Source organism: Mytilus edulis, chromosome 4 (genome assembly GCF_963676685.1).
Source record: "Mytilus edulis chromosome 4, xbMytEdul2.2, whole genome shotgun sequence".
NCBI lineage: Eukaryota > Metazoa > Mollusca > Bivalvia > Mytilida > Mytilidae > Mytilus > Mytilus edulis.
Genome location: NC_092347.1, coordinates 79,772,786 through 79,844,874, shown reverse-complemented (window position 1 = coordinate 79,844,874; position 72,089 = coordinate 79,772,786). Strand labels below are relative to the sequence as shown.

At 31.9% G+C, this 72,089-nt stretch overlaps 5 protein-coding genes across 5 annotated transcripts; 2 read left to right on the top strand and 3 right to left on the bottom strand.

Annotated features, from left to right (window-relative positions):
• Nucleotides 1–14,866: 14,866 nt before the first annotated feature.
• LOC139520660 (uncharacterized) lies at nt 14,867–24,927 on the top strand. The gene is made up of 3 exons (XM_071313515.1): nt 14,867–14,995; nt 23,100–23,581; nt 24,841–24,927. The coding sequence occupies exons 2-3, from the start codon at nt 23,101–23,103 to the stop codon at nt 24,846–24,848; spliced, it is 489 nt and encodes a 162-aa protein (XP_071169616.1). The 5' UTR covers nt 14,867–14,995; nt 23,100; the 3' UTR covers nt 24,849–24,927.
• A 4,878-nt stretch (nt 24,928–29,805) lies between these two features.
• LOC139520669 (sideroflexin-5-like) lies at nt 29,806–50,145 on the bottom strand. The gene is made up of 12 exons (XM_071313523.1): nt 49,933–50,145; nt 47,985–48,053; nt 47,427–47,528; nt 40,855–40,909; nt 39,805–39,830; nt 35,786–35,896; nt 34,985–35,050; nt 34,592–34,682; nt 33,443–33,558; nt 32,157–32,242; nt 31,518–31,635; nt 29,806–31,154 (listed from the first exon to the last, which is right to left on the bottom strand). The coding sequence occupies exons 1-12, from the start codon at nt 50,044–50,046 to the stop codon at nt 31,077–31,079; spliced, it is 1,032 nt and encodes a 343-aa protein (XP_071169624.1). The 5' UTR covers nt 50,047–50,145; the 3' UTR covers nt 29,806–31,076.
• A 2,734-nt stretch (nt 50,146–52,879) lies between these two features.
• Nucleotides 52,880–56,782, top strand: LOC139521559 (uncharacterized). Its single transcript, XM_071315034.1, has one exon. It carries the CDS (start codon nt 52,880–52,882, stop codon nt 56,780–56,782), a length of 3,903 nt encoding a protein of 1,300 aa, XP_071171135.1.
• A 385-nt stretch (nt 56,783–57,167) lies between these two features.
• Nucleotides 57,168–58,481, bottom strand: LOC139521558 (uncharacterized protein F54H12.2-like). The gene has a single exon (XM_071315033.1). It carries the CDS (start codon nt 58,479–58,481, stop codon nt 57,168–57,170), a length of 1,314 nt encoding a protein of 437 aa, XP_071171134.1.
• Nucleotides 58,482–59,314: 833 nt separating this feature from the next.
• Nucleotides 59,315–60,451, bottom strand: LOC139521556 (uncharacterized). Its single transcript, XM_071315032.1, has one exon. The coding sequence runs from the start codon at nt 60,449–60,451 to the stop codon at nt 59,315–59,317; it is 1,137 nt and encodes a 378-aa protein (XP_071171133.1).
• Nucleotides 60,452–72,089: the final 11,638 nt, after the last annotated feature.

Here is a 72,089-nt window from a genome sequence, read left to right as displayed (position 1 = left end):
TGGTAATTTTTAAAGAAATTTTGCTGTTTTTGGTTATTATCTTGAATACTATTATAGATAGCGATAAACTGTAAACAGCGATAATGTTCATCAAAGTAAGATCTACAAATAAGTCCACATGACCTTAATGGGCAATTGACCCCTTAAGGAGTTATTGCCCTTTATAGTCAATTTTTAACAATTTTCATTAATTTGATAAATTTATGTAAATTTTTACCAAATATTTTTCTCTGTTACTAATGGGCAAAGTTCATTATAGAATGATATAATTGTAAGAAGCAAGAATGTTCAGTAAAGTAAGAACTTCAAACACATCACCTTCACCAAAATACAATTTTGTCATGAATCCATTTGTGTCCTTTGTTTAATATGCACATAGACCAAGGTGAGCGACACAGGCTCTTTAGAGCCTCTAGTTTTGCAAAGTCCATTATTTTTTTCTTTTCTGTTAAACTCCATTATTTTTGCGTTTCTGGCCTCCTTCTTCCGTTAAGGAGTTGACCTCATATTTGAATGATTTACTAACTCCGCTCGGTAAAACATTACAGGAGGCTTCTCCATTGATTAAAAGTGAATATTAACAAAATAATTAAAACTATATACACTGTACAATTTGGAAAGCTGATGTCTAGTTAGGCTGCATCTGGGTCCAGGGCACACTGGCTAATCTGGCCCTGAACTCCTCGAGTGTTGGTGCAGCTGCTACTGTGTCTGGCAGAAGGTTCCAGTCTCTTATAGAGCGTGGGAAGAAGAAGTTTTTGTATACTTCCTTAGCTCTTATCTGTCTTAGTCTGTGGCCACCCCTTGTTCTGTTGTCCCCAGATGTGTAGTAGATAGCGGGTTGTATCTCCACTAGTTGGTTCTGTATCTTGTAGCATAGTACGAGTCGCTGTTTAATTCGTCTATACTGTAGGGGATCCCACTGGAGTTGGTCTAATAGTCCAGTGACGCATCCTGGGGAAGTGTCTATGTACTGGTTGTAGACAAATCGTGCTGCTTTACGCTGTACCCGGTCGAAGTCTTTGATCAAGGTGGTTTGATGGGGGTCCCACACTGTGGCAGCGTACTCAATCGATGGTCTGATGAGTGCACAATAGGCTGTGTTTTTAACAGATGGTTTGCATCGGCCCAGGTTTCTGCGGAGAAAACCGAGGGTCCTGGTTGCTTTTCCTGTTATTAATGAGCTTATTCCACTGTAGGTCTTGACTAATGGTAACTCCAAGGTACTTTCCGCTATCAACAACTTCTAGTTGGTGTCCGTGCAAGGTGTATGTTGTTTGCAGGGTGTTGCGCTTGTTAGATATCCTCATGACTGTGCACTTTTCTGGATGGAAACACATCTGCCACTTGTGTTCCCACTCTTCCAGAGCAGTGAGGTCTCTCTGTAGAGTTGCAGCATCATCAGGATTTCTAATTTTTCTGTACACCAGGCTATCGTCCGCAAACAACTTTACATCTGATGATGTACAATCTGGCACTTTACATCTGATGATGTACAATCTGGCACTTTACATCTGATGATGTACAATCTGGCATGTCATTGATATATGTCAGGAATAGTAGAGGACCTTAGACTGTTCCTTGTGGAACTCCTGATATTACATCTAAAGGAGATGATGTATGTCCTTCTAGAACAACTGACTGGGCTCTACTGCTTAGAAAGTCCTTTATCCAGTTCAATGTTGATCCTTTCACCCCGTAGTATGCCAGTTTCACAAGACCACAATTATTCTTCCCCTTTGCTACAATGCTTTTTTGGTAAAATTCTATATTTGCACCGCTTCAAACATGAAATAAATGTAACTGCTTATACACATATATGTTTGTTCCTCATCGAAATATTGGATAAGGAACAAGTATTGCAGTTCAACATAACATTCTTTGTTACAACCGGAACAATCAGGGTCCAGGGATCTTAGTACATGACCTTTGTTCATTCTCACTTTCCTGTTCTGATACAAATCTTAGCCAAGCTGATTGATAATGCTACACATGCTACAGTTGAGGAACAGTTTGGCCTAGATCAAACTTTAAAAGATGTTTACGACAACACAGTTTCATTCATCTAAGCTTGATGATTCCCTAACATCCATCAATTCCACCATACACCAGGATGTGCATGAGCGTACAAATACACCTACCGCTACATGTAGTACGTCAAAAAAAATTTTTAGTGGACCACTTTTCTCGTATTGTAAAAAACAATAACTGAGGCTATCATGCAAACAGCAATCCAACAATCTAATAATTATACCAAATTGATGACAGCAATCACCACTTCTTGTGAAACTCTAACTACCATAAACTATGGATACATTTGTGTGTGTGTATGTAGTATGCTAGCTACAACTCATTTATATATATATATTATATATAATTATATAAATATCTGTTTGTTTATGATGAAACATTGTTCTATCAGTTGTGAAAATATTTACAGTATTATTACTCTCATATCACAATCACCTGTAGCTTAAACCCTAAAATTTTGTAGTATAAAGATACTGAGTTAGGATAGCCAGTATCTCATATATTCAATTTCTTTTATTAATATCTGCAATGATCATTAAAACAAGTTGTTCAATCATATACTATTCAAAAAATTATAAGATAGAATTAGAGACACTCTTTTATTCTATAAAATGAGTTTTGTGGTGATTTATCTTCCATTTAAATGGGCTTCTGGGAAGTGGGTGGTCTAAAAAAAAATATGAAAAAAACAAAAAAAATAAGACCCTTTTTTTTTAAATATAGAAAATCTAGATCTAGTGTTCCTCGCTGAAACCCACTTGGGCATTAAATGATCAATTAGTTATATTTTCAAGAAATGTTATGTTGTTTTTAAAAAAGGAGTTGTTGAAATTGCTAGCAATTTACGACTTTCATTTGAATTTGGGAAAAATATTTTTGTTCATAACCATGATAACGACGGAAGCACAGCTTTGAAATATTGTTATGCACGTTTTGAAAATGTCTATAATCATGGTTTTATTAAAACATCTGCTAATTTAGGTGTTAAAGCTGAACGTAAGAGACAACCAATAGAAAAATATATAAAAACACAAGAAATTCTTTATTGGGCTAGATGAAATACTGAAAACATAAACCCATTACTAAAAGAAAGCTATACAATAAGTAAATATCTTGATTCACAAGGAATTTATACTTGTAAATATAAAAAAAGAAGATGTGGTATGATTGCCAATGAGACAACTGTCCACAAGAGACCAAAATGACACAGACATTAACAACTATAGGTCACCGTATGGCCTTCAACAATGAGCACTGTTATCACAGATTCAACACAATAAATGAATAATGATAACTTAAGACTTGGATTAAGAATATTACAAGCAACTTTCATTCAGAATTACTGTAAAATAAAATAACAAGTTTGAACGAAAATAACAAACTTTTTCTTTACAAAAATATTAATGTCAAACAAGACCAAGAATTTTATCTAGGATATCCAAATTTTGAATCTAGACGTTAATTTACAAAAATTAGAATTAGAGACCATAATTTGATCATTGAGAAGGGCAGATATCTAAAAATACCTCGAGACAATAGAACATGTCCAACTTGTAAAACCTTAGAAGATGAAAATCACTTTCTCCTCTACTGTCAAATTAATAATGTTTTACGTTTAAAACTTTTTAATGACATGGCAATATATAGTCCTATGTTTCCAAATCTGTCTGATACTGAAAAACTAGTAGTCCTACTAAATCCTTTTAATATAAACCAAGTGAAATAAAACAGTCTTTAGAACTGAGGACAGGGGACTCTTAGTTAGTTTTACTTGTATATATATAGGTATGTGTGTGTTCAACTCAGGTATTATATTGTTGCTGTTACTTTTGTGTATATCAAAAGTATAATGTTACTTATATGGGTCATTTGAAAAAAATGTAGAATTTTGAAAATGAAAAATTTATTAAAAGTTACTTATTCAAACAATCCTCTACATAAGCAAATCAAAACAAACAGTACGTTAAGAACAACATATTAAAAGATGCAATCTTAATGATGTCATACAAGAATATCTTGAAACATTTTTTGATCGGTGGTACAATATTTTGTCTATCCTGTTACCATTTTCAAAAGATATTTTGGGTTATTAAGAAAAGGTTTAGATAAAATGTTAAGCTTGTTTTATGTAATCAATTAGACGGTTTTTAAGAGAATAAACACCTATTTATACATGTTATATTCATTCTGTAAAATAATAGATTATTTTCCAATTTTTCAGGTTGTACTGAAAAATGCCTCTAAAAATTGGTTTTCAAAGGTTGTAAAAATTACCACCAGTAATGCAAGTCTAAGATAGCAATTTATATTGTTCGGCATTTTTTCACCCTTTCAAATAAACCCAACATAATAGGATATACTTAGCTTTCGTCTCCTGTCCTCTATTTCTTTGGGGAATGTTGCTTAATGCCGTATCGTGTGTTCCGTAGCCTGTATGCATTATCTAAAACGTACTGTAGGTCACAATGATATAGGAAACGTGCTACTATGGATCTTCCGCCTCCTTGATATCGTCCAAACCTGTGAACGTTCCCGAAATCTATTGTATAGTCAATGCCAAGTTCATTGTAAAGAAAGCACCGGAGAAGTTCTTCGGTGTTTTCATCTCTGACATTATAAAGTCCGGTAAAACAAAATTGTTTTTCATGGAGCGGCACTGAAGGTCGAGCACTCTTTCCTTCATGTTTTCAAGCTCTGTTTGGCAGTTGCATTCTTGCTGCTGGTCACTCAATTCTGATAAATTTTTGAAAAATTTATTTATACAGACTTTTGCTTGTTCGAGTTAATTTGATTTTTTCTCGGTGACGATTTTGTTTCTGTCGCATCGAGCTTTAAAGGGGCACTAGCTGTCAAATTCATGGTCACCGATTTTACTCAAATTCTCATATTTGATTTATAACAATGTAAAACATTTATCCAAACTATCAAAAGTCTAAAAGAAACAGTTTACAGAGCATGGGGTAGATAATATATAGGTTCGTTTCGTGTGCATTTTAGTCCAGACGCCATCTTAGGGGGCGGAGCCAAATTATCTCCATGAAAATGAGATTTGCCAATGCTTATACAACTGCATACCAAGTATCATTGACCTACCACTTGTGGTTCCCCATAAACTGACCTAATCACAAACTAATACATGTTAAATAAGCAAAGGTTTCGAAGCCAATAGACCGTTACTGAGGGGACAAGGCCAAATAATCTCCATGGAAATGAGATGTGCCAATGCTGATACAACTGCATAACAAATATGATTGACCTACCACTTGTGGTTCACCATAAACTAGACCTAATCACAAACTAATACATTGTTGACGTCGTCGCCGACGCCGGAAACAGCATACCTTTGTTTCGCTTTTTGACTCCGTCAAGGCGAGGCAATAAAAACTATTAAAATAGCTATGCTACAGTTTATTTTAACTAATTAAAATGTAATTTCTATTGTAAAAATAAAGTCATTCCCAAAACTATATCAATGCGCGGTACTATTCGATTTTAACTATTTACGGTTAACCTGATTTATGTTTTCTGTCTGTGGTATTTTAATTTATAAATCAAAATACAGATTCAATTTTAAAAATTCCCGATAGAAAAATGCATACCTTTACAAGTATGAATATTTTATAATATGTATTTATAAATATGATTTGGATGAATTCGATTCCTAACAGACATTGTTTAATGCCGAAAATGCGCACATTAATAACAAATTTTTTTTTGTTAAAAACTAAGGGTGTTGCTAAACGGCGGAAACGGAAAACGGAACGGAAACGGAAACGGAAAGAAAAAAAAATGTATGGACGGAATTTAAGGGGGGAAATGGAAAGAACTACAAAAACCAGTAACGAAATCACACAACAATTATTGCTGACAATAGGATAGAAGCTAGATATCAAAGTAAAAAGCAAACAGTTTTGGAAATACATAACATCGCTATTCATAGTGGTTTTCAATAGACAGCACTTGCATTTTATTCCTATGTTTTAATTTTAGCCATGCTGGCTATCTTGGCTGGCAGGCAGGGTTATCCAACATACTTTTCAAACTAGATACACCGATGCTAATTTTTGCCAAGTTTAACCAAAACTGTCAGACGACTTTCTAAAAGACATGACTGTGTTCGGTAAAATTGGCCCAGTAGTTTCAGAGAAGATATTTGCAAAAGTTCATAAAGACGAAAACAGACGACGGACGCCAAATGAAGAGAAAAGCTCGATAAGCATCTGAAACATGCATTCTCTGCAAGATTCTCTAACATATATAGTATGCTCCAACATAGTGCGTAACCGGCTTGATTATTAGAATATTATCAATGCTTTTCATAAATATTGCAGTTGCAACTATGACAATGTGTTGTCATCAATGATTGCGCAAACACATCGGTAAGGATATTTACCGTCATGTTATATTTTGAAAAAGCCACATATATACTACTTAAATCGAAATTAAACAGTTACATGAAACCAGATACATGCCAAGAAATCCTCTCTAAAAATTCCGGTCGACCCCCTACGGCAGTCATTAGTAGCTAAAGATTTGATTTCATTGAAGGAATTAATTTATGACCTTCATGTACGTGTTGCTCAGAACACAGCCATATACCAAATGGTCAATATTAATCATCCATGTAATTTGCTCTATGGGGTGTTTGCAGAATTTCAACGGAGGCAATTTCTTGGCATGAAAACACAATGCATGTTGGGTGTACTCATTCCTATGCTTCCGCAAGCAAAGAGTCGTGGTAAATTGGACAACATCAAACAGGTCAAACAGGCCGTTGATTCTGTGGTATATCAAGAAACTGTTATGGGTCAGGTATTGTTTAGTAAACGATATCTTGGATAATCGGGTGTTTGGCCAGTAGAAACATCCATACGATCTGTAAATGATGCGAAGTGTAAAATAAAAATAATTTCCGTCATAAAAATAACTATCGAGTTTTCAGTTGTCAATACAAATAGAAAGCAACTCTCACATTTCAACATTCCTTTAGTGTGAATGAATATAAATTAATTATAAAAAAGAAGATGTGGTATGATTGCCAATGAGACAACTGTCCACAAGAGACCAAAAATGACACAGCAATTAACAACTATAGGTTACCGTACGGCCGTCTATAATGAGCTATGTTAACGGATGTCACACGTGAAGCTGGATATGTGTACCAATGCGGAGCAACTGAGATAACTCCCAGTTTTTTGTTCAATTGTTTATCCGTTTGTCTGTCATCTGTTTTTTTTGTGTCTTTTTTTTAGTTATGGCGTTGTCAGTTTATTTTCGACTTTTGAGTTTGAATGTCCCTTTAACGGGTATCTTTCGCCTATCTTTTAATGTTTTCAACTATATATCGTAAAACAACAAACTGAATGAGTGACACTATTTTCAATTGTAATACTATGAAATCGAATTCAGTGATCACGGCTACTTGAAATGGATTGAATTTTCTGAGAAGAATTAAGCGGCATGATATACAAAGCAGTTTTGACAATATGATTTTGAAAACCCTAGACATGACTAAGACTAACTGGGTAAGGGCACTTTGCAAAACGTATAATATCCATGTAGGCTACTAAATTCCCGCCACTTTTTTCGCTTTAATTCGTATTTATTGATTTTAATTTCTAGGAATTGTTGTGCTTTTTTTTTGCGTTAATACCAAACTGCAAACTTCAGTATTGTAATTGGGTGAGAAAGGCTTTGTATAGAGAGTGATTTTGTCAATTTTACATAAATATAAAGTGTATTCGAGTTTCTATTCTAGTTCCCGGGTTTCCTTATCGGTTGTTGTCCATACAGCATTGCCCCATTAGGTTTCTTTTACGTTTTCTTTCCATTATATCAAAGAATAATATCAACAATTCAGAACAATGCAACAAAATACACCACATCACTAATCTTGATTCAAGGCAAGTAAAAAAGAAACAAAGAAAAAACGATGAAAAACATTTACCAACAAATGTATTACTTAACAACCTTTCTATCGAATCGAGGTCAAAGTTCATCTTTTAGGCCGTATGTAAAGTTCTTTTTGTGTCGTTGGGTTACTATCTTATTGACATTTATCCAACATTATTATGTAAAAGAGAAAAATCGAGTAGACTATTCTAAATCGCATGAAAGACGTACGCATGACCTTATCAAATATTTCAAAAACACACAGTCTCATCATCCCCTACTGATTTAAATAATTTATGCTTTAAAATCCTTTATTCTAAATTTATTCTTCTACTTTATTTTCTTGTTAACATGACTGTGTTACTAAGTATACTATATAAAACATTCCTATATAGATAAAGTTACCAAAAAGAAAAGATGTAAATTCTTTCAGTTCCGTTTTCCGTTTCCGTTTCCGTTGTGGAGCAACACCCAAAAACTAAACAATCGAACAGGACTCCCTTTTCTAGGTTTATTTTTTCGTACACATTATTTCAGGATGAGCTCTTTTCAAAAGGTGGTTATCATTTATTTGTGAGTAACATATGTCAATTTTGTCATTATAATAATATTATTAATTATAACATTAATAATGTTCTACAAAATAATACATCAAATCGTAGCTATACCATCTGCTATTCTCATATCATCAGACAGTAGAACCCGCAAAAAACATAATTATACTTTTAGACACATTTCAACCAAAAAAGATACATATAAATATTCATTTTTTCCATATACCATAACTCAGTGGAACTTATTGCCAATGCAAACAGTCGCTGTCGCCACAGTCGACACTTTTAGAGAACAGCTCACACCAGCTGTTCTCCACAAATTCATCTAACTCATTATTAGCCTATGTACATAGTTTTAATCACCTTTTAAAAAAGTTAAATTACGCATCTCAAATTTATTTCCGATCATTTCCATATATTTTTTGTCTTTGTTTTTGTAAATATATATATATAGGCCACGCTGCGCGCGCAAACAGTAAATAATCTTCAGATCATTGAAGGACTACTGAAAAATACGCTTTTGAAACTGACATCGCGTAACAAAAATCTTTTCCATGTAAAAGATATCTCTCCGAACACTGTTGTTCTTGTTATCGCTTAATCTTTGCAACCGTATAAGAAACCGACAAATTTATTTTACCAAATTGTTCGTTATATCCTCAGGATGTGTTGATTAATTTTGACCGAAGCTATCCGGAGACTCCATATGAGAGTTATTTCCCCTTTTATATTTGATATAAGTGATATGCATTTTTAACTGTAAAACCATAAGTGATAGAGGTCTAGGATCTTTTGATTTGAGGTCCTTGGTCCAAAAAAATGAAAATGAAGTCAAGGTCAAAGGTCAAGGTCATGATTAAAATTTTTGATTTTGGCTTGTTATCTCTTATTTTCAGAAATCATATAAGATATCGACAGTGGATGCGTGGGAAAGTTTCGCTGTATATATACACCATTTCAGTTAACTAGCTTTAGTTATGCCATATTAGAAATAAAGTTTTTAAATTTATACATTTTAGATGAATATAAAAAATAAAACGACTTAGCTAAGTTGGATTTATCTATCATATTAAGTTAGTAAATGAACTTAATTAAAACAATTTAAAACAGTATAATTGATAAAAACTCCTTAATTAAGTTTCCTTCACATTAAAGTGTTTTATTTAATGCAACTTAATAAATTCTAAAAAATAAAGATATTTAACTTAACATCCTTAAAATTAGCAAGACTTAATATTGCCATAAATAAAGGAGTTAAATCTCTTATAAGTGAGTAAATTATCTAAATTAAAACAATTTAATGCATTATAGTGCATGGTATTGTATTAATTAAGTTTTCTTAAGCATTGTTAACTAACTAATATAAGGCCCCTATACGCTTCCGTAAAATTTAGGACATATCTTATTTTAGGAAACTTTCGTTAACCTGACTTAGGACTAAGACATGTCCTAGTCTTAGGACAGCTTCGTTGACACGGCCCCTGGTGTATGCAGAGCTTGGCAAATACCCCATTACTGTGTCTGTAAAGTTGTAAATGATAAATTTCGAGAGAAGACTTCTTAATGGAAAAGAAAGTAAAATTTGTGTTGTATTATACAAACTTGTGTTTTTTTATTATAATGAAAACAGAATAGAAACTAAGTGGATATCATATATAAAAATATTTTTTTTTGATTATGTGGTATGATTATGTTCAATATATGGAATACACACTTTGATGATAAATGAGTGTCAAAATGTATTAAGCAAAAACGCAAAGACCAGTTTCAACAAGAATGCTTTGCTTTTGTTGCAGAATCGCATAAAACTTTATGTTATAATTTTTTTTAAAGAATTTACAATTTGAAAAATACTTTTCATTCTTACCGTACAAATTTATTTATACATTATGCAAATATAGATGTGGTAGTCACCACTTGCCGATTGAGTCTAGAAGGTTGCTGGGTTTACCGAGAGAAGACAGAATTTGCCGTCTGTGTGACTCAAACTACATAGGTGACGAGTACAATTACATTTTGAATTGTGGAACATTTAAACTAGAAAGAAATTTTTACCGAACTACTGTTGGTCAAACCCTAATATCTATAAATTTGATCAACTGTTTAACTCATCAAATATTGTAATATTAGAAAAACTATTTAAATTTATTAAAGTTATACATGTGAAAGTCAGTCCTCTAAGTTAATTTAATTGTATCGTTCACACATGCATGTAATAATTGTACCTTATAGTAAGTTATGTTTATATATGTTCTCAATAACTGGTAATTGTAGTTTTATAAGAAATAAAGTATTCGTATTCCTTTAAACTATGAATTACACAGCATACGTGCAAAACACAAGTGTATATAATACCATTCATCCGTCTTTGTAAATGCAAAACTCTGGATTCTCTTTGATATTTACCTTAGAGATCACCAAAAAAAAATCTAACAAGACTTTTAAAGGCGTTTGAGAAAAATAAAACAAATAAAATATTTTTTTTGTAACTGACAAGTAACACATTGAAGTTGGAAATTTCACCGAATGAATGACATAAACTTTTAAAAAGAAATCAGTGCACATCTGTCTAGTGGAGAAAAACACGCAAATCGAGTTACGTAAATGAAAAAGAATAAGTATATTGATAATAATTATGATTTCAATGTCATAAATTCGAGTTATAACTGGAAAACGATATTAAACACGATTCGTGATTTCCCATGTATATAGATTAAAACAACGGATTTATATTTTTTTATATTTAGATTAAATATATTGAAATACACAGGCATGGCTCTGATCCTTGGCAGTTCAGCGAACAATATTACATGAAATGCACGATGCTATTGATCATAAAGGTGATTCAAATTGGAAAAAATTCGGCGCTGGACGTTACAGTTTCTATCAATCATTTAATGATAATAAAAGACTTTTGAATGTAAAAGTATGACAGAAATACCTTAAATTTATTGTAATTACATATTTTTATTTTTCAAATGAAATTTATTATTAAACTGCTCCAGACATGATTATAAGTAACCATCAGTCCATTGCGATATTTCATAGCTCTTTAACAAATTCCGAAAAAAATAATAAAAGAAAAATAAATAAATAAATGTTCCCATGGGAAAAATATAACTTCCCATGGGAAGAATTATTGTTCCATGCGGAAGAATAAATGTTCCCAAGGGAAAAAGGTGTTCCCATGGAAAGAACAAATAGTTCCCTTGGGAAATTTAGAATTTCCCATGGGAAGAAAATATCTACTAATGTTCCCATGGGAAATTCTAGTTCCGATGGGAACTTTAAAATTCCCATGGGAAAAGTACTTTTTTTTTGTTATCTTTTAAAACAAGAGTTAGATTTGCCAATTCTGGAATGGCAAATTTGTCCCGCACAGTGTTTAATAAAATTACTCTGTTCTTATGACTCATTAGAAACGTATTTCACTTGACCCATTTGCTTTATTTCGTGGTACTGTGAATTCGCACAGGGACTCGGTTAGCAGATTAAAATTTTGTAAATCAATGTTTTTAATTTTTTTATTATTATTTCCTGTCTATTTGCATTACTATATTAACGTATTTAACTTTGCCATCACTATTTCTTTGTTTTCTGGCAATGTACAGTTTACTATCCATATCCATATACTGAAAAAACCTAAAGGGATCTAAGTCGCCATCTTGAATTGCCTTCCCTACTTTAGATAAAAAATAATTAAAAATATTAATAAATTACTATAAACCTTACAACAACCCTCATTTTCTTCCGAAATTATTCTTCTATCACATGCATATTTTGATTTGTTGATTAACAGAACCCTTACGCAGTTTCAGTTGCATTCGTGTCAGAATATTCAAATTTCCCGGCGAAAGCAACGTATCAATAATTTCGGAAGAAAATGAGGGCTGTTGTAAGGTTTATAGTAATTTATTAATATTTTTATTTATTTTTTATCTAAAGTAGGGAAGGCAATTCAAGATGGCGACTTAGATCCCTTTAGGTTTTTTCGGTATATGGATATGGATAGTAAACTGTACATTGCCAGAAAACAAAGAAATAGTGATGGCAAAGTTAAATACGTTAATATAGTAATGCAAATAGACAGGAAATAATAAAAAATAAATTAATAACATTGATTTACAAAATTTTAATCTGCTAACCGAGTCCCTGTGTGAATTCGTAGTCTTATTATATCTATACGTAGCCTAAATGAATAAAATAATGGTAAATGAAGCGAGATGATGTATCAAATATTTTTCCTTTATACGTTTTCAAGACAAAACAGTCAACTAAAACACGCCTGAACATAGAAAGGTGTACTCGACTTTTTCTTTTCGATTTGATTTTTGCCAATTTCCAATTAAGATGTTTTCCCAAAAAAACTGTTGCCGGGGGCAGAGTTGCAGATTAATGCTTTAAAATAATCAAACTTTTATGCTTATGCACAAAAAAGATTCACATGTATTTGCACCTACCATAATCGAATGCTTTGTGAGACTTTGTCTTTACTTCAAAGTTTACAAATATCTCAATGCTCCATGTATATACGTATATAAGATGCAACCTACATTTAAATTCAAAGCTCATAGAAACAGATGTAAACAATTCAAATATACCAACTTGACCATTCATATCTACTCTAATCATGAAAGAATTCCATTTCTTTTGTTTAATTCCAATTGAATATTAGCCTGCTTGTAAGCAACAACTCTTTGTCAAGGAAATCATGATAAGAAATGTTATGGGATATCGCATTAGCTGGACGTTATATACTCTATATGCAGGCGCTGTTGGCATGTTGCTACTATAAACATGGAGAGTTCACAATTGGGAAGCTGAAATCATCTGTTTTGTTTTAAAGTTTTGTTCACAACCGACCCTCATTGTCAATTTCTAAGTGTAAATCAAGATATGAGGCAAACGTTCCTGTATCTGTTTTATCATGTATTTCAAGTTCGATGGGATAGATGCTTTCAACATAGTAACCAAACTTTGAATTATTTAGTCAGAGGACATCATCAATATAGCGGAACGTGAAAGTAAAGGACAATGCAAGCTTCTTTCTATTCTTCTTAAATGAATATCTAAATGTGCCAGTTCAAGGTCAAGAATCCCGTTAGTTATTTTCTGTATTAATGTATAAGTGTTGTTGGTTTTTTTTAATTGTTCAGTGCAAATTTCTTTTCTCTGTAATTCAATCACAACTTTTTCCAAACTAGAGGCAATAAGAAAGTGATGAATGGTTAAAAACAATTGGCTCATGTAGAAGATTGTATCGTCTTTTGTTTCAATTCTACGTTTATCAATACAAATATCTTTTCAACTAAATAATACTTTTAAAACAATGTAAACAACACGTAAATAATATCATATCTCCGAAGTGCTTCTCTGGATTTACTTTCACCAGGAACGCTCAAAGTCGAATATTTGAAAGCCAAGAATGTAAAAGAACCGAAACATAGAGCTATATAACCAAAAAGGACAAAAAAATAACCACAACATGAACACCATGTGGAAAAAAGGCGATTGCCGAAAAGACACCTATCTATTAAAGTCAAAATAACGAGGATGAAAGAAAAATAAGATCACCGTATGACCTTCAAATATGATTAAACCTCATACCGTATATTCAGCTTTAAAAGGCCCCGACATGAAAAACGTGAAACAATAAAAACGAAAAAACAAACGGACCAATTCATAAGAATACAAATAAGAAACACTAAATTACAAAAACCTGACTTTGGAAAACCAATAAACGAAAACCAAATATGACAGACATGAACCATCGACAACCACTGAATGCAAGGCTCTTAGCTCAAGGAAGGCACACACAGAATGTGGAGAGGTTAAACATGTATACGAGTGTTAATATCCCCTAACCTCGAACAATGGTGTAACAACTAAACAAGCGAACTATAAAAAATGGTTAGAAATGGCGTGACTCGTTTGACCAATACGAAGCATTTATTACTACTAAGTAAAAAAAAAGATACACAGTACAACAGTACTCTCATTTAATGAGAGCTAGTTAAAAGCCAGCAATAACAATAAATGAATAAATCATGTTATGCCATTCCTGTTTTATATTTAGTTGATTCATTGTTGTCATTTTTATGATTTAGTTTTTGTTTCTTTAATGTTACAAACAGTACAAAGAAATGCTTTCAGGGATTTTGAAATGATGCCTTATTAGCGTAGAATGGATTTTTTAGCCGAATTGGTGACCATAAAATTGACAAACTACAATCTCCATCATTCTTTCAAACATTTATCTTTTTAACGGCAAAAAGCATTCTGTTGAAAAACATTTCCTTTTAATTTTGATCCATAATGACTGTTAATTGTCACAAACAAAGTCTTATTTATAAATCTGTGGCTTAAAACTCCATCATGTATCTTCCTTTCTTTATTGAAACATGTCTCATACGTCTTGATTTTTTTGACCGAACGAACAATATATAAGGTTTTTCCAACAATCAAACATTCAGCACCATACTGTTTCATCATATCGAAACGGAACAAGTAAGAATCAAGTAAGTTTCTTTTTTTGTTTTAGATGTGTCTGTGTCGTACTCACTATCTTGATTCATCATAACAGTATTTTAATAATTTAACATACGTTTTAGATGTGTCTGAGTTGTACTCACTATCTTGATTCATCATAACAGTATTTTAATAATTTAACATACGTTTTAGATGTGTCTGAGTTGTACTCACTATCGACAAGTTTTCCCAGTCTTAGATCTTTAGATACCAGAATAGTCGTAGAGTAAATTTCTGATTTTATCGATTTTTGTTTCTATTCACGATTGTGACATTATGACTTTTAAAGTAAGGATTCGCAATACGGGTGATGCATGCATAGTCGTAAACGTTTACCATACGACGCTCATGGTCTGGCTCCTTTTGGATTCATCCGATTTGTTACCTTGATCTGTCTTCGTAATTGATTAAAATAAATGTAGATTTGAACATCGGTAAACTACTGTTTCCTCAATAAGATCACAAGATGGGATTGGATATAAATTATATTTTCGAATTTTGCTTTTTTTTCAGAAGATAATCTTTAAACTTTTTTATGCAGATTAAACAGCTGAGTTCCTCAGATCATGAAAATTTGCAATTTCTTAAATGACTTTGATGGGCATATGAAAATTTAAACTAGTTTTAAAAATATTAATTAATATTTTCCAGTTGTTCGATACATAGCAATTATAAATATAACGCTAAAAATCATATTAAAATTGGTCAAGGAATAAACATATCTTGGTATATTTTTTTGAAAGAAGTGTTTTTGTAAACATTTCATATCATTTGAATGAACAAGCCATTAATACAATGTATAAGTTTAACAGATGTAACAGATATTTTGTCAGCAGAATACATGTATGATTAATTTCAAAACGCGGATATTTTGTAAAGGATTGGGTAAAATTGTAACAAAATTTCGAGCCTATATGCGAAAATCAAAAAGTTTTATAAATATCACAAGTTACATACTCTATTTATTCATAAGACATAAGTCTGTCAAATTTCAGTCTTAATATTTTCTATTGTGTTTTAGACATTCGTTTTACGACTGAAAATTGTAAAATATGCCAAGATAACCTCATTTTGATATATATTTATAAATTTTACTCCCAAAAATATTTTGTTGCAATATATCATATTTAAATTTGTTAACACGGATAAACAATACATGTATGGGTAAAACCTTGGATCATTACTATTTTAATACGTCAATTTTTACATGTTCATGGGGTCATGGTGTACTGGTCTGTAGTGTTCATATTATATGACCGTATTACTTATCAGTAAAACTGACATAATTTTGAAGATATTGTAGAACTTTACATTTCTGCAATTTTAAGGGCTAAAATGATGGTTCATCTCTTCCCATACCAGCTACTTTGTAATAAATTTTAAACCATTTTCTCAAAATGAGAAATAATATCCAGAATAAGTTATGTGGCCAATAGCTACATATTTCAAGTTTTGCTTCTAGATTGCATTTGTAGATGTATTTTTTGGCATAATTCCACCTTATGTAATAATGCTGTATTTTGATTGGATGAGAAACATGGTATTTTTCACCAATTTCTATATATTGAGATTTTCTTTTCTCTGCCGGGGTATTTGCCATTAGGGAATTCCATGTGCCGGGGTATTTGCTAGCAAATACCATGGCAGATGGGAAATACCCTAGCAAATACCATGGCAGATGGGGAATACCATGTCTAAAAATAACTCAATGAATTATTTCTATTCTGATATGACAAATTCATGGTCATTCTAAATATATGGTTCCAGATGAAATATTTAGGATAAAAAGTATCATTATTGAATTTGGAGCGAATGACGTAAACATTCTGGGAATGACGTCATAAATAAAACTCAACGGAAACGAATTGTCAACCGGTCACATAAAACTGGAATCCACTTGTATTACGCTTCACTGACACTGATGAACAAAGTGAAGTAGTCAGCCGAGAACCAGCTTATTATCATAAAAAGGGAGATATATATATACAGTCAGTGACTGTACATAAAAAAATGATAAGAAATGATTATACAGTCAATTCAATTTGACTGCGCAAAGAGCACAGCTACAGTGTATACAAAAATTATACATTCAAGTCGAAATTTCATATGATACCTGATTATAATAAACTTTCTGAGGTGGAACATTCGGTGGAATTAAACAATTATATCATGCTTACAAGGGGTATTTGCCAAAAATACCGGTTTCGAGGTAATCAAATTTCCCTCGCCTAACGGCTCTGGAAATTTGTACCTCTCAACCGGAATTTTTGGCAAATACCCCTTGTAAGCATGATATATTTGAAATTTAAAAGAAAATTTTAAAATAAGCTTTCTTCTACAAAACCAAGAAAAAGTTCTTTTTGTTAAATTCAATGTTTACATAGAAATTTTTCAGACAAGCACGAAACAAATATAAAAAAATTAATGTCACTTGACAATCATATAATTGCATTTGTAGGAATAATCCTATATAAAAACTTGTATTGAAAATTATACAAATATGTATCTCTACAACCTTTCTGAAGTATACAAAAGTATTTCTTCCAGTCTTCAATGTTAGAATGCAGCTCATCCTCCCATTTTGAAAATTTTACAACTGGAGGATGTGCACATTTTACAATAAGATTATTATATATGAATTTAATATTTTTACTGCTGGTAATTTGCCCCAAAAAGTTATCATGAGTAAAATTTTCTAAGTCAGTATCAGTGTTATCCCTAATAAACTTTTACCTCCATAGGAATATTTGATACAAACTGTAATAGCGCATAAAATTATTTGTCTGAATTTTTTGTTTAATCTGATCAAATGTGAAAAAATCTCTCCTTTGATGGTCAAAAACGTGACAGAGGTTTTGCACACAAGCAACTCCCCATCTGTTATATACATGTAATGGTAAATCTTCTGTTTGTACAAAATTCAAGATATCAAACGAGATGTATTCCTTGACCTCAGTTTTTAACATGTGGTTTAGATGAGTGTAAAGCTTGAAAGACATCCTACCAAAAAGGATTGCTGAGTTGATTTCCAATATCCAAAAGTTTGAAGTTTTGTAAAGAAAAAGATCTTGCACCTCAAAATTTGTTCAATATCAACTTAGGAATATTTTGCCAGTCCCCATTCAAATTTGCAAAAAATCGCCTCACCAGCCGACTTTAAGATAAAAGTTGAAAGATTGTAAATGAACCATTTTCTAACCTCCCTCCTTTTTTTTTATCTGCAATCAGTGTATCACGTTTGATTTTTTCTGTTTTTCCATCCCATATAAAATTAAGGATGATCTGTTGATTTCATTCAACATGGATTGACATATATTAGGTAAATATGTAAGCAAATGAATCAATTTTGGAAGTGCAAGAGTCTAAATACCAGTAACCTTTCCAAGTAGGGTTAGCTTCCCATGCTGCCAACTTTTCAACAATTTTGAAATATATATGATTTTTGCTCTGAAATTCAAACTAAGCATACACTCAAGATCTAAAGAGAAATTTAATCCTAAAACCTTAAAGTTTGAACAGGACCAGCTTAGATTTTTTTCAGGACACAAAACCAGGTCAGAATATCTTTTACCTCGATCCAAACAACTTTTGTTTTAGTTGTATTTATCTTTAATCCTGAGACTTTATGAAATTGTGACATATTACCATTATTAATGACACAGCTCTTAGCATCTGCATAAAGCACACGAAACCATTTTCAAAATGAAGGACCAAAATTAAAACTAATCAATGGCTGCTTTAAAAAATTCCATTCTATAGAATCAAAGGCTTTTTTCAAAATCTACTAGTAATAATCCTTCTATATTATTTTCTTCTAGATAGTGCATTAAATCATATAGAAGTCTAGTGTTCTCTCCTATGAATCTTCCTTCATAAAGCCCTTTTGTGTGTCACTAATAATGGCAAACAGTACCTTTTTTGCTCTACCAGCAAGAACTGCAGATGCTATTTTCATATCTGTGTTCATCAAGCTGATCGGTCGCCAGTTACCCATGTATCTCCTATCTTTCCGTTCCTTAGGAATACAAGTAATAATTCTTTGGTATTGAAAATCTGAAAAATGGCCAAACTCATATCCAAATTGCAGAGATCTAAAAACAAAGGACTAATGTCTTTCCAAAAAAACATTGAAAAAACCCACTGTAAATCCATCAGATCCAGCATCTGTTTTAAAGCTTCCCCATATTCCCTTTAAGATAAGTTTCCCTCACAAAGAAGTTTTTGTTCTAACACAAAATGATCATAAAAATTTTAAAGATATCAATAATTTGTATAACAGTATATGAGAATTTAAAATTTAAGTTTATTCCGAATGCACCAATAAGAAACCGTAGTTTTTCCTTCCATTTATTTACCCAAAACTATTAAATCAGCTGCAATATTATTATATGTATGCCTACAATGCATTAAACAAAGGAAATTAACAATGTATATTTATATAAGCGATCAAATTTGTAATAAAATTAAATAAATAATAATATAAATCATAAAAATAATGAAAATTTTAGTGGATAATTTTTTTTGGTGTGTTAGTTAAATATTATATATAAAGACAATTAAATTTCAGGTGAATTTGTATCTGTCATACAAAAATATGTTCCTCAATTAGTTACCAGCTACTTCAGTTGCTTATCAATATCATCAAACATATCAAATTTCAAACGTCTACCTGCTTCAGTTTTTCCATATACAGCACAGTTAAAGCAGCAAGCACTATAAAGTTGATCACTATCACGGAGTCTAGTAATCAGTTCCATGTTGGATTTTGTAACATCAACTAATCTAAAAGTGCATTGTTAGGCATGTTTTTCTTTTCTCTCATAATGCGGTATTTCACTTCAGAGTTGAAGTGTTTTACAATAAATGGTCTATGTTCTCCTTGTTTACCTGGTATCCTATGAATAGCTTGGATTTCGTCAGGTCGAATGGTTATCTTCAAAGTGTCTTTAACAATTTTATTTTTAAAGATCTCTATGGAATTTTATCCTTGTTTTCTGTGAAGTTCATCACTTTTATGTTGAACTTTCTGCTGTCAACCAATTTAGTGACAATTGAGGTCACTATTGTTTCCAAATCATCTTTTCTTACAATGTTTTTCAGTGCTTTGTCAAAGTCTGTTCGTTTAACAACACCCTCTAGGCTTTCCTTTATACTATCTAAATCATGGTGGAGATTTGACAATTCAATTGTCATATCTGTACTACTATCCATTGAAACATCTGTGTGAGTTCTTTTTGCTGGATTTCCTTTGTCACTACCTTTTTTAGCTGCCAGTGTGGCACCGTTAAAGTCCACATTTCCTCTAAAGTCCACAACACCGCTAAAGTCCACAACAATTTTCCGCTCAAGTCCACAACGCCGTTAAAGTCCACAAAATTTCCACTAAAGTCCACAAAATGACCTCCGCTAAAGTCCACAAGAAAACACCGTTAAAGTCCACAATAACAAGTTCCGCTAAAGTCCACAAAAAAGCACCGTTAAAGTCCAAATAATTTTTTTTTATTATCAAAAGATCAATTTTCTGTTTTTTACACACGATATTATAAATCTAATTAAAAGCATGGACTTTTGTTCTTAGAAAGTATATTTTATCAGCATAAATTATATTTTTGATGAATGAAAAGGTTATAGTATTTGCTTTATCACCATAAATTTGATCTTTGTGTTGCGATTTTCTATCAATCAAACAAACAACATTTCTGAAAAGTTATCTAGCTATTATACTCTTTTTATTCTTTAGTAAACATTTGTTCATCCACAAGAAACTCCAACATAGCGTTCTCTTTATGTATATGCTGGAGACATAATTTCGAGCTTATATTTGACATTTAAATTTCCTTTGCAAATATCTATAAAACATAAGTAAGATTTCCGTTCAGTGTCTGTTAGGCTCCACAGCAGCCAAAATGTTCTTGCGTATATTTTTTAAGCCCCATTTATGGGCAGTGGTTTTCCCGTTTGAATGGTTTTACACTTGTAATTTTTGGGGACCTTTATAGCTTGCTGGTCGGTGTGAGCCAAGGTTCTGTGTTGAAGGCCGTACCTTGACCCATATTGGTTTACTTTTATAAATTTTAACTTGGATAGAGACTTGTCTCATTGGCACTTATACCACATCTTCCTATATCGATCAAATCAGGTTTTATTGTGACATTTTGGTAGAAATCCATTCAAAGCATCCGATTCGATATCCGATACTAATCGATAAAAATATAATTTAAAGCATAGAATATTTTCTTTTTTATTTAGAATTTATCATACTGGCTTCATTTTTCCGTTCTGAAAATCATATCACATTATTTTTCGTTGGTTTCTATAACAAACACCGAAATTAATAACTTTGTGTAATGATATAGTCAAGATTGTTGCCTGAATGCCGTTCAAATGTTATAGATTAGGAGGCACCTTTGCTTTGTACATTAATTATGTCAAAAAGTGATTATATGCAAAGAATAAGAGAAAAAAAAGTACTTGTAGAATGCAGTTACATTAACTAACGAATTTACAAACTTTTTAGAAATGATGTCCAAATTGGCAATCATCATCATAATACAAAGATCAAAATCAATGGAACAAAATCATATACAGATACTGTACTTTTTTCATGTATCAAACTGATAAAAAAAAATACTACCGAGAAGAAAGGCCCATGCTTTGTATTGTACTAACGGGATAAAATACGAATATTATGTTTTTAACAATAAAAAAATGGTGTGGACTTTAACGGTGCTTTTTTGTGGACTTAAGCGGAACTTGCTATTGTGGACTTTAACGGCGTTTTCTTGTGGACTTTAGCGGAGGTAATTTTGTGGACTATAGCGAAAAGTTTGTGGACTTTAGCGGCGTTGTGGAATTTAGCGGAAATTTGTTGTGGACTTTAGCGGTGTTGTGGACTTAAGGGGAATTGTGGACTTTAACGGTGCCACATGCCAGCAATGTTTGTACAGTTTGTACATTCTTTTTGTTACCTTTTTTTATCACTGTTGTTTTCACATGGCATTGTTAAAGTAAAAAAGTACTCACAAATCTAATCCCAAAAATACTCCAGACAAGTAAATAGAAGACTAAGTTAACAATGGGCGTTTTGTTGTAGAATATTGCTGAAAACGTCAGTTATGTTTGTTTTATATCTAAATATCTCAACTTAAACAAGCTCTTTTCAAAGTGTTTTTTTTTTCTCACGAAAATGAAGATATGTTTGTTATGTTGAGGCCTCATATTGCATTTAAATAACGAAAACAAGGGTCTTATATAAAATATGACCATTTATTGAACACTCGCAACTTTGCAGATTATATAGTTTAATATGAAATAAGGAAACGTTATATGATTGTCAATGAGACAACTATCCAATAGAGTCCACTTTAAACGGATTTTAGCAGCTATAAATCACCTTGCCGCCTTCAAGATGTAGTATAACAGAGAAAGACTTTTAAAGACAAAATACTAGTGCTTTTCATTAGAGGGTGGGTATCTTTTTGGGAACAAAGTATCCTCGACTGGTTTCTTTATTCAGATGTGGCATATGACGTATCAACAAAAGTTAAAAAAAACGAGAATTATCTTTTAATATGTGTTCCTCTATACAAATAACGTCTTTTCATTGAATAGTTGAAAGTTTGGGGCTATGGTTACAGATCTCTCCCACTTCAAATTAAACAAACATTTTACTTTGTCATAATCATAAATGACAACATATGCATCATATAAAAGTATTATTTTAATATTTGTCCATAAGTGTAATGTTATTTATTTCCTTGTTTGTTTATTTGCTTCCCCTCGAATGAGTTCTTGTTCGTTACGCAGCTTTACAAATTCCAGTGTTAACGTAGGAACTCATGATTATAATAATTATTGGTATAAGTGAAGTGGATGTCTCTTGTCTTTGACATGTTTGATAGCTGCGGTACGACTATTATTCGGACTGCTCGATTTTTGTTTTTATCTATTACACGATTGTCTGGAAATTATAAATGAATCCCCTAAAAATTTCAATTACAGAATTTAAAAAAAGATAAATACAATTTAAAAAGTCTATTTATTCTACCGAAATATTTAATTATGTATTTTGAAAATGAATTTTCTCTTTGGCAGAATGAAAATTACAATTTGTCTACTGCTTGCCCTCTGTAGCGCAGTTAGTGCCCAAAGGTATGTAAAAGGAAAAAGTGGATCAAGAGGTTGGGGAGCGAAGGGTGGGGGAAGACGTGGTGGTGGATGGGGAGGTGGAAGTGGCGGTGGATGGGGAGGTGGAAGTGGCGGTGGATGGGGAGGTGGAAGTGATGGTGGATGGGGAGGTGGAAGTGGTGGTGGATGGGGAGGTGGACGTGATGGTGGATGGGGAGGTGGAAGTGGTGGTGGATGGGGAGGAAGATCATACGTAGGATCTGGACATGTATATGTTGAAAGACAGCCTTGGTGGTATACCTATGGTGGATCTGGTGGTAGAGGCGGTGGATCTGGTGGTTCTGGTGGTGGATATGGTGGTTACGGAAGTGGTTACGAAGGTGGTTACGGAAGTGGCTACGATGGTTACGGTGGTTACGGGGGTGGTTCCGGAGGAGGAAGTAGCAAGGGTATGTTATTTGTGTTTAAATAAAAAAAAATATAATTATAGCTTCAATTCTATTCAATAAATTATAAGCTGCACCGCCGTGGTTTGTCTATGTGACTTTAACAAATATAAGGATATGTTATTCACTTTTTTACCTTTATTGCTTCTTACTGTGAATCATCATAGATTATACTAGAACACACCCGTGATATCGCAGGTCCGTGACTGAATTAAAGTATAGAACTATGCGTATTATCTGATAAAGTCATGCCGATTATAAGATGCACAGTTTTCTCTGCTTTAAAAAGCTTTCTGTTTGAACCCGTCGACCTTGAACTTATCAATTATTGGTAATAATAATTATTTGGAAAACAAAAGTGCCTGGAATGGAGTATTTTCTAATCAACAGCATTGTCCTATATTAGTTATTTGATCTTTGATTCGCTGTTTTACGTGTCATCTTAGAAAGTCATACTGATTAAAATACTACAATAGGGAACAATGTGACAATGGTTGAATTTAGTAGTGTCAATTAACCCTGTGGTTATGACCCGTGTATATAGCAAAATCCTAAATACAACGTATGGTGGTGCGCCTGTTAGATGCGGAACGTACAGATAAGGTAATAGGTAACAGGTGAATATACTATTGGTATCGGTATCGGATTCGACCCGGAACTTGTTAATTATTGGCAATATTAATTATGTGGACGGCAAAAGGGTCTGGAATGGTGTAATTTTTAATCAACACCAATGTCCTATATTAGCTATATATAAAGTTGAATTCGTTGATTTGCCGTTTTTACCTGATGACGGCTGACAAATTGGACCTCGTCATTTTAGTATTATAGATGCTTTCTCAAAAGGAAAATATGAATCAAAAATTTGTTGTCTTCAAAGCTTATTTTTACATAACGCTAGTTACAAACAGACGTTCCAGGAAAAGTTTTTTTTTCCTTCTGAAATCCGACACACATATATCTAATTAAAACAAAAATATGACATAATGGGTAGTAACATCACTCCAGACTTGTTGATAATGAACTATAATAACATTGTAAAGTGCGTTTACATATTAAACGAATTAAAGGACATAAAGATAAAGGTTTATGAGACAACAATCAGACAAAAATATTACTCACAAGTTAACAAAGAATGGAACAGTTTGTCTTTATAAACAATACTGGTTAATTGCTAAAATTTAGAATTTAACATGTTAAACACAACTAGTAAAATTACAGCACAAAGTACTTTTTTTCAATTTACTTTTTTTATATTGTAGGATATTAGATACAGATTCTTTCCCACAACGGACAACGGATGATTTTCTTTTAACATTCATTATATTAAATATTGTAGTTGCATTCAATTTATGTTGAATTTTTCTATTCCAATTTTATGGTAATTTCCTAGACTGTAGCACACCTAGATTCAAAAGGCAGAGATTATTTTTTTGAAAAAGATTAGGCTATATTGAGTAGAACTTTATCCACTTTAAGTTGTATTTGTTACCATCAATAACGACTCATATTATAAGTCCCAAAATATCATTCTTATCAAACCGTCGATGTCCTCTATCACTGCTCATTTGGTTCTTTCAAGTTACAATTCGTCGTTTTAGAATCTAAAGGGTTATTGGTAATTTAATTGTTCGTACTCAAAATTGAAAATTAAGTCACGTCATTGGTAGAATTCAAATTGTTTGGGACGCTGTAGGTGTAATGCCAAAACAAAGACTAATAGGGAGAAAACAATGGTGGTATTACACCTGTAAGCTAAGCACAACCTTTTGATGTACGCTTTTGATAATATGGTTTGTCTTTTGCTATGAAGATACAACCACTAAACACTATGGATGGAAGTAGTTGTGGGGCATTTTAGACAGCCTTTCAACGATTATACATATCAAGACATCGACGGGGAAACATACAGTGTTCAGCGATATACTAATGTATATACAATATATTTCAAGCTCTTAATCTTGAATTCATAAAATTTAAGAATAAATTAAACTGAAATAATCAGAGATTTTCTATCAAACTGAAGTCAGCAGATATTTATTCACATACATATATGACATTTGACAACAGCTAACGAGGATCCAGGGTTAGGACTAGACTAATTCATCTGATCATATTAAAGAGACGTATGCATACTGAAAATTTTAAACCGAAGAGCCAAAAAAGTATGAAAATGCTCTCGACGTTGGCTATCCAACTGACCGATAACATAACCATGCAATTGTCGTCTTACTAGCATCACAAATCATCATAAAGTGTTTGTTCATATCAGGATACGCTAAGATCAGTGCTGATAATAACGCTTCTCAGACCAAAAGGTAAACGAAACCATTCATAAACACTTTTTTTCTTGTAATGAATGTTGATTTGTATTTTGTTTTCTCGTCGATTTAAATCTGATGGAAGCCAGCCACTATAAAGATCAAGAGGTGATTATATAATTGCTTGTGATTTTCTAATGTGTCAAAACACATCCAAGCCGAGTCAATGGAAAAGGCATGGGAATCGTATGTTTGTTGAGCAGACGATAATCACAACAAATCTCCATTGCTTGCGCTGATTTTTCCTTCTCACTAGAACCACAGGAGAATAATACTCATTTTTTGGTGGCTATATAAGCTTATGTCGTCGTTCCATCGCTTCGGCAAGTCTGAAAATTTCCTCTTCAACAGGCGGTGACTGGTTAATAACACGGCATTTTTACAGTTTAGAGTCTCGATAATATCTATATGCTGTGTTTGTATATTTGGAAATGATTAACTCTAAAAGATTTGTTGCGAAAACATCTCTGTAGGCATTCAAATTGTAAATATATTTTTGCTTCTGCTTTTGTGTTAAACCAGAATTCTTTAAATCAAAATCAATGTTTAATTTTCTATGTGCTATTATCTGTAACTATTAAATGTATGTAAGCATTTGTTGAAGCTATTTCCATTTCTTTACTTGCAGGAAATGTAACTGCTAACTGTGTAAGGTTAACAACTTTAGGGACTGCTTTTCAGTCGTTTGTTTGAACCAAACACTTTACTCATCCGATGTAAACCCTGAATTTCTTGATTGGGTTCTAAAAGAAGTATTTATTTCATTTTGAAATTTTCTATGCATGTTTTGGAGGTATAGTTACAGTTGACAAGAACTAATATAAGTTTTTAAAGTGCAGATTTCTTTTTCAGTATCTTTAAAGAATATTGTATCTGTGTCAAAATCTATTTAAATTTTATGATATAACATAAAATCTATTCCTATTATCTTAAGAAAATCTGAAGACCTTCAATAACGTGAACATACTAGTGAAATACATGTCCAGATAAAAAATTAGCTACATAGATATGTATTTGATACTATTATTGAAAAGGACGTACATATAGATGGGGAGGTTACTATAGATGAATGTACTATTGTTATTAACATTATAAAGCTAAATAAATAACCTTGTCTAGACGGTTTGACTTTAGAATTTTATAAGATGTTCTGGAACTCTGGAGGGAATTCATCAAGGATGTCCTGTGTCTGCTTTATTCCTTGTTTTAATAGTAGACATTATGGCTGTGCGATTACAAACACGAAAATCCTCCGACATTAACATTATCAATATCCAGGGCAATTATAAAATACTTCGCTGCTATAAAAGCCAGGAAAAGTTTGACGAAAGTTTTCCTGAAAAATTAGTGTTGTTAAATTTCAAACTATCGGCAAACCGAAAGTACCTTACTGCAGATCTAAAAACATTATTAAACTGAGACCTTGATTTTCACATACCGTAACAAGTTTAACATTGCAACATGTCTCGTAAGCATATAATTGATATTCGTATATGTGTGTGTGTGAAGGGAAGATGACAATTGACTGGTTTTTTTAGTACAAATGAATAGGTCAAGAGTCAAGACTACCTGAATGATCTACAGTATCCAATGACTACTGGCTGTTTTTTTTGTACAAATAAATAGGTCAAGACTACCTGAATGATCTACAGTATCCAATGACTATTGGCTGTTGTTTTTTTGTACAAATTCCACAGTATCCGATGACTACTGTGTTCTTTTTTACATACTAAATAAAGACTACCAGCTGAATGATCTAATTTAAAGTATTCTAAGTAATGTGTAATTTTTTTCTTGCAATTACATTTTTCTAAATCAAGAATACAGACTACTAGTATCCTTTTCAAACCAAATGATTATGAAGAGCCTGTTGTAACAAGCTTTTATACCCCACTAGTCCTATAACATATGACTTCGCATTCTTATTCAATTTTTAACGGCTTTATACTGATATTTTCAATTTTTTTTTAATGCGAAGTGTGGCACATTTATAGTAATTTTTTTTATCAGAACAGTAAATAGAAATAGTAAATAATGCTCCCGAGGTCATAATTATGTTATAGAACTAATTACCCACATCCTCATTAAATAAGTTACCAGTGACATAGTTAGTTCTGTTGCTTGAAGCAAATTCTATTTCTGTAGATTTATACACTAGCATAATATTGTTATACTAGTTTTATTTCACCTTGAAGATTAGACAAATGGGGATACTCCTTTGATTTTTATCTTGCATGTCAAATTTCTGTCTCCATTTAAGTTTATGCCATTTAACCATCATGGTATTAAACACAATTCCAAGTAATTATGCTGTTATAGTGGGTCACCATATATTCAACTTGGGTGGCATTCCAGTTATTGAAATTTGTGCCAGATTAGAACAATGAACCAGGCCTTTAGGAATGGATCTCATAATTTAATATGGAGCCATAGTATGCGACTCCTGCCCGGTAAAATAAACAAGCTTGAAAGGATACATGACAAGCGGCAAAATTTATCACCAGAGATTACAAGTCAAGAGAGGGTGGATATGTCTCCAAAATGCTTGCCAAAGTGGAACTACAACAAGATCTCCAGACAAGGACGAACAAGACGTTGAAGCCAAAGTTAGTATTTATGTAAAAAGTAGTTGAGGGGCTGATTCACGCTATTGAACCAGACGAATTCCTCAAAAAAGCATGTTCAAAGAGAACCAGAACTGCCGAGAAATTCAAAGAATACCACGGAAAAGTTATTGTGGAAAGGCAAGTGAAGAATAACTCTACCTGTGAGTGTATTGACATTTAGTCTGTTTCCCGGCCGTTATTGAAATTCTTGACAATAATAATATTTGTATATTCCGAAGGCATACTGAATGTTTTACGGAGGGGACCAACCTAATTGACATTCCACCAAGTAAAACACCGTACAATATTCAAACTCATGAAATGGTAAGAAAGGCTGACATTGTTTAGGAGAACTATTTTGTCTAGCGATTGCTGATCATTGGTGTGTGAAAAGTCCAGAGCCATGTCAAAACAGATCTATTTGTTTATTACGTAGATAAAAGCGAAAGCTTGAATACATATGAAAAATATAACAAAGGGAAAGCTCAAAATACCATTGTGGTAACAATAAACATATGAACAGGTCAAAATGTTTTATTCTGTAAATAAAGTATGTAAACTGGTTCCCGGTTGATTACTACACAATGATAATACAAGCAGATTCCAGTTTGTATGTAAAATAGTAAATGCAAAACCAAGAGCGGTAGGCGGAGAAATGTAATGGAAAGTAAATATGAAACCAAGCGCGGTAGGCAGAGAAATGTAATGGAAGTTCAGGTCAATAGTATTAGTGGAAACATGCCGCTGAAAGTGTCATTTTCCAAAAACTTTAACCTGAAGCAGGACGAATGGACGGACAGACCAGAAAACATAATGTCCATAAATGGGGCATAATTAAAAAAACAAGACTTATAATATAGTACACTAGACGTGCCTTTTGTCTACACAAGACTAGTCACTTGCACTAGAAACAAAACAGTTGGAAGGCCAAATCAGATATGCAGTCATAGATATTCAATCACCTTACAAATTTACCAGAGTGTGTAGATAAAGGTGACATCTTTGGCTACGTTGCTTGCTAGCTGAAACGTGAAATCATTGTTAGGTTAGGTATACTACCCTCCTTTAAGAGCAGTCTTGTCCTACCGGCAGACAGATTGGTTATATGCTGGACTAGTGTACTTTTAAAGGAGGGTAGTGTTCCCAACCTTATAATGATTTCATGGTTCACTTTCCAGGCATATTTACCAAAGATATTACCTTTACCTACACACTCATGTCATTTAGCTGTAACTATGAAATCTAAAGCACTATAAGGAAAATAGATTTCCTTATTCTAAGTAATCAAGAAACATTAATATTACAGCTTTTGTATTATGTATATCAAAACAAATGATAATTAGTACATAATAAGTGGTTACACATGTACAACAAATCATAAACCAATGATTATGCATAATGTGATTATCTTAAAACAGACAAAATTTTTAACAATTTTAGGAAACTTAATTTTTGTTCTGAATGTGACTGCAAACTTGCTATTACAATTCTTTGACTAAAGATTTAACCTAATCTTAATATTTGATTTGATGCAAAAAAAGACACCTCTTACTCTTTTTTACAAAAAAAATCTGTTGCAATAGATCATTTAGTTCAATGCAGTAAATAATACTTATTTGGAGGAGTAAATAACAAAGCATTAATCATATACCATGTATTTTAAACCTTTAATGTATAAATAACTTAATCATGGGTATATGTTGCTTGTACAGCTATTAAACAACACAAGGGAATCACTCAGTATGGTTAAGTCACATTAGCTGTCACTAAAAAAAACATATCTTTAAATGTTCCCTAATGCAATCTTAAATTATTAATATGATTTTTATAAATCTATTCTTTTCAATGAAGAATTTAAAAAACATTAAAATAATAGAAAATGTAAAAGGAAATTTAATATGTGCTTTAAATATATTTAAATTTATAAATAAACATTTGATAAATATAAAAATTATGGCAACAATCTTTTGATTTTTTTTAAATAATATGCTTTAAAAAAGTATTGACCAATATGGGGTTTTCTCTTCTACTTTTTTATTTTATATATTCAGTTAATAATAAATGGTCTCTAGATTGTTTTAAATTGGTGACATTCATTCAAAGATAAGATTTTTCTAAAATTTTACCAAGACTATTAAAAAGCACTGCAAAGTACATATAAATCACTTTAAAAAAGAACTACGACCTTTATAGTTTTAACTTATATAAATAACATATTAGTTTTGTGTTTAATATCACTTATGTCAGTGAATGGGTTCCCTGAATAAGCTTATAGTTTCAAGGGTCTTTTTGAAATGTTAGCTTAAAGTGATCTAATCACTGAGGAAAAAATATATCATCAATGTCTAACATGACAAAATTCTATGGAACTGACTTTCAAATCAACACAGTGCACTGATGATATAAATATTCACTTCCCCTTGTGCAAGGAAAGACAAAACATGACATATCATTCCTTCCTGAAATCAAGTTCATAATTTGTGCAACCGTTTCTTCAATTCCATTTATTAAAAATACATCTGTATATTATAAACAAGTATAAAACCAGTCACAAATATCACTATTACAATACTATAGGCCTTTATTGTAGTACAGTACAGTTTGGTCTGTTTTGTCTTTAAATTCTTCTTCTAATTCATTGACATTTATCTAAAATAGAGATAAGCAATTTACAAATTAGGGTCCAAATTTAGTGATTAGGTTAACACTTGTTTTGTATTATGGGTTACAAAAGAAGGAAAACATAAGGCAAACTGGATAACAGAAAGTTGTACAGGATAACAGAAAGTTGTAAAGGATAACAGAAAGTTGTAAAGTTCTTTTTGTAGACAACTTTCCAACAGTAAGTATTCAGAAATAGATAGAATAAAATAATATATGAAATTGTACCAGATTATACCAAATGAAGTTTTGTTTGTTTGATGATATTTGTCTGTTTACTCTAATGTTAGCATTTTCATGTGGTAGTACCTCACAATGCTCTCTAATTATAGTAAAATATTAAATACCTACCTGTGAATTCTGTGGAAATAATGCTATTGCATGGGGAAGAGCAATAGCAAAACAGGCTGTAACAACTATAGAATGCCAGAAAATACGCATTCCACGATTATACGTAAGATATTTACTTCTGAAATCATAAACAAAAAATATTTCAATTTTATATAAAAATTTAAAAATTTGGTAATATTGCACTACCTTAAAAAAAATCACTTGACCTAAGGAATTTTTATACAAAATATGGCAATCTTAAAAAAAGGAATAAAAGGATGATCATGATCATGATAATGAGGTAAATTCAAATGAATTCTGTTAGATTGACAAGAATACCTTGCAATGATTCTATAATCTAAATATAGCTGATATAAAAACTATACAGTTTTTTTTGTTTTCATTGAACCATGAAATTGATTTCATCAACAAAGGATAATATAAGACACACAGAAACTTCAAATAATAAGGCACTATATGTGTAAGGTTTATCCAGATTTACTACCTTAAAAAATAAAGAGCTTTCTACAAAAAAATATAGTTGGATTGTGATGACACCAACACAGGTTTGCATTCTGATGTCTAACATTCTTAAGCTTTTGATGCATGGTGAGCGAAAATAAGATTCATAAGTTTATATCATAAGAAAGAGACTCTTACCTTTCTAAAACTGACATAATTATTGGAGGAAAAATAAGGATTGGGATTGGCAAAACTACTCTTGTAATAGCTGTTTCTGTTAAAGCCTGAAAATTAAATAATCAATATTATTAACAACAAGAACCAATGTTCCAAATGGAGAGCCAAAAAAAAAAATCAATCAAGAAGAATAGACATGATAGATGGACAGTAAATGCTATCACAATATACAGTCTACTTATATATAAGAGGAGGTATAGTTAATCTAATATTTCCTTCAACAAAATTATCAAAATATTTGGAAATTCTCTTTAAGTTTAGCTACAAATAATTATCCTTTATCTTTTTTAGCACAAAATTCTCAATAGAGCAGACATGATGCACATATATTTTTTTGCTAGAGTCACGATAAACTTATTACTGTGAAATTTCCCTTAAGCAAACATTTTACTTTCCCTTTAAATTCAATGCACACAGCTGTTAATATAAAAAGTGAAAAATTTAAACACAGGCACTTGTCTCAGAAAAAAAATCCTATATACCTAAATATAACATGTTATATTAAGGTATATAGGAACAAGACAACACAAATGGCCCTGTCTCAACAAGTTGAAAAATCTGCAATTTCTAGAACACATGTGGACACAAACGTGATGCATGGTAGTCTCACATATCATAAATCAGCTCAAAATCTGGAGGTGTATAGCAAAAAAGTCTGCATAACTGTGATTTTCAACAATTTTCAAAGTTGTAAACCCTTTCAAAGTTGTAATGTTGGCATAAATTAGTGGAGCGGAACAAAACTTAAACTTGATCTGTAACTCATCTTGGTTAACTCACATACCAAAAATCAGCCGAATATCTGAAGGCGTTTAGAAAAAAACTTGGTATAACTGTGATTTTAACAATTTATCAAAGTCCAAAGCCCGTAATTTCGGCAAAAATTAGCAAAGTGGAACGAAACTTTAACTTGGTCTGTAACCAATCATGGTTAACTAACATACCAAAAAACAGCCCAATATCTGAAGGCGTTTAGAAAAAACTCTGTATAATGGTTTGTTGTTGAATGACGGAATGACAGAATTACGGAATTTTGGAATGACAGAATTATGGAATTTTGAAATGACGGAATTACGAAATTTTGGAATTACGGACAAGGGTAAAACTATATGGCACCGACAACTTCATTGCGGGCCAATAAAAAAAGTTCTGAGACAAGTGCCTTTGCCTTTAAGGTCTAAACCATTAACAAACTCAAACTAAATATAACTAGATATACTGTAATATAACACATAAGGACTACATACCCTTTTAGCAGCAATTTTTGAAGTACCAACAACATTATTCTGGTCATCTAAAACTTCAATTCCATCTTCTAATTCATTTTTTCTCATTAATACTACATTACATATGTTTGCTGATGCTGTAAAAAATATTTTTTGCATAAGTGTTATACTCAAAACAGCTGAAATATTGTAGAAATTTATTTAGGAATGAGATCATTTTTACTCACTAAGAGGAATATCTTGACTGTTGTCCAAATATTAAAAAAAAAAGAGGAAACTTTCTTGACACCTCATTATTCTAAGATACTTTCATGATGTATGGAATATAAAAGCTATAAAACACAGACCTTACAGAGAAATTAATTTTTTAAAATATACCTTTGTTTTTTTTAGTAATTTTTTAAAGCAAAGAAATGCTTAAAATTTATGTCACAGTTATGTGTTAATGAAACAATACTTCAAATTTTAAAAATTGTATAACCTGTTTGGGTTGAATATAATTGTCCATGTATTCCAAACTGATATCACCCATTTTAAGCAGTAATATAACTACTATTCAGCACGTAAAACATCATTATGATAATCAAAATTGTGGTGAATGTTTGATTACCTATTTTTTTTTTAAATGTTTACCAAAACTAGAATGTTTTATCAAAACAACTACATAGAAAACATGTTCAATCACAATAACTCTTACAAAAATGGGAGACAACTCTTTGAAGAAATGAGGATGGCTGTTTAACACACATTTTAAAAATACATATTCAGGTTGAGAACATATTAATATAAGATGAGTAATTACCCTGCTTTGTACAACACAAACATGCTGAGCCAGATTTTTAAAATGCTAGTTTAGGCATGTCACCCTACCTTGACACATAATTTTGACTCTATATATCTAATAGACAAATCATATATTGATTGATTGTTGGTTGCTTAATGTTCAGTGGCAAATATTTCATGCTACAAATCATAGACATTGTTTTATTTTAATATCTTAACTCTATAAAGCTATATAAAATGTCTGCTTTTAAGACTCCGTATATACTTTCCTAAATAAAGATCAAATCAATCGGGAAACTTCTCGTAAACAAAATAATAAAAAAAGCATGAAATAGTGGATTCAAGACTTAAGTGACTTATGTTGTTATATTAAACCCTGTCACCTACCCACAGCTGGAAAGGGTATAAATCTCTGTATTAACATTTTGGTTGTTGGACTAAACACATGAGCTCTCTTTATTAGTGCCTGAAGACTAACCTAAAAAAAACAAAAAATATTATCAGTATGAAAGAAAATTACAATTTACCAAGACTTGAATTCATTTACAATTTGTGATTTGTGAGGTGAAGATTTAAAAAGAAAAGTTTAAAGACAATAAAAGCAGAACTATATGAATTGTTTTACAATGTTTTAAATGCACTGCCTATGTTTAAGGCAATAAAACATCAAGGAGCCTATGTTTAAGGCAATAAAATATCAAGGGAAGTAAAATAAAATGTGACTATGAAACCTCCTTTAATAAATAAATAAACAAACCATAAAATATGTACTATACTTACAGCAATAGTAACAGCACTGGTTACAGCCCCAGCATATCCCTCTACATATTTGTTAAAAGGGGTGTGCTGTAATGTAAAAAAACAAAGGTTTACTTGTTCATATTTGTTAAAAAAATGTGTGCTTTAATGCATGACAATGAGACAACTACCCACCAGAGCTTAAATGACATTATGTTAAGTTGGAAATATGTTTTTGGTAAAGTTGGTGACAAAAGAAAAATTATGATGGTGATTGGAAACGCTTGCAAAAAACATATTCTTTGAAAATCATAATGGAGCATCTTTGCAAGGTCTAGACCTTTACAATACCTTATATTGTGTAGAAAGCACTGAAATGTGGTGGCAGGTTTTGGTTGTCATAATTGATTTTGACTTAATGTTAATGAGGCTGTTTATTTTCTGATTGGATTTATTTCACAATTTGCTATCCCATGGACCTTTTAGAGCTAACTATATAGCTAGCAACTAACATATGGTATTGGTTTGACTTCATTGTTACAGGCTCTGCATTGTACCTGTAACTGTTTTCATCCCTGTCCTTTTTAATATTGGTAACTTTTACTCTCAATCCAAGTTAAAATATAAATCCCAATGGACTTCATTCGTTATAATCTTTATACCAGACACAAATTATGCAGTATTGAAATGCCAGGCAAATTATATCAATAAGACAGGAACATAGGTACATGTATTTCCTTATGTAGAAAATGGTAGACTAAACCTGGTTTTATAGGTGATTTATATTGATAAGACAGGAACATAGGTGTGATGTTGGAGAATATTGACACCATCATACTTTACCTTTGAAGCATTTCTGTGGGAATAATTAAAACAAGCATTATGTGTCTGATTCAACCACTGCCAAAATATGGTGGCTGCAAAACTGGGGTTAGGCCATAACAGACCTATTACCTGTAATCAAAATACAAAATATTTACAGATTAGTCTTCCTTTATGGCATGACGAACCTATTACCTGCTATTAAAATATAACATATTTACTCAATTCAGTGTTCTCCCAAGAAATTTTGGATAGCATCACATTTGGCGTAAAAAATAAACGGTATTTGTTTTCAATGTAATTTGTCGCGTCGTGGCAATGCTTTATTTCCTTTACGTTATATACGTTATTGTTTATTACAAAATGTATTATATTGATTGTATGCTATAGGCCCTCATTTGGTGAATAAAATATTCTATTCCATCCTATTCTTTGTGTCTATATTGTTGAATTCATATTAACTGTGAATACAATTTAACTATAACCATGATAACAGTATTTTCAGTTTATGTTTTCTATATTCATTTTATATAGTACCAGAATTATTTTTTTCCTCTTGGGCCAAATGAAAATATATGTGTGGTTCCAGTTATCCTACCTACCCAGCTAAATGAATGAATGAATGGTTTATTATAGTGCAACCTGTAAAGATACAATTGCACTAAATATGTAGGAAAAAACACTGGCTCAGCCTCTTATAAAAAAAAAGAGAAGAGAATTCAAAGTATCATATTGCAATAAGATTTAAATCAAAAAAGTTTTTTTTATATCATGTCTATGAAATATATTGGTTCATGGTACTCAATGAATTAGTCCCAGTCAGCAGTTGTTTCTTTTTATCAAAATGATATATATTTTTAACAAAGTTATCTAACAAATAGTCTGTTAATGCTTAGTTTTCTCTTTAGGTATCATTGTTTTCTGTGACATTTGTGCATATGTAGTTATTATCATAAAATGCGGATTTATGTCATATCTAGTCCAGTTCCGATCAGTAGTTTACACTAAAATATTCAATGGCCACCGAAGTCTATGAAAATTACGAAAATAAACAATGTTTGACAAGAGATTGGGAATGAATATGACGTTTTTAATGCATTAAATGGATGCAACATAAACTAAAGCCAATTATGATCATATTCTAAGGGAAATTACAAAACTTATTTAGCTCAAAATCAAAATTTGGACTCTCGATTTACAAAAAGTAATAGGAACAGAAAGAGTCATAAAAATACGACTCAACCTCTTTTTAAAAGAGAAAAATGTTTGTTTCTTTGAATTTCCATTTGCAAACATACATTTCGATTATTTTTCTGATTTTCAGATTACATTTTCTCCTTGTAGAAATTTGCGATAGAAGACCACGTGGTATTAATCATGTCACAAGTGACAGTTTGGGGTATTCGTATCCAAACAGTTATCACCCAAAGGGCAATTAACACATATTTGATCACTTTATATTGCCTCTACACTGCTATTGTCCATCTTGAAGGGATTACAATTAAAGGTGATATATTTTTTATGATCATAAGCGGTAATTAGATAAAAGTTCCAAATTTAGGACATGGCTTTGCCATATTGAAACGAGAAAATAACATCAAGAAAATAATTATAGCATCGCGGAAATTTTTATAGCATCACAGGAAGAAAATATAGCGTCGCTGTACCGCGACGCTAAAACGGCCTGGGGAGAACACTGCAATTGTTTTGGTTTCAGAACATATACAATTTCAAATCCAGTGCAGACTCATAATACATACTTAGAAAATAGTTCATTATATCAAATGGGTATACATGATAATGTTAACATATAAACATCTTAGGCCGTGTTCACACCAAACGCCGTGTAGAGTAAACATGTTTACAATTAGTTTAGTGAAGTGTGCACTGGTTTCACATTACATTTGTTCACATCTATACACATTGTTTAGCTACCTGTACATAAGATTTGTTCTCACTTGTAAACTATGTGTCATTTAAATGTTCATTACGTAGAACTGAATTCAAAATTTTGGAACAATTTTTCTAGCGGTAAGGGAACAACCATTTGACTTCAAAAGGGTGGATGGGGTGGGAATGGAAATATTCCGATCCCCAATTTGATTAAAAAAAAAATGATTATACAGATGATAAAAGAAATATTCTGAATCAAAGAGTTTCCCCATACATTATAGTGTTAAATATTGAAAAAAAATGTATTTGATCACCAGCATCGAAAAAAAAGGAATAAAAACGTACGCGCGAAAAAAAAATCTTACTCAGATAAAAAAAAAATAACCCTCCCCCTTTTTAAGTTAAGTGGTTACTACTTTATGAAAGCCATTTTTATAATTTGCAGTAGTTTGAATATACTAGAGATGTCTCGATTACGCAGTAGAAAACGTTAGCTGCAGCAGCGTGCTTACAGCCGAAAAAAAGGATTGAGTTATTAGGGATCTCTAAATTTTTATCTTTTCTGTTTGTTTCAAATGGTATTTCTTCTCCAAGGAGTATTTGGTAAAAGAATAGGGTCACGTTTTTTTAAATTTATTTTAAGTGTTATTTAACGGATTTGAGATACTAGACAAACATATCATTTACCCCACACTTTTTTTAGTCATGCATTTATGCGTGAATCGTTGTTTGAGTAAAGACCAGTGGCAAATATTTCTATGTACGTCAAGTCGATTCGGGAAGACCTTTTCAAATGAATTAGGCAGCAACTATTTACTTCATTTTTTAGGGAGGGAAAAGGGGGGGGTAGAGGGGCGTGGGCTATTGATTTTTCCAGGACAAATTTTGGTGACAAGTCGAAATCAATTTTAGCATTATATATATAAAGTGGCAGCTGAGGGTGAAACAAACAAATTTTTTTTCAGGGCCAAAAACTGGAAACATTTTTTGTTTCCAAAACAAAATCCATACCTCACCCCCACCCCCTTGCCTTTATGTTTTATACTCAACTATAATAGCCCCACCCCATGCCTTTATGTTTTATACTCGACTATAATAGCCCCCCCCCCCCCCCCATGCCTTTATGTTTTATACTCAACTATAATAGCCCCCCTTCCCGAAAATCAATTGGTTCCTGCCTTATGGGTTCGGCAATGATGCTGCTTTGAGTCTTAATCAGGAGTTAATAAAGTACGCGAATTTGTTTTTAACAAAAAAAATCTGTAAAATTTAGACAACAATTTCTGTAAAGAACTATACTAATAATTATCAAAAATATCAATTTTACTCAAAAATAGTTTCCTCCTTAAATATATACACGGTAAAACTAATGTCCTAAATGCCTAGTTTTGTGTACACTTAACCTACACAAGGCCTACACTGACTATCGACTGTGTGTAGATAAAACATGATTTAAACTACATGTAAACATTAAGTTTTATCAATGGGAACGCAATTTTGTTTAGTTTACGTGTGAGTTACACTAACACAACACCGAGTTTAGGTCAATGTGAACACGGCCTTAGCCAGACTTCACACTGTCCTGTCATGATCTGAATCCTTACAAACTATGTATTTCCATGATACTTAAAATACAGTCTTTTAAAGTTGGAATACAAGCTACTATTTTCCTTTCTTTGAACTTTTACTGTTTGTGTTTTGTTGTTTTCACTCTTTAAATTTGGTGGTTGTAACAGTTCCATGTTTCTGAAGTTTACTATCAAACATTTTGTTATATTTCACCAACCTATCAATAACCATCAGCAACAATATAGTTCAGACCTATCTAAAGATTGTAAAGAACTTAGTATGTACCCAACTTCATATTTTTAACATATGTTATCCTGGCATCAATCAGAGCCATGCATAATATGAATGTTTTATTCAAATGTTAGGATTATAACTTACATTTTGGTGATCCAAATGTTAGGATTATAACTTACATTTGGTGATTGTTAGGATTATAACTTACAATTGGTGATCCAAATGTTAGAATTATAACTTACAATTGGTGATCCAAATGTTAGGATTATAACTTACAATTGGTGATCCAAATGTTAGAATTATAACTTACAATTGGTGATCCAAATGTTAGGATTATAACTTACAATTGGTGATCCAAATGGAACAAAACCTGAAGCACAAAAAAAATAAAGACAAATTTTAAAATAACAAAATAAACATGATAAATATATGACATATTTTAAAATTAAATCAAATCTATAATATTCAATACAGTGCATGTAATTAAAGACCTTTTTTACATCAAATGAGTAGCAAAATCCCAAAATATTGTAAAACTATCGAAAATCTAGAAATTATTGCGATTTTGTCATTTTAGAGCAAAATGCGATTTTACTTTTTGTGATATTGAGAAAATCCTGTTTAATTCATATAAAAAATTTCAAAATCAACTTTAAATAATTGCGATTATAACCCAGTTTCATTTTATTGCAATAATAAAAACAGTTTACAGTATCATATTACATTTCTCAGATGTTGGTACCAGTATAACTGAAACTTTGGTACCAGTATAACTGAAACTGGATGTTTTGATTTTTTTAATATACAACTTCCTTACAGTGACCTTAGTTTCTAACATCTAGATCATTCTACTCTAATAGATAGTTATCTCTAGGCTATTATACCTACATACCCTCATCTTTATTTAATGGATGCTTAAGTGTATCTGTTATACCCCATTCAGGCCAGATACAATCTACCAAGATAACTTAACTGTGAACTTTTGTAATAATATACAGAAACCATACAATTTTGTCACTGATTTCTTCTCTTTTTGTTTGTCTGTGTTTGTCCATTGATGCCCTCTAGATATCTTTTTGTTTGTTTGTGTTTGTCCATTGTGAAAGGCTGATGCCCTCTAGATATCTTTTGACTACGTTGTTTGAATGCTGTCTCAATGAAGTCTTCCCTCATCTCCCTTTTTACACAGTTTAATAATTATGCATTCAGAAAGAGAGTCCCTCCTTTGCAAGGTTATAACTGATGAGTTCTTTTTTATAACAATGTTTAAATAAACATGAATATACTAATGCCAATGTCAATAACAAAATTCTATATATATGCATAGTTTTAGGTAAAGCTACATGTATTTCCATTATAACTGTCAACATCTAAAGTTTTAAAACTATATTTACCTGCCATTCTAAATGGTGCATATATTTTTTCTCCTGTGTCTGGATGAAAGAATGACTGAAACAGATAACGATTATATTACTGAAAATTATCACAAATGTATTAAGGGAAATATGGATAAACAAACATTCTGTGAGTATTGCATGGCAATACATAGTGGGATAGTCCCCTACCAGTTAAAAATTATTTTTATTGGAACAAAATTTGAACTTGAGCTATAAGTTGTAATGGTGTAAACTATATACATGATATATAACAAATATTAAGTAAAAATCATCAAGCAAATTGGAACTGTAGACTATATACTAATAATTATCGAAGCAATATCTTCAGGGATGACATAAAAAGTGCAGAAAACTGATTATTTTAGTGAATTTTCTAAGTCAAAGGACCATAACTCTGCACAAATTGTCAAAAAGGAACAAACTTTGAATTTGATCTGTAACTTGTCATGATTAAACAAAGCAGGTGCTCCACAGGGCGTAGCATTATACCACCCCAGTGGTTGAACCCTGAACAGTTGGGGCAAATTGGGTCACAATATTCAAGCTTGATTCTGTCTGAATTTGGATTGTAATCAAATTTTTGACATAATATAGGTTTTTGTCACAAAATTAATGTGGTCAAAGATCTAACAAATCTATTGCACAATACTGTGGAATTGAAGATTTCTTCTTGAAACTTTTCAAAATTCGAAATTTGAAAAATTTGAAAAAAAAGAAGCCCTTCAAAAAATGGTAACCCCCCCCCCCCCCCCCCAACTTTTTGTTTTGAAACCCCCTTGTAGCAATAACCCTTAAACTCAATCCCATGCGTTCCATTGCAGTATTGAACCTTGTAGTACAATTTCAGAGAGATCCATACACTTAAACACCAGTTATTGTCATGATTGTTTGGAAACTAGGAACATGCTTCTTTTTGGCCCTTTTTTGGCCCCTAATTCCTACATATTTTGGTCAATTAACCCAAAACTTAATCCCAGCCTCCCCTTTGTTATTTGGTACATTGTGGTACAATTTCAGAGAGATCCATACAATTACACAATTACAATTACACATTTAAGTTATTGTCTTGAAACTAGAAAAATGCTTGTTTTGACCCCTTTTTGGCCCTTAAATCCTAAACTTTGGCCCCATAACCCCTGAAATGAATCCAAACCTTCTTCTTGTGGTTTTAAACATTGTGGTATAATTTCAGAGCAATTTAAATACTTCTACACAAGTTATTACTTAAACTAAAGTTATTATCTGGAAACCAATGTTTCTTCGGACGACGACGACGCAGGAGACGACATCATACCATTATACAATCCCAAATTTTTTTGGGGGTCGTATAAAAACCAAACATCAAATCAATATCTTCAAGCATGAAGAAAACAAGAATGTGTCCCAAGTACACGGATGCCCTATCCACACTATAATTTTCTATGTTCAGTGAACAGTAAAAATGGGATAAAATCTCAATTTTGGCATTAAAATTAGAAAGATCATATCATAGGGAACATGTTTACTAAGTTTCAAGTTGATTGGACTTCAACTTCATCAAAATATACCTCGACCAAAAACTTTAACCTAAAGCGGAACAGGCGGACGAACAAAAAAAAAGAATGAATGGACAGAAGCACAGACCAGAAAATATTTTGCTCAAAAATGGGGCATAAAAATGGAAAACTGATTTGCCTGACTGACTGATGGACAGACAGACGATGGAGTCAAAACCTAAAGTCCCCTTAGACTTCAAATATCAATTTTTAACAGTAATACTTGTATATAAATTTACATATCTGTATAACAAAAATCCCATATCCTCTCCCAGAAGAAGAGTACACATATCTTATATTCAGTTTATACTGTAAAAGTTTTATTAACCAGCTAATGTTTCATGCACATTTCATCAAGGCAAATAGGGATATCCCCACTACTTCTATTGCACAAATATATCATGCTTTGAAGAAGTGATTTATTTACTGACTTGAATTCAGGATTTTAACTGTAGAAAGATCATGTATATCAATGTTTAAAAATCAATGCAGTACTGAAAACAATAAATTTTTTGAAAACAAAAAAACTAGAGGCTCTAAAAAGCCTGTGTAGCTCACCTTGGTCTATGTGAATATTAAACAAAGGAAGAAGATGGATTCATGACAAAATTGTGTTTTGGTGATGATGATGTGTTTGTACATCTTACTTTACTGAACATTCTTGATGCTTATAATTATCTCTATCTATAATGAACTTGGCCCAGTAGTTTCAGTAAATCAAAGCGCGAAAGCGCTGTAAAGGCAGTTAATTACAGGTTGTGTGTATTTCTAGTCCAGTTATATCATTATCTTCCATAGAACAGAGGTGGTTTGTAGAATTTAAGATTTAGAGTTCTTTTGTACCTAGTTCACCTATATCTATAGTCTACTGTTTACAGTATATTTTCTGTGCCTCGCCATGAAATGCATTTTTAGCCATGGCCTTGTCAGTTTGCTTTAAATTTATGAGTTTGACTGTCCCTTTGGTGTCTTTCGTCCCTCTTCTTTAGACATATAAGAACTTTTCCTTTTCAATATAAATAGACTATTTTTAATTATTGATTGTATACGCATATTCTATGACTCCCATAAAAAATAGTTCACAAAGATTGACTAGTCTCTGTACTGTGTGTATAGCAAGAACATCAAGTAACATAATGGTAAATGTACATAGTAACACATCAACTTTTTTGATGACCATACCTGCCAACTGTCAGTATTTGCAGAGTATTTCCCCCATTGAGCTCGAGGCTCCCAAATGGAAATTTTGTAAGAGCAATTTTGTCGACTATTTTAAAGAAAACAATTAATTCAACAATGGCAATGAGCTTGTTTATGCACGACGAAGCCAAAAACCACATTAGAATATATTTGAAGGGAATCCATGACAAATCGCCCCATTAGCAAATAGCCCCACTTTTTCACTAACTCGCCCCACTTTAAAAAAAAACTGCTTCAACCTGGATAACCAAATCGCCCCACTTGTGAAATGTGTTATATCCCTTAATATTACTCCTGCCAACTTGCCCCACCTAATAGAAAACGATAATATCTAGATAAATATATTATTAACCAGGAAGAATTTACTAATGCCAACTCGCCCCACTCATGTAAAAAGATGTTATCCCGTTGTATATAAGTTAAATTCCGTTAATATTACTCCTGCTAACTGGTCCCACCTAATGGAAATCGGTGAAATCTAGATAAATATATTATTAACCAGGATGAATTTAGTAATGCCAACTCTCCCCACTTATGGAAAAAGATGTTGTCCCGTTGAATATAAGTTAAATTCCTTATATTGCATTATGATACAATTAACAGGTTTCTTTTCAATTGTTATGCAAATAACTAAGCTTCAAAACTTAGTTATTCTTCAACAATACATTTTTTTTTTAGAATTATAATTTCAGTATATCAATAATAGTAATTAAATAAATTTTCGGTTTGTTTGTATTCTGTGTAGATTAGTTTTCATCAAAGTGGTGCGAGTTTTTATTTTTAATTATATATATATATATTAATCTAAATATTACCGTTTTTTTATAAGTAGGGCGGGTTGGCAGGAGTAATATTTAACATGATTTAACCAATTTCACATGTGGGGCGATTTGATAAAGTTTGTGGCGGTTTTTTTAAAAGTGGGCGATTAGCCAGTGGGGCGACTTGTCCTGCTTCCATTTGAAGGCCCCCTTGAAGGTTTTGTATGACTATATAAACCATCTTTCACGTAAAACCCCCATGTGCATTTTGAAAAGTTGGCAGATATGTTTCTAACTCCAGGCAAAATCTACCGGTATGAATGAAAAAGAAGTTTTCAATTAAGGCTCTGTGGCCATAACAGCTGTCTCATTAGCATTTTAACCACTTCCCATATTTGCAATTAAAACAATAGAAGAAAATTATTCAACGCAAAAACAAAACTTACTTGTAAATATGAAATTCTCTTTACGGTATGAGTTTTTCTCATTGTTTGAGATTGTACAGTAGTACCTGTAACTGCTTATACCTATTTCTTATTCACTTTTGCTTGATAAACTCACTAAATATCATGTATATACATTGTACCACATCTCCTTATTTTTATATGCATTCCAATAACATGAACAATTGTAATTCAATTCTATATACCAAAGCAAAATGAACTGCCCCACTTTCATTCACTAGTATGCATCTTTTGGCAAAATACAAGTTCTTAAATGACACAAGATATATTTATTGATAAAAAAATAAAATTTAGTATACAACTCTTTAACAGGTATAAAAAAAAAAGCACAACTGTGTCATAACTTGTGAAATCTGTGCTGAAAACATAGACAATGATGGTATTTGAGTAATTCCATATGTGAAGCTCAACATTAGCTCGTCAGTTGGTGGTGGACAGTTATAGTTCCTTTCTGCAGGCTAGGATGAATGACTTTTCAGGAAAACCAATTTCACAAATCAAAACTTTCCTCTAGATTTCTCCTACAATATTCATCCAGTTTAGTTCTTTTGGTTTAATTGGACACCGTCCTGATTTTTAATTTTGCAAACCATTCAGTCTCTTGCTTGCAAATGGTGCATGAAAATAGGATGGGTATGGCAGTAGACAAGTCTCTTTTAAGTGGGTTTGTGCCCTGAAAAAAAGTTTTATATAAACTTAAGTTTTTTTGAAACTTGTGCAACACACATACCTAAATAACTATAACATAGAAGAGAGCATCATTCGTGTCAATGCTTGTTCCTGTTTACATTGTCATTGATATTTTTTCAGAAAGCCTGAGGCATAGCTCATGAATTCCTGTCATTACATCCTAAATTAACATAATTACTGCTAGAATAATTATCAGTATGATATACGTACACTATCATTGTACAGCCCAAGTCTTCAGTATATATAATTGTTGCATTCATTCACTCCTGTGTTCAGTCGTTCAAAAATATTTAAACATCAACAAATGAACTTTAATAAGGACAAGAAAACACTAGAAAAGATACGTACATACAACCCGTGTTTAAGTGTATTTGAAAGAGAAATATATCTGGTTAAACGATGTATAAAGGAGGAAAAAATTGTAGATATTGCATTACGATGCTTTCTACCTAATAGCACGTGGATATGTTTACATATTTAGACTTGACCCAGTATGACCCGTACCTTGTAGGTCACCGCCGTCGTTTAAACACTAGACTACAGTCGAGTATAAGACAATAAAATGCTTAAGCCTGTACTATTTGTGTGAAGTAAATGTGTTTTTTCTGTACATTTAAATTGTTTTACCTGATAGCAAGGACGTATATCTATCCGTTTCCTTCTCAATTCACTTTGTCAATTTCTTCGAGCTTCTTCAAAACATACGTATTACTGCGCCCGGAAGTGAAAAAAATATTAGAAATCCTCGTAAAATAATGCTATTTTCAATTTTGTGGAATCCATTTTGTTATATTTATTATATAAAGATAAAAAAAGTTACGATTAATTATGAATTTGCATATCATTATACGGAGCGTTTATGGACTATTTTTCCATAGCTGTAAGTCGGTCATTTTGGCGGGAAATCATGTACACATACACACGTAGATTGGCTGGTACCTGATCGTAATGTTACACATCAGATATATCAAATAGCTAATACCCGGAACGTAGTACCGGGAACCAGGATAATACGTAGACAACATACATAACTAATACCGAAATTGAAAACGCTTTACGGTTTCTCGTTTATAAACCGAATTCCGCTTTGAATTATAGAAGATGCAATATTAATCATGTTCAGTCGACTTTTCATTGTTATATCAACGTCTGAACTAATTAAAAAATCTTTAGATGTCAGATAACACTCGAAATTGACCAGACCTCTTTCCACACGGAATACAAATAATGATAGTTTGTAGTCAGGTTGACTGCTTATAATGCAAAATACACATTAATAACAAGTTCTATAAAACGAACAATACACACTGATCGTTTCTTTAGTCCCCAATGTAAATGAAAGAAACAAAAACCATATCATACCATAAAAAGAAGAGGAGAAATTCGAACATTTCCGGATCTATTTCTGGCCAAAAGACCCCCTGCATAGATTGCGTATGAAAAGATGAACCTCATGACTTGAAAGTCAGGCCTTAAAGCACTGCCTTTAAAAATGTTAGTAAAAATTTACAAATTTTATGAAAATTGTTAAAAATTGACTATAAAGGACAATAACTCCTTAGGGGGTCAATTGACCATTTTGGTCATGTTGACTTATTTTTAGGTCTTATTTTGCTGTACATTATTGCTGTTTACAGTTTATCTCTATCTAAAATAATATTCAAGATAATAACAGAAAACGGCGCAAAATTTCCTTAAAATTACCAATTTAATAAAGTTTGGATTAATTTGGCCCAGTAGTTTCAAAGGAGAAGATTTTTGTAAAAGTTAACGATAACTGTAGACAACGCAGGACGACACTGGACGCCAGACGCCGGACGCCAAGTGTTGAGAAAAGCTCACTTGGCCCTGTGGGCCAGGTGAGCTAAAAATAAGTGTGTTACCAAATGACCAACATATTGTACTCCATTGTATCTTACATTTTTAATTCTCTGCCACTGCCACAACTGCTCATCTGAATATTTAGGAGCTGTTCCATTTTTATAATCTTCTAGAAATTCTACAGCACATTCCACCTTCTCCTGAAAATAGTACATGTATATTTATTTACTAATCATTATAATTACCACTGGAATAATGTAATGTAAGAAATTATTGTGTGTGCATGGTCAAAAATGGATAAAATGTGACATTATTGAAATGCAGCAGACAAAAATTCTATCGAAATTAAAAAAAGGAAGTTTTATTTTTTTCCAAATCTTACCATGAGGACTAGCTATAGTACTGTGGTAAGTTTTACAGTAAAAAAAAGCAAAATTTATTCAATTTACAGTAGCATGTAGTTTTTGCTTTTAAAAATTAATAAAAATTACATCATTAATATACAATATAAATACAATATGTTTTAATACAAATATTTAATTTTTAGAAGTAATTCACATGATATGCTTGCATAAACTCATTCTAAAGGATGTGAAAAGGACTTGAAAGCAAATTTGCTACACAAAAGAATAAATATGTTCTTATCTAAGTCTTACATTTGGAGTAAGCAAAAGCTTTGGGTCTGTTGTATCTAATATGTGAGTCAAGCGACCAAGGTATGTACTCTGAAATATAAAAAGATACTTCATCAACATAAATATGCTTGGGAGACTGAGCTGTTACATCGATCCTTGTAGCCTGATATGAAACTTAATGGAATATAAACATATGTAGATTATATGACAATGAATGCTATAATTGTCAGCTAGACTACCATCTAAAAAAAAAAGGACTAAAAGGAGAACAACAGTCAACAGTTAACTGTTCACATAGGTACAATTAGATAGCCTTCATCAAATAATAAAACTTATAGTGCATTAAAATACATTTCCATTAAGTAACTGCAATTACCAAATCAAAGTGTTGATGACCTAATATTGTAAAGCTTTTAACATGATGAACATAAGTTTTGTCCTTTTGTTTTTATGGATGGTATAGCTCTTACTATTTGATTTTTGATTTATTGATGTTACATACATGTCACAGCAGACCAGTGTAGTATAAATGATGCATTTACAGAAATGCTGTTTATAATAGTTCAAATTAAAATTCAAGCAGAAAGTCATTCAGACTATGAAGGCCATACATTGACCTATAATCATGATAATGGTTTACTTTTATAAATTGTTATTTGGATTGAGAGTTGTCTCATTGGCACTCATACCACATCTTCCAGTTCTTATACATCTATTAATTCAACAATCATGTTACAATAGTGAATGAATAGTCAGTTTTAATGCAATTTGTTTGGAACGATCCTTTTCATTGGACGTCATGGACGTTTACAAATATTTTGAAGGGTTTACTTAGATTCAACATTCTACCAGTCAGTGACTAGGAAAGCCATCATTTAAAACTTTTAGTATTTTCGTACCTGAACAATGTATGCAATTTCTCAAATCATAAACAAAAAAGTCACATTTTGTCCCTATATCTTCTTTTTGTCTACATGGTCAATACTAAAACCATTCAGAAGTGTACAAAAAAGTATAAATACATCAATTATGTTTGACCTCATGTACCTATTGCTTCACATAATGACATACATTTATTTGTATTGTTTAGATGTCATTTTTTCAGAAATTTGATTTATGAATTTTTTACACAAAATATTTACTAAATTGGAATATATTAAACAATGTTAAACATTGTTAAATGCTTGGCCTTCATAAAACTTGATTTGACTGTTGCAAATATCTGTTTACATATATATAACTACATGTAGCTATGTTTAGGAAAACCAAGTTTAAATTGCAAAACACTTAGCTCCTAACTTCAACAAGCACTCAACCTGCATGACCTGGTACAATAACCTTAGATTTGTGAATAATATAAAAAATATCATTCATGTTTAATATTGATAAATCAAACAAGTTTTGTTGCCAGTGAAAATTATTGTTTGACTTATCAAATGGTTTTTGTTTATACATGATAATAAACACTGAACTTTGACAATGTGTGATAGATCTATAAATAGCTTTGAACAAACTTGACCTGAAATTTATATATGTATCCAGATGTTAATTTTACAAGAGAGGATAATTTACAAGAGAGATTACCCTGTCATTACGACAAAGATTGAAGATTGAAGATGTGGTTTCAAACCTTAACTAAGAAGGGTGACAATAATTGCAAACAAACATTACACAACAGTAAAATATGCAACATAAATCTTAAAACTCAAGTGGTAAGCTTTAAATAGAATCCACAAGTGCAAAATATAAATTTTAGATGACTCAAGCAGGGGGATATGAATGTATTCTTTAAATCATTGACACATGTGCCCATGATCAAAACTGATGTTTATGTGTGAATCTGATATGTAGTGTCAGTACCTACAAAATATTTGTGTTACACTCAGTTTTATATGCATTATATAGGACTATAATATCCAGTACTACAGTAGTACTCTAGTCTATATTTTTTTACATAATATGTGCAAACCTGATCAAACCGAGGTTTTCCAAGCTCGAATGGTGGATATGGAACTTTGGATCTAGACAGAGTGCCGGGTGCAACTTCGTAAGTCTGTGTAATAGTCGAGGTATTCTGTCCCATGTTCAAGAATTCAACCTTCAGTCACGTTCACAATTTTCAGCTCGCATTGGTTCGTGGCGGAAATACACAAAAGATTATAATTCATTAAAAGACGGACTTATTTCCGGATTTTGAAAATAAAGAGTTATTTCTCTTTGGTCATGATACCTATGAATCTATGACAATAAAAACGAGACGATTTTAATTTTGAAATTATTAATTGAATTTCCCCCACCTTTAAAGTCCTTTATAGTAAACCTTTTCAACATCTCTCGACACCGACTAATGACACCTACAGTTTACAGGTAAAATGGATGGGTCGTCTCAAAGACAAAAATCATCATGATTATCATCACGTAACATATTGGATTGGCGGTTTTATACTGTTTTGACTATATAGTTTAAGAATATATATCAACCAAATAAATAAATAAATATATGTATGGTGGCCGGATGCGGCCATTTATTTCGCCTTTTCGCGTTTTCGTGAATTCTCCGTTCATTTTGCAAACGCGAAATTGGGAATTCGAGAAATCAAGAAATTGAGAAAATCGGGAAATCGGGAAATCGAGAAATCAAGAAAACAAAAACGCCAAAACACGAAAGAGGAAACACGAAAACGCTAAAACGAGAAATGAATTCTCGATTTTGCGTTTTTGCTTTCTCTATTTCTCGATTTTGCGTTTTTGCTTTCTCTATTTCTCGATTTCCCGATTTCTCAATTTCTTGATTTCCCTTTCTCGATTTCTGGATTTCCCCGAAAAGGGAAACGTCTACCATACATATGTCTCTGTCATATAATATTCTTATTTCGTATGTATTTGCACGACATTTCATGTTGAATTGATTAAACAAATATTCCAATCATTCAGAATCCTAACCCATTTTCTCTTCACTTTTGTGATGATGTGAGTCTTTCGCCAAATATTTGCCGCATGCCAATAACGATTTAATTTGTTGGTGTAAAAGCTTTTATGATGTTTTTCGAAAATGAAAAAGAATACTGGTCCGTCCGTATCACACTTGTAAACACGACCAACTATGTGTTTTTACCACGATCTTCACCTCAGTCGATGTACATTTTCAATTTTTATATAATTACATATTGATTTTTTAGGTCGAAGGAAAAGATCACGTTTTTTTTTATTATTATTATCAACGACGGTCTTCTCCGCTTCAAGATATCTTGTTCGAGGTAAAGTTTTTCCTTGATGAATTTTGAAAAAAAATATAATTGACCCCTCGTTTCAATGCTACAACATTTAAGCGATGGGTGAATACAGAATTCAAGTGGAACACCAAATTGGTGAATTGAAATGATACAAAGTATTGAGTACATTATGGAGACATCCAAGGCCAAAACTAACAGACATATGCCGCCCTTGTAAACCAACATAATCATTGTTTAATTTTAAAATATCAACTACAATAGAACATGATTTGTTCTTTTCGTTTTCCAAATTCAACCAGGACAGCTAGAAGATAAATGTCTAAAAGATGAAATGTGACTTAAAGTCTATCATTTTCTTTATAACAAATTTAAAAAAAAACATGTCATTTGGACTCTGTATGAAAGTTTTATCATTGTCAATGATTGAAAGCAATAAAATCAATAATGATCTCATTTATTTTTTTATTTTTGAGACGACCCTTCACATTTTACCTGTCGTAGTCGTTCTCAACTGTAGGTGTCGAGAGATGTTGAAAAGGTCTAGTAGCAATATACCGACTTCGCCTTCATTTTTATGCGACTGTCATACAAGTAAAACTAAGTATTAAAAATAAAACTGGAAATTAACATCAACTTATAAAACCTGTAATACCGCTCCTTACCGCTTTATTTCATGATGTTAGTTCGATTATTTTTTTATTTGATTTAACTATCTTTTATTATTATATTAGTAATTTTAACATTTTTCTTCATTGGGTGCCGGACATGCACACCTTTTGTAACATAATACAAGGAGTTGTAATATACGATTCCTTGCAGAATACATAGTCAGTTTACGACGATTTATATATACGGTAACCGAAGTTTTACATAGACATTTTACCTCAAATGGGTGCAGGAATTTTATTTCGAATAAGTGTTCATGGTCTTCAACATGACACTCTTGGGTCAGAGCTGCAGTCTATGATAGTGCTCAACTAGTAATACATGAAGCTGAGCACGGTAAAAAAGCTAGTAGGGTCAGCGGGTCATGATTGAAATTACATGTCAACCTGATTTTGTTAATTAGATCTAAACTTTCGTCCCTCGTCACTATTACACAAGGTAACTGCAGATTCTTCATATTTGTGGAAAAAAATGTTTTATTTCGATATATGAAAAAAAGAATTAATCTATACTACAGAAAACAAGAATGTGTCAGTAGTATGAAATGGGGTCAGTCCCCCACCAAAACCCCACCGGAAGTCACGTCACAGCTAAGCCTCTTAACTATGACGTAGTATCCGGTCTATAATCTCTTAATCCCCTTAACTGGTACTTAACATCCTGGTTATAATCCTCTTAACTGAAGTGGATTAATCTCTTAATCCTCTTAACTACTACTTAACATCCGGGTTATAATCCTCTTAACTGAAGTGGATTAATCTCTTAATCTTCTTAACTTGTACTTAACATCCTGGTTATAATCCTCTTAACTGAAGTGGATTAATCTCTTAATCTTCTTAACTTGTACTTAACATCCTGGTTAAAATCCGGTGGGGGAAAAAATTAACGGACATGTTTTTTAATCCCCCCTACCCTCCTACGTATTATCTTGTAAACGTGGTATACACGTTGAACTATCCACGTTCACATTCCTTAGTATATAATTCAATGTAAACTAGTATCAATCATTCATTCAATATGGAAAATTATAACCAACACATGATTGACCAACTGGTAAAAGTTATTCCACAAGATGTGTTACAGAAGTTACAGCAACTGTCAGCGCAGGATTTTAATGCAGTCTTACAATCAGTAAAGCAGCAAAATCCAACTGAAAAACAACTTGATCAATCTACTATGGGAAAAGATGGCAGTGTAACAAATGAAGATAATGTATCAAATTTTGAGTGTCAAACATGCGGTATGAGGTATGCAAGAAAAGATCATTTAATTCGACACCAACAGAACCATTCGAATATAAACTATGAATGTGAACATTGTGGTTTCACCACGAAAAGAAAAGATGTTTTAACTAAACATATGAAGAGAAAACATGATGTAAAGAAAAACGTACAGAAGGAAGACGACATACAACCCCCACGTAAACGCCAGAGGATAGAAGATGTTGACCAACTTCCCGAGGAACGAGTACGCAATGCAAGAGAGAAAAGATCGTTAACAACAACAGCTCTGAACGATGGTGTGGAAAATATTCAATTACAACCCAGCAACAATGAAGAAAGATATGACTTGATGTTATTTTTCAAAGAAAAACAAGTGGATATTGCGCAAATATTAGAGGACAGACTACTTAAAAACAATATAAAGTTTTATATGAGTGTACATGTAAGAATGATTAAATATTCACCAGATGGCAAATACGACGAAGCTGAACCGCATTTCAATACTAAAGTGAGTACCATTTTACAATCTGGTGCTAGTGAAATACCTCACGAGTTGAATAAAGGATTTCAAAAAATATTCATTTCTTTCGAAGAATTCATCAAGAATGGGAGTGGATGGCAACTTGAAGAGGTTTTACAACTTGATCTGTGCGTCACAAAGTACAAACCATTAAAAGGAGGTAGTTATTTAGAACTACCAACATCACTCAAAAGATCGAACTGTATACTCAACATTCAGAACTTGGACAACAAATGTTTTTTATGGACTGTTCTTTCCAGTATGCATAACTTTCAACAAAATCCAGAAAATGTAGAGAATTATGTTCCATTTGTTAACTCAGTTAACATGACTGGTATCGAGTATCCCACTCCGTTATCTCAAATATCACAATTCGAAAAACAGAATACCACTATTTCAGTTAACAGTTTTGGATACGAAGAAGGAGAAATCTACCCGTTATACATCACAAAGAAAACCTTCTGTCATCATGTGAATATATTATATTTAAAAGAAAACAACAAAAGTCATTATGTACTGATAAACAACTTTAACAGGTTTTTATCGAGGACAAAGAAACATCGTGAGGAACATTTTTTTTGTTATCTTTGCTTGCAAGGATTTACTGATAAATGCAAACTAGAGAGGCATAAAGCAGACTGTGGAAAATTTGATTTTCAGAAAATTACACTTCCCAAGGAGGGAGAAGTTCTGGAATTCAAAGAATATGCGAAAACCGCCCGAATTCCGTTTGTAATCTATGCTGATTTTGAGTGTTTAACAAGGAAAGTCGATACTTGTCATCCGAATCCAAACACGTCAAGTACAACTACATACCAACAAATGGAACCGTACAGTTTTGGATATCAAAGAGTGTCAATTGATAAGCGATACGACAAACCACCCGTCATATACCGTGGACCTGATGTTGTGGAGAACTTTATCCGTCATCTTCTTGAAGAGGAGAAAGAAATTAGAGACATACTTAGCCGCATCGAGCCAATGATAATAACTGAGTATGATAAATTAGACTACAAATATGCCAAAAAATGTTATGTATGTAAAAAAGCTTTCAGCAGCAAAAATTACAAAGTCAAGGAACACGATCACGTGACTGGGTCCATTCGTGGCATTTCTTGTAATAACTGCAATTTACAGATCAAAATACCGAAATTTATACCTGTTGTTATTCATAATTTGAAAGGATTTGATGCAAATCTCATCATGAGTAAAATAGGAAAGTTTAAGGAACAAGACATCACTGTTATTCCACACAACAAAGAAAAATATATGTCATTTTCTATAGGAAATCTCCGCTTTATCGATTCTTTGCAATTTTTAAACAGTTCACTGGCAACTTTAACAAAAAATCTAGCTGACGAAGGACAAAAACATTTCAATTACTTATCTAAAACTTTTCCGGATCCAGATGTATTTTCTCTATTGCTACGAAAAGGAGTATTCCCCTATGATTATGTCGATACCGAGCAGAAATTGGAAAAACCTTGTTTACCATCCAAAGAAGATTTTTTTAACAAATTAGGAGACACTCACATATCTGATGAAGATTATCAATTTGCGCAAACAGTGTGGGACAAACTGAAAGTAAAAACATTGGGGGAATACTCCGATGTGTATCTTAAAATGGATGTAGCTCTTTTGGCAGATGTTTTTGAAAAATTTAGAGACATTTCTTTACACGACTATGATTTGGATCCGTGTCATTATTTCACCACCCCCGGATTTAGTTGGAGTGCCATGCTGAAGAAAACTGGAATTGTACTCGATTTAATCACTGATATAGATATGATGCTGTTTGTAGAGAAGGGAATACGAGGCGGTGTATCTAGTATTTTTCATCGATATGCTAAAGCAAATAATCCATACTTATTCGATACGTATGAACCAACTGAACCTACTTCCTATTTATCTTATTTAGACGCAAATAATTTATATGGTTGGAGCATGTCTCAATGTCTTCCGTATGGTCATTTCAACTGGCTTACCGAGGAGGAGAAAATAAAATTAGATATCACAAAATTAAAAGCTGACGGTTCAGACGGATACATTTTCGAAGTTGACCTTGAATATCCTTCGTCACTTCATTCTTCTCATTCGGATTTTCCCTTAGCTCCAGAAAGAAAACATATTCAAGTAGAACATTTATCTCCATATTCAAAGGAATTATTACAAAATTTAACTGGAAAACAATGTTTAACAAAGATTGAAAAACTCGTTCCTAACCTATACGACAAGGAAAAATACATAGTGCATTATAGAAACTTACAACTATACGTAGAGTTAGGAATGAAGATCAAAAAGATACACAGAGTACTCAAGTTTAAACAAAGCCCCTGGTTGAAGAAGTACATAGACTTTAACACCGAAAAAAGGAAAATTGCAAAGAATGAATTTGAGAAATGTTTATATAAGCTGATGAATAATTCAATTTTTGGTCGGACTCTCCTCAATACACGCAAGCATAAAGATGTGAAACTTTGTCACACGGAAGAGAAACTTAATAAAGAAACAGCTAAACCATCCTACGCATCTTGCAAAATATTTAACGAACATTTGGTGGCAGTTGAGAAAAAACGTGTGAATGTTTTGATGAAACAACCAATATATGTAGGTTTTTGCATTTTAGACTTATCCAAGTTTTTGATGTACGATTTCCATTATAACCATATGAAATCTCTGTATGGTGATAAAATTCGTGTGTGTTTTTCTGATACTGATAGCTTTTTATATCACGTTGAAACGGAAGATGTGTATGAAGATATGCATCAATATCAAGATATGTACGATACGAGTGATTATCCACCAGAACATTTTTTACATGACACCGAAAATAAAAAAGTAATAGGCAAATTCAAGGATGAAACAAGTGGAACCCCAATAAGTGAATTTGTTGGACTGAGATCGAAGATGTATTCATTTTCTTTTGAAGGTGGAGAAAAGCATACTGCAAAAGGAGTCACAAAAACTGCATCCAGAAAACTTAAACATGAAATGTATAAAAATTGTCTTTTCGATAAAACTGTTACACGTTCTGAAATGAATATAATAAGAAGCGAAAACCATGTTTTATATTCCAAAACTATTAATAAAAAATCATTAGTTCCTTTTGATGATAAAAGATGGATTTTAAATGATGGTGTGACAACGAGAGCCTTTGGACATAAAGATAACATATAAACATTCATCATGTAAAACGTTTAAAGACATTTCTATTCTTATTTGTGATATTATTTTGTTGAATTTTTTTTTCTAAATCAAGATTTGTGGTGATTTAAATACTAATTTAATATATAGTGAGGGATGTAGTTTTCGTTAGTATGTTTGAGGGTAATTGGGTTACTTTTTTCATGTATTGTATTTTTACATATATATTTTCTTTATTCCTGTTTTTTTTTTTGCATCCTGTCTGATTGAAATAAAACATAATGTATCAATGAACGCAGTTGTTTGTTTTCGTTTATTTGAATATATTTATTAGTAAAACACACATTACAAAAAAGATAGATGTACACAATAAAAACAAACAGTTATAGTCATGATAAGTTCAATTTACATGGGAATGTTAGTGTTCAATCTTTATTTGTCGATTCTCAGTTATTTCAAAGTATCCATAGTTTTCAGCTAAAATCAGTAAGGCAGCTGTTTCTGGTAATGGCGTACCGAACTGACATTCCAAACGTATTTTTCCCTGCTTCAGTAGTGAAAGATATTTGGTATCCGAAAAGAATGGTTCTAAGTTGAAGCATAGAAGTGTATATCCATTGTTGAATTCAGCCCGTGTTATTTCATTCCCCGTATCCAACATCCACTTTCCTCGTGTTTCGAACATTTTTACATAGGGGGAAACGTTCGTTGCACCACTATTCTCGTTGAAATCAAGTTTGAGTGGTATGCCATCAACTGGTATTCCGTCACAAAACAAAGTCACCTGTTTTAAATCATAATTCATAAAGTTGAATGGGTTTTTTGTATATGCTCCAGACATAGCAGTTGAAGAAACCAATCCGAGCACAATACTTTTCGGTTTCACATCTTGGAAAACATTTTCTACGATTAACGAGGTGCTTCCTTGCATGATTGTAAAATTTTTCATCATAGTTTTTGTGAAAGGATACTTAGCATTTGTTGTCTTTAAAGCTTCTGAATGAGCGACAATTATAGCTGGGTTAGGTCTGATCTTGCAAAGCTTGATCACGACATCTTCCAAAGAAATATGGTAGTTGGTATCAATTTCTCCAGACATCAAACAAAAACTTGGATCGTTGCGGTATAGTTTTAGTTTAAGGGATAACATATTTAACAGGTATCTATCCATCTCAAAGATATCGGAAAAAATTGGTCCCTCCATTTCTAATGTTTTTGAATTAGAAATAAATTTTCTGCGTTCATACAGTCCAGTGTTTGTCGATATTTCATCCATGTGACCATATCTATCTTTTAAGTATAAACTAGAAGATAATTGTGTACTCTTTGCGTCCTGGCCATACTGCAGTAACGTTTTCATCATACATTTATACGGGTAATACGTATTACTAGACGTTACCATTTGTCCCTGTATATAAACATCCAATTCCGACCAAAGCGACTGTAAAAATAAGTTCACAGGTCCTACCGTATCGCCATCTTGTAAATCCTCACCATTTGCTTTTTTCACTTTTAATTTCACGTATAGTTTTGATCTTTTAAGATCAATATAGTCCATACCATTGTTTGCACATAGATCGAATTCTATAGGATTGTAAGCGGTTATTTGACTAACAGGTCTGCATTCCTCGTATGTTATACTTTCAACACCTACTTGGTATGGGGGTATCTCAAAAATCTGTAACTCTGACGGTTGTGCTTCAATAAAATTCTCTTTTGTTAACAAGGACATTATGTTGAAAATATATCCCCTTTATGTTTTTTAACAGTTTTATCTTTTTTCGATTTCTTCGGCTTCTTTTCACCTCCTCTGCTTTGTGGCGAATGATGATATTTTCTCTTTCTGTCCGTTTTATTTATACTCTCATCGTCAATTTTTATCTCTTCTTTTGCTTGATTTACAATTTGTTCACTAGGTGACACTAAACGCACAACAAAATTGTTTTCTTTTTCTGCACGAATTGGATAAGATTTATTCGAAATTGGTATCATAAATGATCCCGATTGCGATCCTTTGTTATATCCAGATTTCATATGATTTACGTAAGCATTTGATTGACCACTAACTACATTCTGATAATATCTTGTCCATTGATTAACATTAGGAATGTACATTTTATCAGTATTTGTCATATCTGCGCTAAAATAAGCTTGGTATAAATTGTAGTGTAAACGACAAATTATTCTTCAAAAATGAAGCGTTTTCTCCGTGTTCGTCTTTTATAAGAAATTCTAAGACTTGAATTTCGTTTTTCTTCACTGGTAAATATATTGGAAAAGAAAAAATATAATTCCATGTACTCATATCCGTGGGAAATATTCTTCTCAAAAGTGAATATTGTATATTAGGGAAAACATTTACTCCACTGCATACATCACAAAACAAGTATAATTGATGATTGTTCTTTTTTGTAACTTTTTGATCAATGTAAAAATCTAATATCCCCAGTTTCCATTCACCTTGTAATTGTAAAACTTCATTTAAACACACTTTGAACTTAAACGGTGAATTATTAGGGTAATATGCATCTGATTGATCACTTCGAATGAAAATTATATGTTCCATTATGATAAAGATTGAATTTGTTCTGCTGGTATGTATTCGTCATACGAAGGAGGCCACCCTTGAAAACGAACCAAGTACTCAGTTTTTCCTCGTCTTTTTCTTTTCTTTATAATTTTTTCAATTATCCAAAGACTATTTTCATCTTTCTCTACTCTTTGGAGCTCACTATCATAAAAGGTCCCCCTTATAAATTCATCTCCTTTTATATTTGAAAGCCTGTAAAGATCAATATTTTGTTGTCTGAATCTTTGCACCACTTTGAATATCTCTTCCGTCCATCTTTGGCTATAGGATCGATCAAAAATATGAGCAATATTTGACAGTCGAACTAAAGACCCGATTTTGTATTTGAATTGTTTTTTCCTCCGTTTCTTTTTGTTTGTTTGTACTTTTATTTCTTTTGGTTTCTTCTCTGTTTTACTTAAATACATTTTCCCCCAGATATCACTTTCGTTGACAGAATTAACATCTTTAGGTGCAATGTTTTGTAAACTTCTATGTGGAGTACCATTATAGCTTTTTGCAAAATTTTGCAAGTTGTTAATATATCTGTGAGTTCTATTCTTTGTGAAAAAGCGAAAAATTTTATTCTTTATAGTTTGTAGGACCCTTTCAGCATAATTTGCATGAAGTTCATTTTGAGCCGAAAAATGTCGGACACCGTTACTTTTAAATAACGATTGTGTCTTTTTTGCTAGAAATTCTTGTCCCTTATCTGTTCGAATTTTTTCTGGTTTTACCTCAGTGAAAATCTTTTTAAATGCAGAGGTGACTTCGTCTCCCGTTTTATTTTTCAATGGTTGTAACCAAAGATAGCGTGAAAAACAATCAACAACAACTAATACGTATTTGAAATTTTCATTTTCTTTTGAAAATTGTTTTAGGTCCATTAAATCAGCATCCCACAAATTATTCATCCCCGTAGTGTAAACTCTTATTCTTTTAAAAGAACGACGAGGTGTTTTTTGTAAACTGTAATTATCTTGTGAATTTAACCACCGTCTTATTTTATATCTTCCAACTTTTTTGCCCTCTGCATTTACAATGTGATATAGTTTTTCGGCAGAAGCATATGAAGCTGGTCCTCCAACGTCATAATAGTATTTACTCAGGAGAGAATCTAGTTCCTCATTCATGCTCAGGTTATTTTGATAAGATGTTACTTCTAACAACTACAAGAGTCTTATTAAAAGTAATCATAAGAATAGTTTTTATAGGGGGTTTTTTTCAAATCAAAGTGTATAATATTGGGGTTGTACCTGAAAATGAAAAAACAATATATATTATGTTTTTTTTTTTTGTACATTGAAAGTATTTTTGTTGTTGTTTTTTTTTATTGTTTTTTTCTGCTGTTTTTTTAATGATTTATTTTTTACATTAAAGTATATGGAACAACTCAAGTTAGTTTTTAGATTGTAACAGGGAAATAAAATTAAAAGAAAAACCAAAAAACACTTTTTTATCCATCTTTATTTTGATATAGAAAATAACATATTTTATCAATTGTTCATTAGTAATGATGCTATAGTTTGAATCTTTTCCATTTTAGTTAAGGTTTTTCTTCAAACAGTCTCGAGAGTTCCCTCCTAACAAAAAGTTTATTAATCTTCCTCTTCTTATTTTTCTCTGGTTCACTTTCAGCTAATTGTTCATTTTCCTCTGTTGTTTGTATATCAGATTGAAACAGTTGTTTTCTCATTCTATTTGAAATTAGTCCCATAGGTATGTGAATATTTTTAAGAAAATCATAAAATATTTCATGTCCACTTGGTAGTTGTTTGCATCCATAAGGAATGACAACATCCCGCAATAAGTCAACAATATGAGAGTTTGGTACAGTTTCGTTGTTGATCTTAACTTTTCCATGTTTGTTCCAACTTATTGTAGACTGACTCTGAAGAAATTGCAATAGTGTTTTTGCCTTTTCTCTGTATTTCACTGGTATGGTTAACTCGATCAAAGTGTTCAAATCATCTGAACTATCTTTTTCTGTTTTAATATCCTCCTGGGGTAAAATTTCTTCCTTAGCACTAGTTTGTTTATCGCTTTCAGTGTTTTCTGTTCGTATTATACTTTCATATCTATGTTTTGGCAGAAGAATCATTTCTTTCGTCATTTTGAAATTGTATCAAGTATTTGTTTAACAATGATAGAAATAATGTTACGATATTTAAGTAACAATTTTTTTCTTTGAATACGTGTTGTCTCTCTATCTGTTATTTTCCGAATAATGTTTTTATATCTCATGAGTTTCTTTTTATCTGATTGACTAAGCGGAAATACCCCACATAACACATTTAAAAAACATTCAACTAAAAGTTGAAATTGTTTATCGTTCATGGTCTTCAACAATGCAATTTTCTGTTCTTCCTCACATGAAATTAAAAGTGATAAAAAATGTACATGGGCTAAAACTTGTTTACTCATTTCGGAACGAAAATTACTGGATCTTCTCCTTTGAAAATTTTTGTTCTCAATAAATATTTTTTATCTGTGTGTGTTGACAAATCAATAATAATATATCCATATATTAAAGAAACTGCCTTTTCATAAGCTGAAATGAAATAGTCTAATTGACCTGGGAGAATCTGCCTTCCTAATACTGATAACTGGTGTTTGTCACGTTGGTTTTTAAGACAGATTATGTATGTCGCATTTAACGAAATAGTACGAATGCATTTTCCAGGAGGGAAAAGATTTTGCATCAAAAACAAAACTGATATGTTACAATGATGAGATTTAACGGTAAAAAGATTTAAAACATCACTAGAGTTTGCAGCTTGACACAATAAATCATCAAGACAAAGAATCATATGTTCTTTATTTTCTGACCATTTATCAATTTCCTCACTAGTTGGTAAACCTTCGTGAAAAGTTATGTTTTCAATTTTCCTCTCCATCTCTGAAAACAAATCCTGATATGCAGAGTAGCAATAAATGGTTTTCTTTGGTGTTTTTGTAAATAGGTATTTAGATTGAGCTAGTATTTTATATGTAAGCATGGTTTTTCCTGACTGAGTAGGTCCAACTATTTGTATACAACACGGTGACTGAAATGGTAAAAGCACTTTCTCCTGGTCTTCATACATTGTTTTTTTGTTTGTTTGTTTGTTGTCTACACCTTAATTGTCTTATGTCGTTGTGTTTATTTTTCGAGATATGTGTTTGTTTTATACACTGATGTTTCTAATTATTTTGGTTTATTTTATTTCACAAATAAATATACCACCAGAGAGTGAAACAAGAATCAAAATACATCACCATCAAGAAAAAAAAAGAAACAAAATACATAACCAGAAAAAAGAAATGAAGTACACAATAAAATGCAACCAATGAAGTAAAATACGGAATCAACCCAATAATTCCGGAATGAAAAAGCAGATATCAACGAACGATTCCGGAAATGATCGGAAATTACTTTACATTCGGAAATAAACGAATGTTTCCGACTACTACCGGAAATAATTATACATTCGGAAATAAACGAATGTTTCCGAATACTACCGGAAATATATATACATACGGAAATATACGAATGAATACGAAAACTTATGAAATGATATAACATTTTATATCTTTACCAGAAAATAAATACACAACGAAAAATTCCACATCAATATAAATTTATTCAATGAAATATACATATATTTACACAAAATACAATATTACTGTGTGAAACGTCCTTCAAGTTTTAATTTCCTTTCCATTAAATTATAAACACTCACTTTCATTTTTTCTGATCGAAGCGTGTCCATGAACAACACATGAAGAATGAAAAAGTTTAAAACGACACTATTTTCCAAGGTCAATGTTCTCACATTCTCTCTGTATTTTCCTAGTATGTGACTGTATTTAAACTCACAGAACGCCTGATCAAAATGTTTTTCGAGTTTATCTAGTTCACTATCCATCAAACATTCGTGTCTATGTTGTGATCCATGTTCCACTTTGCATCCCTGACAAAACTTCTTTGATAATTGTTGCACCATTTCATCCAATAATTCAGCAAAAGAAAACAGTAATATAGTTGAAAGCAGTCTTTTTTCCATACCAACTTTAATTGCCACCATTGTACTATCAGTGTTCGTCTATAAATGAATGAAGAAATAAGATGCTGTCCTTTAGATAACACAGTTTCGTCCAATTTTCTTTAGTGATCAGAATCTTTTTCCCTTTAACAACAAGCTGTATTCGAGTATGTTTTCCTCTTTTCTTCACCACCACTTTTGTTGTTTCATCAATTAAACACTCGATCTGTTTCTTGAATAAATCAGTATGCAAGTGATCAAAGTCACAACCGTACACCTCTTTGGATAAATCAACCTGTGCCTGTGCCATTGATATAACTGTGTGCTTTTATAGTTGTGGTAGCGGCTTAAATTGTTCATGATGATTCATTAAGAGATAAACGAAACGTATGGTGAACGTTTCGGTCACGTGGTTAGAAGGAGGTTTACTCGAACATTTTTTTCCTCCCTTCTTTTTATGTGAATCTCATTTATATTTTATTTATAGAAGGGTTTGGTAAAATGTAACCGGTACAACCACTTAATAAACTAACCCATAGTTCTATACTCCCATTTTGTGTTGATAAATTAACAACTGCCGCAATAACAATTATGAAAACTATTATCATCTGACAAAAATACACGATCTCTGCTTTTGGTACATTCTGTCCGAAAAAACACCACTTTGTTTGAAGGTTTTCTGTGCTCATCCTCTCTAACATCTTAACTCAAAATGATTTTTTTTTTAAATACACAATATATATATATATGTCTATATTTTATAGTAGAATTTCATTAAGAAGATGTAATTTCCAATGTTCAATATGAAAACTTTTGTTATCATATTGTTGTTTTAGTTGAAATAATGTATGTTTATCAATTGAAAGTAATAAAATGTACAATCTAGTTTTCTTTTCTTCGAAAATAAACAAGTTGTGAACCTTTTGTAGATATTTCATATTCGTTGGAGAGGAAAAACGAACTGATCATGTACAACAATAATAGACTCTTTTTGAATGATTTGTTGGTCCTTAAAAGGACCGTTGTACACATGTAAATGATATACATGGATTTTTTTCTTATTGGTAGTTGACAGGATCCATAAACTTGTAGTCTGCTAACACTGCATCAAAGTAACATCCACAAAAATATAGATCTTCAATAAACTCTGGGTGGTGTTCAAAGTTGTATAGAATACAAACAATGTAACCGTTTTTCAGAAGCCATGTTTCTACTGGACACCGAGATAGTTCTTCATGATGAAGTTTATCAACCCTGTTCCTTATCAAATTTGCAGTCTTTTTGGGATCTCTTCGTGATCGTCTGATCTTCCCTGTTAGTTCTCTTTCTCTTAAAAGTGTATACATATTAAAATTTTGGAGATTCATACTGTTTGTTCTTATGAAATTACTATAATGATGTATGCTATATAGTAAACGTTTTTCTTAGTTTATAAACTTTTTACATTTAGATTATACGTTTACAAGATTAAACTTTAGGATGTTAACGTGCATGTCTCAACGTGTATGCCACGTTTACAAGATAATACGTAGGAGGGTAGGGGGGATTAAAAAACATGTCCGTTAATTTTTTCCCCCACCGGATTTTAACCAGGATGTTAAGTACAAGTTAAGAAGATTAAGAGATTAATCCACTTCAGTTAAGAGGATTATAACCAGGATGTTAAGTACAAGTTAAGAAGATTAAGAGATTAATCCACTTCAGTTAAGAGGATTATAACCCGGATGTTAAGTAGCAGTTAAGAGGATTAAGAGATTAATCCACTTCAGTTAAGAGGATTATAACCAGGATGTTAAGTACCAGTTAAGGGGATTAAGAGATTATAGACCGGATACTACGTCATAGTTAAGAGGCTTAGCTGTGACGTGACTTCCGGTGGGGTTTTGGTGGGGGACTGACCCCATTTCATACTACTTGTGTCCACAGTACACGGATGCCCCACTCGCACTATCATTTTTTTTTATGTTCAGTGGACCGTGAAATTAGGGTAAAAATCTAATTTGGCATTTAAATTTAGAAAGATCATATCATAGGGAACATGTGTAAAAAGTTTCAAGTTGATTGGACTTAAACTTCATCAAAAACTACCTTGACTAAAAACTTTAACCTGAAACGGGACGAACAGACGGACGGACGTACAGACCAGAAAGCATAATGTCCCTCTACTATCGTAAGTGATGTATAAAAACTATAATGATAATAAGAAAAACCAGTAAATGAGTAGTGTAGGTGCTTAGAAGTGAAAGTGAAATGAAGTGTAAAGGGAAAGCATATTTCCTAAATTAATGATCATGCCGCTTCAAATCTTAATTCATTTCCCCGTGAGATTTGCTACATTTGAATGTTTATAATTTACGTCTATACTGTATACTTATTTTTGTTAATGTGAATGTTACAAACTTAGCATTAATTTGAAAAAAAAGTTGAATAACAAAAAACAACTAAAATTCAATACGGAAAGTTCCTAATGAATGGCAAAATCAAAAGCTCAAACATATCAAACGAATTGATAGGAACTGTCATATTCTCCCAATTAACATTAGATTGTTTTGTATTTACAATGTAAAATAACACATTATCCTTTTTGTATAAAACGTGTAAACGAAAATCAATCAATGTAAGTGCCATGCCGAAGTAAACACCAGCAATTCATTCCAATGAATGGAGAAATGAAACAGGAGACGCAAAATAAATCATACGGTAATATGAAATTTTGTCAAGTTGTAAGGAGCGAAACTAATATAAAAAAGGAGAAGGAACGAACACCCTATCTGTTATGGTTTAACTTGTACATGCATAAACCTTATTAAAGAGTGTTGTATCGACTAACTATTGTTAAAACACAAAATATTCTTTGTATAAAGTTAGAAAAATCACGAGTTATTTTCTCATGAAATAATATAGAATTAATTTTTTGATATGCACCAATATTAGATCGGAAGTGAACATCATATCCGATTTTTTGTGGGCGGAGAAAAACCTCTGCAAGTTTAACTACCCTTACAAAAACTAGGGATTTATAGCCGACATGTTGTAAAGAAAGCATTATGCTGCTTCATGACGTGCGTGTGGTGTATTTATCTAGAATGGAAGTCAAAGTTAGACACATATCCTTTTGGTCCATCCACTTTTAGAAACTGTACTGTACATCGTATGGTTTTTTTCTCATCCTGAAAATGCATGCAAATAAATGCTTGCCTGTCAACGTTATGAAAACACTAATCAATCAAGTATAGAAGAGGGGACAATACCTTAAGGATGTACTTAGGTGAGGTTAGGTCAAAATTAAGAAATTAAGAAATTAAAATTGATTCTATAAGCTGGTAGAGCATCAATTAAGAATAAAGATAAGCTAAAAATATTGGTAAGTCCCATATGGACCTCCTTTTCGAGATATTTGAGATTTAAAATATGGCGGGAAAAGGCTGACTCAGACTTTTACCTTAATATATTTGCATTGCTATTATTTGGGTCTCAAAACAAAAGAAAGAAAATCAAGAATCTTCTAAAAATTTTGGTAAATGACCTTTCATGAGCTATTAGGTCTTATATGAAAAAATAAATGGGTGTTAAGGGAGCAAAATATTTTACATTGTATTGTATGGAAAAACACCATGGAGTCCGAACATTTGATACAAATTCCAAAACCTCACCTAAGTACATCCTTGAGATGTTAACCTGAGTGTTTTGGTCTTTTTACAGGTGTTATTAACTGTTATCTGAGATAAATTTAAACTGTTTACTGTTTTCAACCCACTGTGTTAACTGTTATCAGCATTTTTGCATTTGTTGTTAACTGTTTTTGCAAAAATCGAGGTGTTGTTAACATGTTAACGGACTCCCTTATTGCCCCCTCAGTATTTACTTTTTACTTATCACGTACAACGACGTTTTCAAACGAAACATACCACGTGTCCTTATTTTCATATTGTGCGTTATTTTATTTTATGAGATTCTCTTCACAGAACGTTAGAGCAAATAACTTTCCTATATAATTACCAATAAGTACAGGGTTATACAAATGTAAGATTATTTACTTTGAAATATTTATTTTCATATTAGTTCCCAGGCGGATAAATTGGTGCTTAACCTTTGAGCAAGATCTTTCCGTATATCAAGATGAAAAGTGGAATCGAATTGTGTTACTACGAAGCTACCAATGAGAGAGAACTAATCGTTAATTGTGTCATGATATCCTATGATTGATTTGTTATTGCTTTAGCACTCTTATTCAAAATTGTCGAGAAGTCATATTACTTTTTCATAAATTACAACAGCAATTATATAGTGTTTAAATATTTCCTTAAAAAAATATATTCTGTCTCCGTGCCTTCTAGGCTTCTGTAATCTTAGCGATTGATAACGAAAAAGTGAGAAAAAAATGTCGATTTGTCACTTCGCAACAACTTTGTCTAAACTAGATGCACATTACAATATGTACATTTTATTTTAAATGCAACTTTTATATTCCTTTTGCGAAGCAGCTTTCTAGGTCCACAAAAGCAGACCATAATAACAAAATACAGTATATGTTAAATAAATTGGTGCTCAAACAATCTACTGGGTAAATATATGTTTGCTTCTATGTAATAAAAGCTTGCCAAGGTACAACTATAGCCACATCTACAACAGAAGCTTGCCAAGGTACAACTATAGCCACATCTACAACAGAAGCTTGCCAAGGTACAACTATAGCCACATCTACAACAGAAGCTTGCCAAGGTACAAATATAGCCACATCTACTACAGAAGCTTGCCAAGGTAAAAATATAGCCACATCTACAACAGAAGTTGGCTGGATGTTGTAGCTCAATACACAATTTCGAATAAATGTTACAGTAAATAGGTGAAATTAGGAATTACACGTAATTACTAAACATTTCAGTAAATACCTGTAATTACTAGTCAATTTAGTAATTACATGTATTTACTAGTTGTTTCAGTGATTACTGGTATTCACTGATTTTTTTTGTCATTTTTACAGCTATTTACTAACTTCATATTTTTGTTTAAAAATTAAAGACATAATTCAAGATATCAAATAAGAAAGTAAAGGGGTAGGGATTTTTAGGGCTTACTTAAGGATTTAGGATTATAAGGCACATTAAAAGTGCATACACTTTAGTGTTTGTGAATTTAAACTAGAAAATGGTTGTTTTATAAGTTTTGTAACTCCATAAAAATCATTTTCAGCATGCAAGACAATGTCATGATATCAATCCAAAATTGAGAAATACATTTTTTAGAAGTGTATAGGCAACTTAGCCAGCTCTTTTTTAAGGTATAAACAGTCTCCGGGACAAGTTTGCAATTCCGCTGAGTGCAAAAGTTGTCACCTTAATTTTTGGAGTTAAGTCAAAATGAAGTTGATAACTTGGTTGGTATTGGCTCTCTGATATTTGTCCTAAAAAATTTTGGCTCTAGCACCACTGTTGAAAAAGTTATGCCCCTTTTTTCAACAATTTCCTCAGAGGAAAAGTAGTTTTCCTCAAGGGAAATCAAATTTCCCTAAAGGAAAAAGATTTTTCCTAAAGGGAAATTGTTTTTTCCTCAAGGGAAAAAGATTTCCCTTAGGGAATTTGCTGCATAAACATTTCCTTTGAGGAAATTCTATTTCCTTTGAGGAAATTCTATTTCCTTTGAGGAAATTCTTTTTCCTTTGAGGAAATTTGCGGCTTCAAATTTTCCTTTGAGGAAATTCTATTTCCTTTGAGGAAATTTGCGGATTCAAATTTTCCTTTGAGGAAATACTTTTTTCTGTGAGGAAATTTGTAGCTTCAAATTTTCCTTGGAGGAAATACTTTTTCCTGTGAGGAAATTTTTAACAAACACTTTTCCTTGAGGGAAAATTCAAGACAACAAATTTCCTCTCAGGAAATCATTAATCGTCAAATTTCCTCTAAGGAAATCATTGTTCGTCAAATTTCCTCTAAGGAAATGTTTTCCCTTATTTACTAGTTAAACATTTCTTCACTATACCATGTATACAAACTGTCATGACAGTAAGAATATAATTTTACAAGACTGAATGATTGATACAAATGATATTTAAAACTTTAATAAATGTTTGACTCAACATTTTAATGACATTGAAAATTAATACAGTCTGACTGTTTAAGGTCTAGGTATGACAGGTATTGTTCATACTTTTTATATAACTTTAACTTAGATTTATAAAAAAAATTTGTAGCAAAGGATTCTGTTTTCTTTGTAATTGTTTCAATCAAATACATTAATAAGCAACCAAAATAAAAATTGTATGTTATTTCCTTTTACGTCAAGAAACATAGTCACTTTATCATGTTTATAGTAACATGGCTAAAATGGAACAAAGGGGTAAAATGATCACAAATGGAAGATTGATGCAAAAAATGTCAGGTGAGCACTTCAGGCTGATGAGAGCCTCTTGTTTAATTGCTTCTGTAAGTAATATATATTAATTTGAAATTTTGACGAGTGAGACACATACAGATTATACTGTAAACAATATTTCAGAGTTTAACGTAGTCAAGCGAACAAATCATGGAAGAATAGTTGAATCATGTCTTTGTTGTCCAATAAAAAGTTAGTACGAACACGAAGAAAAAGTATGGGAATGTTTGTTTTTTAAACTATTGACCAGGGTAAAAGTCTTTGAAAGTGATGACTGGCAAAAAGTCTGTGAAATGAAATAGCACAAATATTCCATTCTTTTTAAATATTATTGTATATATAAAGAAAAACACATACTGATGTTTAATAATAGTTTTTACCCTTTTTATGTTTAGGACAAGAAATATAGAAAAATATAAACAGTTAAAATAGAAATGAGCAGCAAAACAAGAAAAACAGAATACAACAAGGCCTAAATGGTAAGACCACTTCTATATACTGCACATGTAAATTCAGAAATTATTGATATGTTGATTGCATTTATTATTGTGATTTTTCACGAATGGACAACTTATTGTGATTACAAAAAAATCTGCATGAAGATCTATATATATATATATATATATGTTTTTGTTATCAAAATATGAGTTCTTATTTTTGCGATACTCACCCAGTCACATTATTCGCATTACTAAAAACCTCTCGTTAATTTCTGAATTACAGTAATAAAAGTAATTGCCTTTGAATGATGACTCATATAAAAATAAGAAGATGTGGTATGGTAAATGAGTGACTTATCCACCAGAGTTCAATGAAGTGGATACAAGAAATTAAAGGCCAATGATGGGCCGGCCTTCAATAATGAGAAAACACTTCCGTTATAGGTCAGCCAATAAAGATCCCAACATGAAAAGATTTAAACAATCCAATTTAGTTCAACATATTCAAAGTCAATAACAATCAACCTTACCATAATATAGGACAGTGGTTCAAATAACACAACATATGAACATTCTATAACAACTATTGCAAGTGGCTCAACTTTAAATATCACTGCAAGGCACTAAACAATGAATATTAAATATTGGACACAAAGCTCTGAAATAAGAGAACTCACAAGTAAGAATATCAAATGAAAGTTTCTGAAAATTTTCATTAAAACATGATAAAATAAGCTTATTTATATTGCTGTTTTTTTCTCCATCTGTAACGTTTTTTTTTTTAATTTTGTGTATTTATAGGTCAGATATCTTGTTTTTTATGATCATCAACAGGTCCTGCAGGTCTATACTGAAGAGGATACCATTATACTTTTCTACATAATCATGACAATGTGCTAATTGGATTAATTAATGTGAAATGAACAGTGTGTTTTTCTGGAAAAAGAAATGGAAAAAATTCTACAAAATTGCTATAAACAAAATGGAGTACTATCAAAGATGCACAAGAACACAATTGTGTAAAATGTAACAACCCACATATTCACTGATGGATTATGGAGAAATTAAGGAAAAAATAGTATCTTTGTCATGTTTTGTTGTCGAAATAAACACCTGCTTTATCCATTCATGTACATGGCTCTATCATATCAAATATACAGAGAAGATGTTTGAAGAACAAGTTGCCATAATTAATTCAACCAATTAAAGGAAGATGTCTTGTGGATGGAATTATTTATGCACTGAACTGTTATGTAGGGGGTCGAATAATTGTACACAGCAGCTGAAACAAAAGACAATTTAATTTAACATGAAAAGTGTTTATTTTATTTAATATGCAAATATGAGCACAATATTAAAAACATCACAAATGGTATGATATTCATAGCGTTTTGCTTATTATTGTATTGTGTTAAAGATGTTAAACAGTCAGCCTTTTGTTTTTGTATGTTTAATACTCACCATGAAAATTTGTATTAAAGTTTTAATTATCTTTTGTATCAATAATTCAGTCTAGGAAAAATTATATTTATACTGTTTGTACTGTTATGATGTTTCCATATAGGAAAAACAGGGGAAACATTTCCTTAAGGGAAATTTGATGTTCAGAAATTTCCTTAGAGGAAATTTGAAGAACAATGATTTCCTTAGAGGAAATTTGTTGTCTTGAATTTTCCCTCAAGGAAAAGTGTTTGTCAAAAATTTCCTCACAGGAAAAAGTATTTCCTCCAAGGAAAATTTGAAGCTGCAAATTTCCTCAAAGGAAATAGTATTTCCTTAAAGGAAAATTTGAAGCCGCAAATTTCCTCCAAGGAAATAGAATTTCCTCAAAGGAAAATTTGAAGATGCAAATTTCCTCAAAGGAAAAAGAATTTCCTCAAAGGAAATAGAATTTCCTCTAAGGAAATAGAATTTCCTCAAAGGAAATATTTATG

Coding starts and splice junctions, on each gene's coding strand:
- LOC139520660 (XM_071313515.1), top strand. CDS start 23,101: ATGAAAATTACAATTTGTCTACTGCTTGCCCTCTGTAGCGCAGTTAGT.
- LOC139521558 (XM_071315033.1), bottom strand. CDS start 58,481: ATGTCCTTGTTAACAAAAGAGAATTTTATTGAAGCACAACCGTCAGAG.
- LOC139521559 (XM_071315034.1), top strand. CDS start 52,880: ATGGAAAATTATAACCAACACATGATTGACCAACTGGTAAAAGTTATT.
- LOC139520669 (XM_071313523.1), bottom strand. CDS start 50,046: ATGGGACAGAATACCTCGACTATTACACAGACTTACGAAGTTGCACCC. Junction 40,910..47,426: donor AGTGGCAGAGAATTAAAAAT/GTAAGATACAAT, acceptor TATCTGTTTCAG/TCATTCTTTCATCCAGACAC. Junction 31,155..31,517: donor TATTTCCACAGAATTCACAG/GTAGGTATTTAA, acceptor TCTCTATTTTAG/ATAAATGTCAATGAATTAGA.
- LOC139521556 (XM_071315032.1), bottom strand. CDS start 60,451: ATGAATGAGGAACTAGATTCTCTCCTGAGTAAATACTATTATGACGTT.